This window comes from Centrocercus urophasianus, unplaced genomic scaffold (assembly GCF_019232065.1).
Source record: "Centrocercus urophasianus isolate 14NV4802_14NV808 unplaced genomic scaffold, USGS_Curo_1.0 seq_10, whole genome shotgun sequence".
Taxonomy (NCBI): Eukaryota; Metazoa; Chordata; class Aves; order Galliformes; family Phasianidae; genus Centrocercus; species Centrocercus urophasianus.
The window spans coordinates 79,862,518-79,934,606 of NW_024884142.1; the positions used below are offsets into that span (position 1 = coordinate 79,862,518).

General features: G+C 37.6%; 1 protein-coding gene, 2 long non-coding RNA genes and 1 other non-coding gene across 4 annotated transcripts; 1 reads left to right on the forward strand and 3 right to left on the reverse strand.

Annotated features, from left to right (window-relative positions):
- Positions 1 to 5,272: 5,272 nt before the first annotated feature.
- Positions 5,273 to 5,367, reverse strand: TRNAI-UAU. The gene is made up of 2 exons: positions 5,330 to 5,367; positions 5,273 to 5,308 (listed from the first exon to the last, which is right to left on the reverse strand). It is a non-coding gene; the product is annotated as a tRNA-Ile (tRNA).
- Positions 5,368 to 9,722: 4,355 nt separating this feature from the next.
- Positions 9,723 to 42,505, forward strand: HAAO (3-hydroxyanthranilate 3,4-dioxygenase). Its single transcript, XM_042829360.1, has 10 exons — positions 9,723 to 9,932; positions 14,439 to 14,517; positions 23,769 to 23,852; positions 25,253 to 25,359; positions 28,103 to 28,192; positions 28,966 to 29,009; positions 38,158 to 38,303; positions 39,431 to 39,499; positions 40,658 to 40,740; positions 42,094 to 42,505. The coding sequence occupies exons 1-10, from the start codon at positions 9,853 to 9,855 to the stop codon at positions 42,170 to 42,172; spliced, it is 861 nt and encodes a 286-aa protein (XP_042685294.1). The 5' UTR covers positions 9,723 to 9,852; the 3' UTR covers positions 42,173 to 42,505.
- Positions 36,365 to 58,701, reverse strand: LOC122165956. The gene is made up of 5 exons (XR_006170637.1): positions 58,314 to 58,701; positions 39,723 to 40,009; positions 39,523 to 39,580; positions 37,743 to 37,857; positions 36,365 to 36,922 (listed from the first exon to the last, which is right to left on the reverse strand). It is a non-coding gene; the product is annotated as an uncharacterized LOC122165956 (long non-coding RNA).
- A 7,175-nt stretch (positions 58,702 to 65,876) lies between these two features.
- LOC122165960 lies at positions 65,877 to 69,095 on the reverse strand. Its single transcript, XR_006170638.1, has 4 exons — positions 69,000 to 69,095; positions 68,632 to 68,718; positions 66,650 to 66,827; positions 65,877 to 66,167 (listed from the first exon to the last, which is right to left on the reverse strand). It is a non-coding gene; the product is annotated as an uncharacterized LOC122165960 (long non-coding RNA).
- Between the last annotated feature and the right edge of the window lie 2,994 nt (positions 69,096 to 72,089).

Here is a 72,089-nt window from a genome sequence, read left to right on the forward strand (position 1 = left end):
GAACAAGTCTGATGTGACTCTCCTTAAAGACAGATGAATGTCCTCTGTTAGTGAACAAATAGTACTTAATTTTAAGGATTAGAATTGATTAACTATAATGCTTACCCCAATGGCTAGGATATACATAAAATAAATGCATGCAGTGAAGTAAATTGACTCAGAGTTTTATTATCCTCTACCTTGCAAATAATTTTAGTTACTGATGTTTGCAATCAATCTGACAACTTCTTTCTAATACTTGAAAAAATACCTGACTCCAAGCTACACCACAAACCTGCACGACCTGTGGCATAGGTATTTTATACATTCTTTTCTCCAAAAGATAAACCATTAAAAATTCTTTCCCTAACATATGTATCTAAAAATTTTACCACAAAATACACATTTCCTAACAATACCCTAAATCTGCTGCCTCACAATGAAAGCTCTCTCAGCTAAAGCAGGCAGTACAGGCTTGATTCCCTCCTTCATGGGAACATGCCTCCACCAGCATTTGTAATCACAGGCTCTACCCCCTGCCATTTCAGCTACTTTCCTAGCTTGTTCTTTCTCTGGGTTTGGTTTAGTTTGTCTTGCTGTGTCTTGAGTCTTTTCCAAGTTTTCAAATATTTAGGCTGAACCAAAACTATTTGGAAAAAACAGGAGTCTTTTTCCACCTTAAAAGCAGAACCTAACACAGGAAACTCAGCGTAAGCAAGAAAATTAAATGGGCACAAACACCAGTACTGATTATCCACTTCCTTCCTTTCCAAGCCAGAAAGCTGAGCTCTCCAGCCCTCCCACACCCACTCTAATCCCTAGAGAGGCTGAGGGTTCCCTTACATTGGTACACTGAAGTAACTGCTCAAAATACACAAAGAAAAACTGCCTCTTGAGATACTCTTTGCTTAAGCAAAATGTGCAGGCTAATTTGCTTTCTATAGGGGCTCTATTAAGCTAGAATAACTGGCTGAAGCTCATTTACTTGTTTTTCACTGCCCTATACAGCGTGTTCATACAACTATAACCAGACCATGCTCCCCAAAAAGCTTCCTCATCTATGTCCTTTTATCTTCCCTCCCATTCTCTTCTGCTTTTCTTTGCCTACACTCTGCCATATCATTCTTGTTACCTCTACAAACCGGGGTTCAAATTGCAATACATGAGTCCTCCTTATGAGCTTTTCTACTGAAATGCCCTTTATTATCCTTTTCCTCAGCTGCATATTAAGATATGGGTTAAACAAGTCTTTACCCTTGGTTTGCAAGAATCTATACTCTATTCCTCCCCTCCCAGCTGCTGTTTCTTAGTTTACTATCTCCACAGTATGGGAATCCTCAACAGGAAGCAGCCAACTGGACTTTAGGCAGCTCTGCAAGAGAGCCTCTAACAGCAGCTCTTCTTGAGCAGGTTTGTTTAGCAGAATCCAAGCTGGGCCTGCTGTGCTGGCACTTTGAAACAGCACTGAATTCATACAGACTTGAAAAAACATGATACATCCTATACGCTTCTGTTACTCTCAACACAACTAATCAACAGATTTTAATTTCAGAGAGTTCCTCAAGATGTTGCACACAAAAGATAAATAAATCACTAGCAAAAAAAAAAAAAAAAAAGTACCTATACCTCCAGTTGATTTGGTTTATCTTGGAATAACCCTTGGAATTTTTTTGCCTATTGTTCTCTGCTGCACACAAGGAAACATTTGCAAGCAATTTCTATTTTTAGGATGTCTGGGAACACTTGCTTGGGTTTTCCTTTTTCATTGTGGGATCACAGTGCCATCTATTGGAAGAATTAAGAAAAGCATATTCTTATTCGCTATTTATTAAGACTAAAATATTACTTTAGATTCAAAACAATTAAGCAGAACAAGTCTTCACCATAATATTTTATAGACATTTTTTGGAGTACACAAAACTCAGTACAGTGGAAATTTCAAGATCAATGCACTCAAAAAGTATTAATAAACACTCAAGAGCCTCACAGAAATCAGGACTACAACAACATGCAACAGGCAGAATAAGTGGCAAGAAGTTGTATCAAAATAATAAGTAGTCATGTGCAATAACTCTGTCCTACCTTCTCATACCACCCTGCATCTCCCATTCCAGTGGGACATGCCATGCAAGAAATATGCAAATGTAAAACCTGTTCTATAAGCTGATTATTATTTATCATTCACAACCACTCAACAGATGGATCTTTGTAAAATTCTTCCTCTAGCAATAAGTAACAAGTATATTTGTTTCCCTAATAATCTATAAAATAATCTCTCTTTTCAGTCAGTGAGAAGGAACTCAAGGCAATTAGAAAAACACCACAGAGTAAGCGTAACTCCATACTTAACACTGAATGAAGAACAACAGTAATTTAAAAGAGAGGGACCTTTAAAAGGGACCCGGGAAGGATTTCAGAAGAGCTAGGGAGCTACGGGCCCACAATCATGATGTTCACACGTAGAAAAATGAAAAAACATGGTACTGGATACAAGACCTGCATCCCTAAGTAAACTGGCCAGAATGGAAGAACCACAGTGCCAAAACAGAGAAACCCTGCCTTCTGAGAATGCTTCCAGGAATGCCCAGGGAACTGTCTGAGCCACAGCCGTTGCAGCTTTGGCCAAACTGAGGTCACCTATGAGGACACTGACACACAGCAGCGGGTCTGAAGGACATAGACAGCATCTGGCTGTCTACTTATCAAAAAGAGAATGAGAAACAGCTGAACAGACTGTTACCAGGGAAAAGAAGCAAGAAGGAGGAGAGGAAATACCTCTCCCTGAATCACCTTAGTACATCTAGCACCTTATACCTAGAAAACAGTTGCGTGATGTATATATATCACACAAAAGTTTTAGAAAATACCAGTCACATGCAAACACTGCAGAAGTAGCATAAGGGTAGATTTACATACATAACAATTTACATGCTTATATGTATAAGCCACTACCAACTAAAATTAAAGCAGCAACCAATAGTTCAGGACCTGGAAGCCCAATAAAACAAAAGAAACCTTTAGGATAAACAAAAATACATACTTTTTTCTCCTAAGCCACTTTCCCAAAAAATACCTTTAAATGGAGGAACATTAGGCAGACTGGGGCACTTTGTCAGAGCTAGAGAGAACACAAGGCAGGACCAGGGCTTCCCAAGCCCACAGCTCCACGAGCACCCACCCTGAGCAACCTTCCCAGAGCATCCAACTTCACTGTTTCACCAGAGCAGAGAGAAGCAAATAACAGCAAACAAGTCCACAGCTGCCACCCAAAGAAAAACACAAACTCACTAACCTCTGCTCCAACATAGCACCCTTCTTCCTCGTGCCTCAAGAGGCTGGCAGTAAGGCCCAGGGCATTCACGCCAGAACAAAGGAATATTCTAGCACCACCAGGTGTCCACAGACTGGCCATAAAGAGTCACAACCCTGCCCCCCCCCCCCCCCCATGCTTTAATTTATCTTACCTCATGGTCCAGAGTTCCTCAGGATGTAGTCAGACTTTTGTAAAAGTTCTGTACAATTTGTTTCACAAACAGCCATTATATGCAGGTAAATAACATCCTTTTGTTGTGCAAGCTGAGTGAATTCCCCCTTAACTGTCCTGATTTTATATGACCTCCAGTGAGTGAAATCCCCATCTTGTATCTCTCACAGGTGTTAAGCAATCAGGAGTGTAAAATACTGCAGGAATGCAAACAGGTGTTTCTCACATGGCAATCTTGGTGGGGGTTTTTTTGTTGTTTTTTTTTTTTTTTTTTTTTTCTTCAGAGGCAGGATAGAAATCCCCTTTGAGAGAGAAGGAAAGATCTCAAGGATGATGGAGGCCTTGAAGGAGGCTACAGCACTGTGCAATTCTTACTGCTTGTCCAGCTGCTCTCTGGTACAGCAGAAGCACGTTACAGAGAAGCTGGGTCACTGCTGTGAATTCAGCAAATAGCGTCCATTTTGTGCTCCTTGGACATAGTAAATGGTAAAAATTGTGGTAAAAATGGATATGGATATGGTAAAAATTGTGGTATCACCCTCAGCAAACCAAGCCAAAACCTTTATTACAAACATAAGGCTCCTGTTAGTCAGGGAGAGAAGGAAGTTGTATTTTTCCCCAAGTCTTCATTAGGTGGGTCCAGCCTGAAGAGCAGGTTGCCTCTGTCATGACAAACAACAGGCTTTCTGTTATTCTTCTTTTCAGTTGCACAGAAACAGCGCTTTCACTTTTTTTGTTACTATGCCAACACTTGTGTAAACTCCATCCTGTCTTCACCCCCCATCATTTTGATGTACTCATTCACGAAGGAGAAAATGTGAAACAGCAAACAGAAGGTGAATTGTATCTCTGCTCTATTTAGGCCTCATCATGCTGAGTGCACATGGCGCACACCTCAGCCAGAAGTGTACCATCACTGAAAACAGTGGTGAAGTTCCTGAAAAATACAGAGGGGCCAAGGTGGTGGCTAGTATTGGGAAGATGTGGTAACTGAAGGATTGAAATTAGAAAAGGAGCATCAAGGAATTAAGTGCCTGCAGTAACACACCTGTGGGCTGATTTGGGCAATGGTGATGCCTCTGGCTGCACAATCCCAAGGTTCTCAATAAACTATTTATATAAGTTACTATTTATATAAGTTACAGTGCAGTAATAGTAGGTTAGACAGATGCTAACAGGCATTTTTACAAGCTTTGGGCCTAAACACTTCCAACTTTCTGTTTCCCGAAGAAATGGCCGTTTTTCTCCAGCCTTGCCACTTCTCCAATTATAAAAGCAAATCTGAAATTATTTCAGTTCTTTTCCTTCCTTCTGTGGACTACACATTTGCAAAACATTACCATATTAACGAGTAGTTACGGTGAATATGCATGCTGAAGGAGCCAAAGGAAAGGATCGCTTGTAGTGATTGCATTAGTCAACAGTTGGTGCTGTGTGAAATAAGCTACGATAAAGCAACCTTTATTTCCTGCAAGGTTGCAAATGGAGCTTTACCAGGAAAACGTTGACTACTCCATACTAAAAAGCTGCACTATAAAAGTATTAAAGACACATCTGTGCAAGCATGTGTCTACACAACCAAATGCATAGAAAAAGTGCCCCTGCAAGCACTCCCTGTGTGCGACCACTTCCCCTCCGCTTCTAGAACAGGCACAAGGAATCCGCCCACACACATGGCTGCACACCTCCGTGGCAGCAGGGACACGCTTAGAAGCCCGCACATAATTTTTCCATAAGCTTATCAGTTCCTCCATTTCCTCCTCAGGAGCGGTCTTAAAAAAAGCCCTTTCTTTCTCTCAAAAAGCTCTGTGCTCCAGGTGAGGCTCGAACTCACAACCTCGGCATTGCTCGGCTTTAGTACTGCTGTATAAGTACCGCGCGCTAACCGATTGCGCCACTGGAGCCCTGACACCATCTCCTCCCGAACGCTTTATCAAGCACTCGCCCAGCCCGGGCGGGGGAAGTGCACCGGGCTTCTTTTTTGTGCCCTACGTCCGGCCGTGGCCCCGCCGCACCTCGGCTTCCTGCCAACGCAGCACTCTCGCCGTTACCAGCGACAAAGCCCTGCAGGAGAAACGGGCTAGCGGTCTCCTCGCCCTCGGGAGGGCGGCGCCACGAAGCACTGGAAGGCGGAGAGCAGCCGCGGCGCCGGCAGAAAGCCCTCCCACCCGCATGGCGGCCGCAAGAAGAGTCCGGGCTTTCCCTGTAGCGCGAGAAGCTCGGCCGAACGCCGGAAGGACTGCTGAGATGAAAACACTGGATATAACCATTATGTATGCCCAGAAACAGCACAGTATATACACGATTTATTACTTAGAAACAGTTATTAGAAAAACTTCATGCGTGCATTTGTTGTTGAAGTACAGTGCTAACATGAACTTGTTTTGCAGTCACTTCTGTCACTACTTGTGGAAGGAAGATAGTCAACAGAATTGGCATCAGCAGACATTTAACAACTGCTACACAGTTGACACAAGGACATAATCTCTCTATTTTTCCTCCCATCATTACACACTGACATCATATTTAGATGTGTGACAGCTCTGCTGGGCTGCCGACATAATCGCCAGAAAGAATGGTTGTTTTCTGCATCTGCTTTACTATAGGCAAAACAACAAGCTCCAGACCTGTCATAACAGAGTGCATGGCTGTGCAGTGCTACAGGAGCACTTGGGTTTCCATGGCCTCTAAAATGAGATATGCGTGATCCCGCACAGCAGGTGACAGGCACTCAATCAGCTTTAAGTAAATAGATGGCACTGATCTCCAAGGTTGAGTGTCAGGTACATGTGGCTTCAGTACCTCCTCCCCCACACAAGATTCATAAATGAGCTGAACCTTTAGAGGCTGTGCCGAATGGAGACAGAGCTCTTCTTGCCTGTCATGACAGCTGTTCTGCTGTTGGTGCCATTACTGTGGCTGTTACTTAGAATATGATTCAGTAGCATACAGCATTGACAGGCAAAGTAACACATATCCACTGTATCTTAACCACTGATGAAGGTGACTGGCAGAGAGAAGAAATCTTCTGTCAGTTCATTTCTCAGAGCAATTTTACATCATTGTGGATGTTTAGACGGCATGCCAGAACACTGCAGTTGTCTTCATCACCCTTACTAGCACATCAGTACACTACCAAATAAAATAAATTATACAAAGATTGCCATGAATATGATTTCATCCAACAGGTGCATCTTTGGCAAGTACAGAATTGTCAGCATGAATTAAAGCTGAAGTTGTGAATGTACAGATAAGATCTTTATTGCAGACTCAGCCTTAGACAAGAGGGAGGACTCAATGAATCTGTCTGTGATATTTATATATACTAGAATCAGTGCTGTTGTATTTTAATCAGCCTTCCCATAAAAATGATAGCGATAGTAAAGATCCAAGCAGATGTTGTAGGACCTTTTGCTTTGCAATGTGATCAACCTGTTTTTTTTACATTTATCCCCACCAACACTGACTGAGGCCCTGGATAATTTGTTTACAAATAAAAAACAGTGAAAACATGGCCACATGAATCAGTTCATAAGTTGGAAGAAAACTGCACTTGGATTCCCTCCATAAGTTTATTACCAATTCGAATTTTTATTTCCAAATAAGCAGGGTTTTAAAATATATATATATAAATGATGCTTTCAGTTTGAAATGTACTTCATTCATATTGTTTCTTGAAGAATGTTTTCGGACACAAAAAACACAGAACTGATCTAAAAAAAAAAAAACCAACGAAAAACAAAAAACCAAGCATGTTCAGGTGCTTTTTTCCTTATTAACACTTTTTCCCACACCCATAGTGCAAAGGGTAGATTGATTACGTTTTAGTTTTATACTTTTACTAGTCTTGCATTTCTCTCAGCAAAAGCTGACAAATCTTGAGCCTTTACCCATGTCTTCCCCACCACAGGGAAGGATGTGAGCCAAAAGCAAATGTAGAAACCTGTGATTTTGGAACAGACTTTGAAGGATGGAAAGAGCTACTGAAAAGCAGAGTAGCAAGAAAAAAATTACAGGTCCCAATCTGGTCATGAGGTGTACAGACTTAACTGAGTCTCACTGAGACTGCAGCACTAGGCCTGGTCTTTGCCTCTCCAATACACTGCACAGAAATTGCGTTTTGTTGCCCACTACTTCCAGGCTGCACAGACCATTTCTTATTTCTCCGCAAAAATTGCAGCATTCCTTCACGTTCACTACAAAATGGAGAGCCCATTAATTGCATTTTTCAAAAGGTTCCAAAAAATGCTGCCTTCTTACAGTCACCTCTGCTTACTAGCAATGGTAAATTTTATAAGTGAACTTCATTGGTCTCCTGAATGTTTTGGTTTTTTTTCATACCTCACTCTAGCCATAAAATGGATTTATCAGCTTATACTGAGATAGTGTTCTCTGCAGGTAATAATGCCTTGGATGTTGCCTAGCGGGAAAAATAGTGGAGACTAGAGGTGAGAGTAGGGGGTTGAGACAGAATAACCCTACAGTTAAAACTTGCACATTAATATTGGCTTTATCAAATCCAGTATGTGATTTTCCCTGCTGTGAATTTGAACAGTCTTTTTGCTTTCATGCCTGACAAATGGAGTCCTGCTCTGCAATCCGTTACTAATGATGAGGTAGAGCTTTACAAAACCACTGTCATTAAAAGTGCCTTTAGTTCTCCTGGCTGGGTCACAATCCTCTCAGTGAAAATGCCTTTTAAATGGAAGATCATTTTCCTTCGCAGCTAAATAGTGTGCCAGCAGCCTACAGAACAAAAAGCACCTAAATGTTCTTGTCTGTAGGTCCAAAACTGTGCAGAATGTTATGTAGTGATGTCTCACAACCATTAGTCATTCTAACAGTGGAAATTTCACATACTAAATAAATCATGTTAGTTGTTGTTTTTTTGTGTTTTTTTTTTTAATAACAGAGTGAAATAGTAAGTACTTTGTGCTTATTTCAGGGGAAAGTATTGCCAATACCATACTGACTATAATAATGTAACAGAGCTATAAGCCATGTGAATCTTTTTTTCCTAAAATAAGTGGAATTTTCTTGGATCAATTACATAAATAATTTAAACTAAATTGCAAAGAAGTAGTAGAGATGAAAGTAAAGCAGAGTCACTCTCATACTTACTAAAGCAAGAGTTATAGAATTAGTTTCAACACATACTCTGTTGCCTTTTTTCCCCCCTCTCGTAGGAAAGTTACATTGGTATAAGCTGAAGAATACCCCAGTGTGTACTGTTCCAGTATCTTGATTCTTCAATCCGGAAGTTGTACAGCCCATAGGCACACATCATCAAGGATATATAGCCCACTTTTAAGTAAATCATACTATACTCTTACTCCCACGCACACTGACCCACTGAGCACAGTACAAATATTGTCACAAGACTAAGCTGCAGTAAGAGCAAATAAAAAGCTGTGACATTTTGTCATGATTTGTTTTTTGTTTGTTTTGTTTTTTTTACAATCACCCATTTCATATATTCAAAACCTGAAAAGAGTGTTGTTAAAATGGAGTAATGAGGTGATCTGAAAGCAGTGAGCAATCCAATAGGAACTTCATAGATGCAGAAAATAAATTAATGGGGGGATAAAGACTAATACAGACCAGGAATGCCTGATAATTATCCATTTCTTGTTTGCCTGCTAATTTGATGATAGCATGCTATGTTTTGCTTAAGGGCATCACAGAACCACAGTCAGCTCTCCAATGAGCCCTGCCACAGTACTGGAAATGAGTGGGACTAATTAAAATGAACATTTGTGAGCAGCTGCTTTTAGTGTTAAAAATGCAAGAGACATTTATTTTTGTTGTCTTGCAGATGTGGTTCCCAATATTTTCAGTCACATACCTGATCATTTGGCCTAAGAAGCTTGAGGGAGGTGGAAAAAGGAAATAGGGCTGTTATTAAGCCTGAAACACAGAGATAGATAGTTATGTGCAAAAATACATTTTGTATTTACTCTACACATGTAACTGAACTTTGAGCACTGCTTTGAATTTCAAAGCACATTTAGCTTTGAAACTTGCTGTTTCTATATTAGACGTGCCCAAGTTTTCATAACTCAATGTAATGAGACAATTTCTGTATAGAGGTAACATTTGATGCAGCTGAGAGAATGAAGCGACTTCCTTTGGGTAGAATGAGCCTCAGATGAAAATACATTTTTAAAAAACACTTGTCAATTATTAGCTAAGCTGCTTGAGCATTAGCACTCTTTCAGAAGTAACCTTTGGCTGATGAACCTGTCCCCTTTGACACTTGAGCCTGAAGACACCTCCTCTACCAACCAATCCTGAGCTCTGGGGACCAAGTTGCCTGTGGTTTGCTTATAGAAAGAGCACAGTGCAAACTCAAACATCTTCCTCAAAAGCTTTGTAGTAGCTGGTGGACCATGGAGCTTCTTGTGAATGTCAGACAATGGATAGAAGAAAACAGGGCAGCCTTTTTACCACCTGTGTGCAACAAGCTTATGTAAGTAAATGAAGGGGTATTTTATGTTGTTTTTAAGTATATAAATATTCTTAGCTAAAAGAGGAAATTGTTAAAATGCAAGAAAATGTAGTTCCTCTCAGAAGACAGCAGTCACACATACTGCAGCTTTGAAGAATAGGAAGTAACTTGCATTGTGATTAGACAGAAGATCAGTTTGAGCATGCTTGCCTGACTTCAGCTTGTAAGGCAGTTAGGCCGCTAAGGGACTTTGCATCAGGCCCTCTGACAATAAACTCATAGAAATCTGAGGAGATTTCTGAGGCATCCCATCCATAAATGGTAAGATCTAGCCAAGAGATTTGTGCTGTACTGTCTTACAACCTGCAGCAGCTATCAGAGCTGCTGGGGGACATTCTGATGCTGCAGAGGTACTACATATGCAAGAGCAATCAGAACTGATGGGATACATCATGTGAAGACAAGGAGAAAAGCAGAGGAGGAATGCAGGAATTTCCAGTGTCCATGGCATTTCCAGAGCTGACAAGGCAGGGAAGGACCCTCTGTTCTGCATGAGGCTGAACAGGCAATGTTTGAGGGGACTAACTAGCATCTTAGAACTGTGAACTGTATACTCAATAATTATCCAGCTAACAGAGGAAAAATACCGTGGGCATTATAAAGGCTTACAGCATGCATATTGTCAGTATCAAAGTCCTTGAACAAATTTCAGTGTAAATGGTCAAATTCATGACAACATCTGGTTGTAAAATTCACAGGGATTTCCTTTGTCACTGAATTCAAGGACACTGTATTTAGTCTAAAACTACCTGTGTGTAAGATTTTCATGAGCGAATAATCTATAAGAAGTGATAGAAAACCTGCAAGCAAGAAAACTTGTTTTTTCTCCTTACTTTTCGATTTTAATTATTAAAAAAGCAAAGAATTTATGTCTTGCCCTATCCTGAAAGGCTACCTCTAATGAAAAGCTGAATGAGCAGCACCGTAGCAATGACATAAATTTCTGTTCACAGTTACATTTGCTTTTCAAATTTATGGTTGCAAAGCATAAAAAAGGTAAAATGCACATCCTTAATGACATGTTGCTATTGAAACTGAAGTTCTATGTTCTGACTGAGAAATTACGAAACAAATCACCACAGGTTTCACAGTGAGTGACAGAAGAAAATGTCTTCTTTTTATGATCTCATTTCTTTCACATTCAGAACAGATTTAGGCAGCATTTTGTAAAGCACAGTCAATTCTAAAGCTTACCAATGATGTCAGTAAAATTTTATGTGAAACATTCATGTTTTTCTTTCTTAACAGTAAGTTGAACCTTCTTGTTTACTGAACTATTCTGCACAATCTACCAGCAGCTCTGTGTAATCCCGAAGTAACTGTGAAGCACGAGGTCCATCAGAGATTAGAAAGTTACATGAGTTCCTAAACTGTTAGTGTTGATGAGTCTCCCCCATAAATACTGCAAAAAGCCATACTGAAACAAAGGATATTTTTCACAATAAAACTTGCATAGATTAAATAAATCTTTTTTTTTTCTTTTTTTTTTCCTTTTTCCCCCAATTGAAACTTCAGTCTGTGGAAGAGGAGAGACAATCCTTGTATTACATAGATTCTGAGTCTCATCACCCGCTTCTGGTGCTTTAAGGATTTTCCAAAAAGCTTTAGGCAGTTTTCCAAGATTTAACTAATAGATTTCCAAGATTATTTTCAAAGACTTGATCATTTATGTGCTGAGTACGGTTGTACGAAGAAATCTTCTCATGGCCTTTACAACACAAGGTGGCCTACATATTAAAAAATTTAAGTAACTTATGAACTTAAATTTCAAAGATATTTAATGGTTAAAGTCTAAGTCTTACAGCACACCAGTTGGACTTTTTGTTTATACATTTGCTACGGCTTTCAAACATTTATTCTTTTATGTTCCACTCAATTAAGAAAATCAACATTTTACATACCTATTCGGGATTTCGAAACAAAACCTCATTTCCTGAATCACCATCTACTTAAGAATTTTACCAGAGTCAAGAAAACAACACAATGTCAGAGCTGCAATTTAATGATATATATTTTAATTACACTGCCTTGCAAGCTTAACTACTTCTAACCTCAAAGAACAATTTGTGCCAAATCAGAACCTGCGACACAGCTATTTCTACAGGGTCACTAAGGCACCTCTAAAGCTCTTTGAGTTCAGAGTATGGTACTTACAGTAAAGAGACCTCATTGTAGTCATGAAATATCTCATTCTTCACAGTCTTGAGACATTTCTAAAAGGTTGCCTGCTGGTTACATTTTCTTTATGTGATTAGGAAGAGAAATAAGGGTATGTAAAACTTAATAGGTCATTGATTATCATCTCATTCGAAATCTAAAAATAATGCAATCAAGTAATTTCCACATGCCTGAAACCTTTGACTTTGAAACTACATTAACTGCATCCCAGATGGTCTTAACTGAACCTCTTATTTCTTATGGCTTTTTCTTCCTAACTCTATACAATTATATCAACTGGACAACTTTCTTTAGCAGTGTGAACAAACAAACCTCTTGGAGTTCCTACTTGTATTTGATGGTGAGAATTTTTTGATGGGGCTATTGTTTAACTGTTAGTAGTAGGAAGAATTAACTCATGAGTGCCTGCTTATTATGTAAAAAACAGCTAAATCCATAGAGTAACAGAACCAACATCAGGTTTGCTGAAAAGTAACTAAAAGTTAAAGAATAATTTTGAAAGCAATGTTTTCTCTTGTAATGACTCAATAAAAGTAGTGATTTAAATTTTTAAAATTTTTAAATTTTGGTTTAAATTTGGGGCTCAAACAATTTATTTTGGGGGGTTTCTCAAAATTTACTCACCTTAAAAATAGGCTATAAGATACTCAAATAGCCTCTCCCTTATTGTCCAGCATTGCTTTGAATATATTTAATGAACTGTTCACTGTGTTTTTGTTGTTTTGGTCTTCCTACCCTTCTTCAGTAGAAAGATTTATTAATGCAGAAGTATTTTGGTGTGTCCTTGAGCACAAATATTAAACACGTCTAATACAAACAGCTTTGATTGTTTCCTTATTTTAAGTTATTGGTATTTAAGCCAGGTGCTGTAACGTGCTTCCCATGATGTTAACAGTCAATTTAAATATTGTGATCTAATTTAATTCTTCGTACTTGAATTTGATAAAGGAGATGTTTGTACCTATTACTTATGATTTTTTTTTTATTAATGTTTACTGTGGCTTTCTTTATCATTCAAGTAAAGCATTTAAGAAAGCAAAGTAAACATGACATTGGTAACAGACCAAATATATACATTCAGATGTTCACAGTTCTTCTCTCAATGAAGGCTTATGAAGAGCTGACAAAGAGACAAATATTTCTTCCCTGTGTTGCAGTGGACCACTGACCTGCTGGTTCTGTATTATTATGATGTCCATTTTTATGATCTCTATACTACCCAAAATCTTTTTATTAACGTAGATGTCAGCATCCTTCAGCTAACACATCAAAGAGGTTCTTTAGGACAAATTTTGAATCACAGTTAACAATTCTGGACTATAGGAGGCTTTGCCACACAAAGAAAACGGAAAACTTACATTATCTCTTTCTTAATATAGACTGACTGACAGATAATTGGGGTGATGCCTATTCTTTGTGAAAACTGAGAGAAATGCTCTCTGGCACTCTCAAAAACAGAATTAAGATAAATTTTCCTGAATTTTTTTTTTTTTTTTTAATCATCCACAGCCATAAAGAAACCATTGCAGTGCAGTTTCACTTCAGCAAAGGCAATATAAAAAGAAGAGAAAGAAGCTGATAGTTTGTAGAATCATAAAATCCTTAGAGTTGGAAGGGACTTCTGAAGGCCACCTAGCCCAACTCCCCTGCAATGAACAGGAACATTCACAGCTAAATCAGGTTACTCAGGACGTGATCCATCCTCACCTTGAAAGTCTCCAGGGTCGGGGCATCACCAGGCAACTTGTTTCAGTGCCTCACCACTCTCACTGTATTTTTTTCCCTATGTCTAACTTAAATCTACCCTCCGAGCTTGAAAACATTTCCCTTTGTTCCATCATCACAGATCCTGTTAGAAAGTCTGTCCCCTTCCTTCCTGTAAATCCCCTTTAGATACTGAAAGACCACTATTAGGTTACCTCAGAGCCTTCTCTTTTCCAGGCTGATCCCATTTAAAGGACAGTTCCTGTTTTGTGCCTCTTGCATACCATTTTCTGTCTTTACAATTCAAAGCTCTTTCCACTGGTGATAAGTACCTTTGTCCCCTTTTCATAGATGAAGGCACTGAAATACCGAAAGAGAAATAGGTGGACAGTGGCAGACAAGGAAGATGCTCTAGGTCTCTTTTTAATTTTGGATGTTGCTCCTCACTCTTGTTTCACCAATATACTGTCCTCAAAACATTAAAAAACAAAACAAAACAAAACAAAAAAACCTCCACAAAATTTAGATAGAAAGAAAGAACGCTATGTGTAGAGTTAGCTTTAAAAAGTCACTTTTCTTTTCTAGGCATCGATATCAAATGAATGTGATGTTTGTTGGAGGGCCTAACGAAAGAAAGGATTACCATATTGAAGAAGGAGAAGAGGTAACCAATGACTCACTTATATTTTGTTGTTTTAATTGATCTGTATGGTTAGAACATTGGTAATTTTAAAGCTACAAATAAACAACACCAATCTCAGTGGTGTAGTATTTATTAGATTTATTCAAATAATTAAACAGAACTATGCACCAGAACAGCACAGTCTGTGCACTTCCTTTTAAACAAATACAATGAAATCAAATCTATTCTGCTATAGTTAACTTCCAAAGGGAAACTAGATCAAGTGTTCTTACACTTCAAAATGAATGGGTTCCCCAGGCAGTGGTCACAGCAGAGTTTAAGAAGCACCTGCCAGAGTTTAAGAAGCATTTGGACAGCACTTAGACATAGGGTTTGAATTTTGGGTGGACTTGACCTTTGTGGGAATGTATATAACAGAGATTCTTTAAGAATCAAATCCATCGTTTTTTCTGCATATCTTCTGTAACGAAAGAAAGTCATCCTACTTCTTTGAGTTATGAGCAGTTATTGGGCCAAATGCGGAATATAGGAAGAAAGAGTAGAAACCAAAGAAAATTGTTACAATCGGCTTTATTTACTGCCCTTACAATTAAATTCTTCACTAGGCCTACGGTCTTATCTGCTTGCACTAGTATAGAGGTAACAGATGTATCTCTGCAGTCTTAATGGAAAGGGCACAGTAGAGGCATGGCAATGAGGATTTTAGAATGGAAGACTATTTGCATATTTTCCCAGTACTGTACTTTAATTTCATACAATTCCAATAAATTTTGGCCACCTTATTTTAAGCACTTTTGGAAAATTGAGCCGAGGAATCTATATACACTTCTAAGGAGAAGTATGTTAAGTTCAAGAATTACTTTTAAAAAGAAACAAAAAGTTGTCTTTACTTACCACCAAATCATTTCTCACAAGAACAATTCAATTATTTCACAGAAACCTTAGCTCATTTTCTGTTAGAGCTGTGCTGCATAGTTGTCTGTAGTCATTACAACTACTATTCTGAAAGATCAATTGCCATCTTATCGGTGTCTGACACCTGCCTGCTTTGCACAACCATAGTAGTCCCACCACCCACACTCAGCTGTGGGCACAGCCCTGTCTGACTCTGCTCGCTGGCTCCATTCTCATCAGCTGCATAGGAGCAGCCCTGACCACACCTGGTGTCATACCAGCAAGTTGTTTGGGGGTGAGAAGCGGGGCAGCGTGGTACCAAGTTATTGTTGCTAGCCAGAAAAATTTCTCATCTATCATGAATTTAACAAGAAAATTCCAGAGATACTTAGCTGAAGAAAATAAAACTTGTTTTTGCCAACATGGTCGTGTACCACATTCTGTAGCCTGACTGCTCAGAAAGCACCGAAAAGAATATCTCATCTATAACAGTATGCCATAACAGGAGGGTAAGTGTTGACAAGTTAGATTACGAAGACAGAGTGGATTTTCTAAAGGTCAGTAACATGAAGGTTTAGCAAAGCATGAAACCAAGTTAGGCACAGAAGTGAATGAGTCCAAATATGTTTTTGTCCTTAACTTAGCCTTTCAGGTTCTGTACAACTACTTTATTTTCCAGCTTTGAAAAAAAATGTGAGAGCTACAGACTGAAAACAAAAAGATTAGGTTTATCTGGAATAACAGTACGATCTACAGTACTAAATATCACAGATCCACAGAGTGGTTTGAAAGGGACCTTAAAAATAATCTAGTTCCACCTCCCCTGCCAGGGGCAAGGCTATCTTCCATAGAAGGGGTATAAAGACAATAATTATATGTTTTCCTCTTCTTTATGGTCTCATCCCTCCCTGCATCTTTCAGTTTATACTGCTTTATCCTTTGTCCCTGATCAATTCCTATCTGGTTTCATTTTTAAAATGTCTTACCTCCCCTTTCCTTAAACCAAAACTCAGATGAATATCATAGAATGTCTTGAGTTGAAAGGGACCCACACTGATTATCGAATATTATTTACATCAGTTTTTCTTCTTTGCTAGATGTGCTGGAGAGGAATTTGGCCTGCCCTTAGTAAGCCTAAATCTATTCCATGACTTTTTAGCAGTATAAAATTTAGCTACACCCTTAGAGATATAGTTTACATCAGTATGTCTGTAAATTATTGCAGTATGTAAATTATTACTAATTCAGTCATTGCAGGTGTATTGATACCTAACATTTTCTTTTATATAGCAATTCTTCTACAATTACTTAGTGATTAAAAATGGAAGCATAAAAGCACCATTATGGATCCAATTTGTACTCCATACCATAGGAGAATTCATAGTATCAGAATAAATTGGGCCATAGCTTTTACACAGATGCAATACAGTCAGATGTTGCATTTTACAAGAGCTTTTTTAATCAGACATTCCAACTTCCTGTGATCTAATTAATCCTTTAAGCCCAGGTTTTTCACTGAAAAGAAACAGATCTTCCTAGTATAAGAATGTATTCCTGAACTATACTTGGGATTAAAAAAAAAAAAAAAAAAAAAAAAGAAGAAAAGAAATAGAAAAAAGATTCAAAACAGCGTTCAACAATTATTTTGGCAGAGAAAATGTTATTTATATTACCAAGTGATAATTCGACACCCAAAATAGAGACATAGTGTTTACAGGCCAAATCATGAATGCAAAAACCCCATAATGCTCTTGGCAAATATACCTGGCCCTTTTTTACCATTATCCTGGTGGCAAAAAGGTTTGGTTTGGAAAGAAGAGTTAATTTAGAATTGTTTATATCTGTTTAGACATGATTTTATGTCTGTCACCACACACAGCTCGTACCTCATGGCAGGCATGCTAGTCAGCCTGCAGTTCACAGCAGGAAGCCGTTGACACGCAGAGATGACTGCTTGGGAGAATCCTCCTCCCGAGCTGTTGTCTGCTGGCACCTTTGGCATGCAGGTATATCAGAAAAATCTGTTCTGATGGCTGACTGAGAGTCTGGTCACTTCATTTGGAGTCTATAATCAAGCAGACTGAAACAGTGGCTGGTCTAGCACAATTTTTTCCTATTCTCAGCAAGCAGCAGTTCCTATATGTGTAGCTTTACAATTTGTTCATTCCTAATTTTCTGTGCACTACTGAGCTGCAATCTGTCTGCACAGAAATACTGTCTCCTACACAGGATGTTGTTTTCCCTTGGACAGATTTTATAAATAGCAAAATTAAGCTGCACCTTATAAGAGATAAGCCATTGACATTTTTTGGCTTGAATTTTTGACTGTCATATTCTTTTTTTTTTTTTCATACAAATTTTAAGCTCCATCTTGCAGCCTTCTCCATCAGGACAGGGATAACAAAAAAAATTTTTATTCAAACAGACTTCAAGCAAAACTGAATTGCTTTGGAAAATGCCTCTTTTCTTAAAGCATGGCAAAATCCTGTGAGAAAGCACCTAGATAGCTATGCAGGAAGAGTTTCCTTAGTGTGTACTAAAAAGAAAGCGTTTGTTTTATATAGCAAGTTTTTGTATGAATCCTATATGAAGTACTGAAAGTTTGTATAGCAGCCCTAACATCATGTATTTGTGGCACAAAGAGTTAAGGTGTTTACACAGCTCACAGAATTCATGGTGTATTTACTACATTTTTGCTTACTTGAGAAGCCTGAGTAGGGGAAGAGCTTAATTTTATTTCATTCATCTTACAGCTTCCCAGAAAGAAGGTAAGTGAAAGCTGAAGGGAACTATTAGTTTCAGAGAAAGTTAATGACTCATAAAAAGCCATGATCATAACAAAACTTAACTGTAGTAAAATCATTTTCAGATTTTATTTATTGCATTGGGTGGGTTGCTTTGGGGGAAGGTGAGATATTCTAAATGTGGGATCCCAAAATTAGTTAGGCTCCTCTTTGCCTACTCTAGTCCACCACTTACACAAAATGAATCTCAAAGAACTACTTTTGATTTTGCTACAATCCATATTCTCTTCACACCTGATGTTGAGTCTAGAGATAACTGTGCATTTCCATGCAGAGAAATTCAAATCAGCCTTTCACCTGCCACCTGCAACACATTTGTATTGGCACAGTATTGCACTAGATTTTAAAAGCCCTGCTTCTCATTGTGCTGTATTCCATCTAAAGTTTTTGTTCTTAGAAGCCAGATTGTTTCCTATAGATGCAACCAGCTACATACTGATTCAGCCCCAAAGATCAGAGCCTTGGCATCACTCTCCTGAAAAGGAGTCTCAGTATGGAAATCTCCCTCTCATCTAATTACCTGGGCCAGTCCCTTCAGCTTCTTCTAGCGTATTTTCCCTTTCTGCTTGAGATGCATTTGTGTCTGAAATACAATATGGATGTGTCTATCAGAGCTCATCTGCATTTCTCAACCTGAACTTTGTTTTCTCTTTTTCTCCCCCTCACATACATACCACAAATAGGACACGGCTCCAATTTCTGACAAATCTGTTCAAGTGAAGGCTGTCCCCTTCTTCTAGTTTATGCTAGGTAGCATGCTTTTGAGAAACTCTCCCCTAGCAATTTCAATTTACCTCTAGATTTTATGGGGATAACAGATGTCAATGGGGAGGGTCTCTGACAGTCATTCCAGTTGGTCAGCCACATCCAGCCTGCAGCTCCACGCTATAAAGACATTGATTCTTCCCCACATAGTGGCCCCATACACACACCCACTGCTCAGTAATGGCCAAACCATCAGTGTGCTATTAATACCATGTCAATTAAAACCAGGGCTTGGGCAGGGCAGCGTTGACTCAAGAGATAGCAAATACAGCTGGTATGCGTTTTGATACACTGGCTATATACAGTGCTCTAAACAGCAAAGAATAGGCAGCCGTGCTTTCCCTTTCAACCTCTCTTACCAGAGAGAAATAGTCTTCACTTTCCAACCACAGCTTATTCACATCATCGCTTTTTGGCAGTACATACGTTTGTGAGTAATTGTCAAAGATAAAGTATAGGGAGAGTAAAACTTAATCAGAAGTCTGATGATTGCCTTGAGAGCTCACTAAGAATTGCAGTCACTGCCATCAAACCAGACTGATGCATTAGTTTCACAAAAACAGGGTCACCTATCCCCCCAGTTTTGTTTTGGTTCCTCTCTTTTTAATGCTTTAGGAAAAATATTAAAAGTCAAAATGTTTTATTATTTAAACACTAACAGTATTGTATATTTTACAATGGCTGCTCCAAAAGTAGTGCCTCTTTTTTTATTATGTTTGCCACAACCTCAGAGGCAGATGTTGGTAGTGTGGTAGGAGATGCTGAACTTTCCCACCAATATCCTGTTGCATGTTGTTCTGTGTGATAGGTGGCAGCAGAGGGGCAGTCTGACAAAATTGTGTCTGACATGGAAGCGTGTATGGAGCAAAGGTGCATCACTGAATTCCTCCAAGGAGAAAAAATGTCACCTGCTAACATTTATCAATGCTGAATGTTTATGGAGACCAAGAAGCCGATATTAGCACAGGGAGCTAGTGGGGAAGTACATTTAAGCAGTAGCAACAGTGGGCCACCTTTACTGGTGCAGATTTTTTTCTTTTTTCTTTTTTCTTTTTTCTTTTTTTTTTTTTTTAATAATTCCATCATGCAGGCTCTTATTCAGCACTGCTGAAAAAGCTCATATAATGGTGGTGACTGTATTGAAAACAGTGTTTCGTAGCTGAGAATTTGCTCTATCAAGTAGTGTTACTGTGCTCTTTGGTGTAGTTTTCCATGGAAATTACAGAAATTATTTTCGGAGCAACTCATGTATATGGAACCCAAGACAGTTCCTGTTTACTCAGTGAGGCCCAGGCAAGACAAAAGGTTGGACCCCCATACCATAGATATAGTGCTTTTCTCTCTAGTAAAATTGAGAAAATGAATCAAAGCAAGATAAACCTTTTTTGCTACCTGTATTTTAAAAAACACATTTTACCTGGTGAAAACTCTTTGAAAATTGTAATAAGAAGCAAAGCTTCTATTATTACAAAGCAGTGAGAATAATGATCCTTTCGCATCAGAAAGATCGCAAATTAGAAATGTTTGCTGCAGACAGTTGTTGGGATGAGACTTGGCTAGTATTCATGTTTCACAGGTGATGTGCAAATGAGAAAAAAAGACAACATAGTTTTCTTTGCCTGTTTCATCTGTTTACCTCCCTAACTTCTGATGGCTGATTACCTTACTTGTAACGAATAAGGGAGAAAAGTTGTTTTTCTCTGCTCACATGGATCAGTCACTACTGAAGTCTGGAGAACACAGAGACTCTACTCCCATATCAGAATTTGCTTTGCTCCTCAAATTAGTTCAGTATTTAACAATCTAACATGCAACACAAGCCAGAATGTGCCTAGTCAGAGCCTAATCCCAGAAGTGGCTGAGCAATCCCAAATTTCACTTTCAGAAGCGGTACACAAAGTACGCTGCAAATTGCAGTTGTCTACAGATGCTTATTTACAAGTGCTCAGCCATAGAAGCACTCACGAAACTGTGAGCTACAATATCTAGGCAGAGCTTGATGTCAACATTGGATATAAGTTAGCAAGCCATACACTCACTGTCATTGCACAGCTTTACATGAAATAGACTTCTAGCTGGTCTGTGCAAACCAGTTAGAAATAGTGTGTTCTTCCCTTATGACTTCCTTTACTACTCTGCTAAGATGCGTGCATCTGGATGAAAGGACAATAGTCCCACAACTTTCATATGGCAGGAATGATACTGCTGTTTTGAAGGTAATATTTATACTTTCTGCTCCCCTAGTGAAACGAATTCCTACTAAGACAAGTAGCTATGGTTACTCTCTCACTGAAGTAAACATCCTCTCTCTCCATATCTCCACCTAATTTCTGCCAGAAATGCCAGCCAGAGACTGCATATTTGGGGTGGAATAGCTTTTTACAGACTTGGCACTGATTCAGCACTGATCCTGCTGCCTTCCACTGAAGTTTAACACAACACTATCCAGTATGAAGTATGATCACACCCACCCACCAGCACTTCCTTACTTAGGTGTGGATTTTTTTGTGGGGGAGAAGGGGGAGGGAGGAGAGGAGGGGTTAGGAGAGGTGCATCAGAAGAGGTTGAAATGCAAAGCTTAGTAAGCACTGAGGAGAGACTGAAGTTCCAGCAAAATAGCAAGGTTATATTGTATTGGCAAACTGTCCTGTGAAATAGGCATGGGCTGTAACTCACTGAGTTGTTGAACAAGCTGACAGTTTCTTCAATAAAGTTCAGGTATAATATAAGTGCATCAGTAGGTTCGGTAATCACTACCTTGCAGAGTGACATCAGATAATTTATGGATGACTAAATCGTTCTGACATTTTCCCCCAAAAAGTTTGAAGAGTAGACTATAATTTATAATGAAAGGTAGTATTAAATTCAGACAGAAAAACACTTCTATTAACAACGCATAGCTCATCTCACTCCTCCTTTCCCACCACAAAACAATTCTTTAAATTGAAATTTAATGTTGTATTAAGAATCTTTCCTATTGACGGCAATGCTCTACTATTGAGCTGAATGGTCCCTTTCCTCTTCCGTTTCCATTACGAGAAAGATGCTTATCCATCACAAGCAACAAAATTCTTCTGTTCTTCCCCTCATCAGCATTTCCTTCAAAGCATCCAGGAGTAGCTCCTTCTGTAGTCATAGGGAAGATACCACTCCAAATTTCACCATTTCAAAAGGGATCTTTTAATTTCTGTATTGCCAGTGGCATACTAACAAGGGCCTGTGCGATAATCCATCAGGATCTTATGTTTTAGATAAGGTGAGTCTTTACAAAAAAGGAGAGGTTTATGTTCTACAGTGAGCAGTTCTAGCCTTGACTGACATCCTCAGTAATGAGTGCTACCGTCACATTTATACAGTCATTCAGTAGCACACAAGAGAATGATATGAGGAGAACATAGCGAAATAGAGTACAAGGAGGATAAGCAGCCGGGTATTGTGGCCACCTAGACGAGAGTTATAATTTAGCCATGGTTATCTGTCTGGTACAAGGTGAGCTCATATAAAAGCTCTCTGCATGAGCTTTTTTCCAGTGTGTATTCTGTATATTCAGTTCTCTCCGCTGTTTCATTCCTTTGCCAGTGTGTTTATTCTTAGATTTATAAAGGCGTTCCTTGGATCCTCAGACAAATGCATCAATCAATATCTCAAAACTTTCAGCAAATAAACCCGATTTAAAAACTTGATTAATCTTTTCTAATGGTGGAAAAGGCTTGGTTGATGGTTTTTGTTATACTTGGATGGTTTATTTTGTCTTTGTTTTTCATCAGCTCTTTATTTCCATTTTGCTAAAATTTTAGTTAGTGACTAGAAATCAAAAGTTTCATTGTAGTTTTAACTTTGAATCAGATTTCAGGCAATTTCAACCTGAATTTCAACAACTGCATAAATGGGTTTGTTTGGTTTCTAGCTATGGCACAGAGAATATGAGAAGTATGTAGAAGCATGTCTAAACAAGAAAAGTTGATTGTTTGGATTATTGTTGTCCATTATTATGCAAGATTAATAAAAATGCACTCCTTTTTGGGTCAGTGAGGGACCTATTCCTGGTAAATAACAGACCCGCTTTCAGATTTAGCACAATTCTGCCATGAAACTTGAGGCCAGATCTAGGCACCTCAGAGCCCCAGGAAAGCTACTCTGAAAACAGAACTATGGAAAGGTCACTGAAGACAGAATTGCAAGTTCAGTGGTCCTGTCCTTATGTAAGCTTAGAACATAATCCTTTTACATACACAGTAGGCAGAGGAGCACATAGAGGAGCAGCTGTTGTAGGGCTTCAAAGTATCCACAGAAATAAAGCAGAACAGCTTCTATATGGGCAATTATTCCCACATGAGAAAGCTCTGGGAAAAAAATAATAAACACCACACACCTCAGGCAAATGGGCATGCATACTAGGAGCATATTTGGAAAAAGTAGTATTTAATTAGACTGAATTTAACAGTGAAGACCTTGATGCATCTGTAATGAAAAACAGCAGAAATGAAGCTTTATATCCAGCTGAATTAACAGGTATCTCAACCATAAAGTCCCAGTCCTACAGAGTGTAATTGCCAGAAATAGATACAGTGGAATGGGGTTTCACTGCATTCACGGTAGAGCTCTTCAAGCAATTACAGACCATCATATGTATATGTGCACATAATGAAATAATACGTATTTCATAAAATTTTAAAAAACAGTTAAGGTTGGAAGTTAGAATCTATTTGCAAACAGGCTGAATGTATTTGTACATATATCCTTTCTATACAGAAGATGAAGTACAGAATTCTTTGGAACACCTGACCTAATGTTTTCCTATTCATTCAGCTTTTTTACCAAGTGAAAGGAGACATGTGCTTGAAGATAATAGAAAATAAGAAGCATAAAGACATTGTCATCAGAGAAGGGGAGGTAAAACATGATTGTTTTTCTCTTGTTTTTCTCTTGTTGTTTTACATAGGTATGTTAATATTTTATGAAGTATTTCAAGACCAATTTATCACTGCCATGTGACATCGGGCTAATAAAAAAAAGTAATAAAAGCTTGGATGCCATATGCAAATTCCATATAATTAACAAACTGTAATGCTCTGTGCAACATCTCACGATTTCAGTAACAGTTAATCTCTAATCACTAGCTTTCACAACCATCATAACATCAGAACAGTTTTAAAATCTGTTTATAAATAAAGCGTATCCAACTGTATTCAGATGTTTCTCTACATAGTAGCTGCCTTGTTACAGCACATAGTTCAGTACTGTTAAAGAGATTGTGACTAGGTGTTTTTCTTGATGTTACTGCTGAAGATGTTTTACAACTGCTACTCATTATTGTCCAAAGCTTGAACTGCATTCAGCTTTGAAGGGATTAAATATTAGATCTTGTGGGACCACTCTTTAAGGAAAAGTAAGTGTAACAGACCCAACAACTTAATGTCACTAAAAAGAAATATTACCACCTTTTCAACAACAAAACAAGATGTAAGCTTTCAAACTGTAGATGAGGAGATCTCAGTAACAGACTCTGCACTGGCAAGTACATCCACCTTGGCATGTACCAGAAGAATTAATAAGAAGCACACAGCAGCCTTAGTGGGAAGGCTGACACCAGCCCTTGTGAAGTACTACTGTTAGCTCTGCCTTGCAGACAGAAACTGAAGTGATTTGCACTCAAGAACAGCACAGCCTTACTGCCTTCTTACAGTCACATAGCTGCTAGAAAGAGATTTGCTTTCAAACTTCAGTAAAAGTCTTCTCCCAGCCAAATGTTACCTATTCTTTTTCTGACACTTGCATGAATTAGTAGTCCCTCGTATTTGTTAATTATTTCTGGAGAATAACACTCCTCATTGTGCAGTCATGTCTGCTATGTTGCAGGGACACCTGTGAATGATTAGTTTAGAAATCTGGAGCTGACAACCAATTTGCTTTTTGTTTCTATTTCTGCTACTGAGAAATTGCAGTAAATACATTTTTTTTAAATATTCCACATAGAATAACTGGTTAGATTTTTCTTTTAATTGTATCTAGCAATGATGATCAAGCTGGGAAGGAGAGCACCACGCTGCAATAGAGGCAGTGCTGATTATTGAATCAATGGTCATCATTCACTGAGAAAGCAAGAAGCAGCATCTTATAGGCTATTGATACTGAATTAAATACAGCTGCAAGGAACAGCATAGATCAGCACAGAGTAGCAGGAAAGCATGGCAGTGAACAAAAGACTTTACAGGTTGGTTGCAGCAGAAGGACTACAGATGAAACAGAGACCTCCTAACATTGATGCTTTCCTATTTCTTCTGTCTGAACAGATGTTTCTCCTACCTGCCCGAATACCTCATTCTCCTCAAAGATATGCAGACACTGTAGGTCTTGTAATTGAGAGGCAAAGACAAAAGACAGAAATGGATGGGCTCAGGTAAAGTATAATTGTTGGCAAATCTGTTAAGATTCATAATGCTCAATTAATTTATCTTGTCAATACAATTGTCAATACTATGTTTCAGTTCCTTGATAATATAACAGATTTATCCTGGCATTTTTATACTTTTGTCCACAAATTTATTTATCTGTACACACATACATAGAGATCTCATTCAGTATTTGACTTAGTCAAGCAAAGAACAGATTGAGATGTCCCTACAATATATGCTACAATTATAGCTATCAAAGTATATATTACTTACTGCTATCATTTGAAGTTTTAAAGTCTCAGCTTTGTAACAGTACAGATCAGAAAAGATTTCTCTATCAGTTCTGGCAGGTTGAACATTAATTTCTTCTTAAGCACTGAAAGCAAAAAATGAAAATGAGCTTTTCTGGCAAGCATGCGGGTAGCTGGAAACAAAAGTCAGTTTTCTTAACGCTAACATCTCTATATGGTAAATACATCTGCCTAGATTTCATTGCTGTACGAGAACAATGTCTTCAAATAAATGAGAGTTTTATTTAGTATTCTAGTGGGAGCAGGAATAAGCCTTGTTCTGCTATCTTATAGCCTTCATGAGGCTAGGAGGGCAAGTCATGGCAGACAGAAAAGATGGCTTTATATTAAATGGACACTGGCCAAAGTGAGATTATAGTTACTCATGTAATTCAAAAAGATTTAAAATTTCACCAAGGTCTGTAACATACTGTTTCTGTCTTTTCACCTACAGTTTTGGAATGTGCATGAGCTGTATCATAGCAGGGTGACCGTGAATATGCAAGCTAGAAATACTTTTTATTCAAACAAAAATATAAAGAGAAAGGAAACTAAGAAAGGGACAATTCAAAAAGTCACTGGAATGGATTCCAAGCTGAAAACAAATACAGCTAACTTGAAACAGCATTTATCTATGCACTTTAAAAAAAAAAAAATATTATTTTCATAGCAGGCCTGAATTCTGAATATTGGCATTATTAAAAAAGATAGTGTGAGCTGAAAACTAGCTAGTGATCTGGAAAACAATGTTTACTTAAAATAAAAGACCTAAGTAGCTTTATGTAACTTCAAATAAAACAGCATCTTGTACATGAGATTTGGGGGTAGAATAAGTTGAATAGATGTTAAATAGCTTTCCAAGGCAGATAGAAGTAGGGACTTGCACTGTGATACAGTCATATTCTTGGGGAAAATTTAAACTAATTAAAAGCAAGCATATGGTTAGCAGGTGGAAAAATAATTAAAACACGCTCTTAATTGAAAATATTAATCAGGTACCTGAAAAATCACTGAAGTGTTTTTACACTGAAATTATGAAAAAAGATGCCCGAAGTTTAGGAAGTAAAAGTCATGTTTATTTTTGAAGTGACATTGGCTGTTTGCACTGCTAGGAAATGGGATTTACAACCAGAGCTTCTGTTCTTGTCAAACTTCCACTCATCAACAGCAAAAGATTGCTTTGAAGCATGCTGACTTAAGGACTAACGTGATGCTGCCATTACATTATTTACCATGCCTATAAGCTTCAGTCATAAATCAGAGCCCCCAGCATGCTGATTATTATTCAAGTGAAAGAGCATGTCCCAGAGTTTCAGCCTAATTAATGTTAACATTCTTTGTTTTATAATAAAAAATGCATTAGTAAAACTTAATCTTGTGGTAAATAAGTTAGTTTTAGATGTCGGATTGGATTCTTTACTTTTTCAGAAGCTGTAAAGCCCTTCATAGGCTTTCTTAGACTAAGACATTTGTAACATTTTTCTTTGCAGATTTTCAGGTGTCCAAAATTTGTGCTCATAGCACAGCTTTTTCCACACTGGAGGCATTAATGATGCTTCTCACTTCCAAGAACTTTCTTTTTGCAAAACTTGAACTAGGGAGCTTGTGGAAAATTTCTGGCAATGCTCTTATAGTCATATGACAGACATGATTAACATAAATACACCAGAATATAATCTTATAAGCCTTGTTTACCTCTTTAAACATTAATTCCAGTCACTAACCCGAAGGACACAAGATCTACTTACAATCTCTTGTAATACGTAACTGTACTGAAACATCCCTGCCTTAACATATTTTTTAAAAATTTGTAGGTAAATTCAGTGTGTGCCATTCCATAGACTACAACTATCTTGTCCCACTGATCTTTGCACAATTTAACTGTTAAGCCAAAATAATGCAAGTAAAACACCGAGTTCCTTTTTAGGAGGGTGAACTAAATATCTCTCAAATTTATGCAATTGTAAGCCTTATCAATATTAGCAAACAACCTTGTATTCTTACCACCCCATGCACAGACAATAAGCAAGTGGACTATTAAAAGGAATATTTATCTAATACCTTAACAGAAACAGTTATTGGGAACTGTATTTGATAACAGTTGTTTTTGTAGTAACTTTACCTAAAGCAAGAGCTATTGATCCTAAAGTATTATGGACCAGTTACGTTCCTGGGATTAATTCTGTCAGGTTTTCCAGTTTTTAAGTCTGGAAAGTTTGTGAAGAGAATTTGGTGAGTTATCTATGGTTGATCAGCAAAACTCCTAGGCTCTCAACACATGTTTAAGTACCCCATCAGTCAGCTAATCAAGGAAGTGTAAAGCTTCCCTAAATAGCCAGGTGTTGAAACAGAATACACCAATCTTGAGAATAATGCACACTAAGTAGCTGTTTTCCTGAAAAGACTCAAACTACCTGATCTGTCAGTTAATAAAAGACTAATATTTTCACTTTGTCAGATACTATGTGGGAACATCAACTAATGTGCTCTTTGAAAGATGGTTTCACTGTGAAGATCTTGGCACTCAACTTGCACCAATAATTCAAGAGTAAGCTTGTTAATGTCTTTTCTAAATTAAAACTTTTAAGTTTTAGAAGAACATTTGAAATGATCTAATAGGCCATTATCAGTCTGTGATCTATATACTTCACTTCCCTGTTACACTGACTTGTTAGAAGTAAATCGTTGCTCCACAGATTTTAATCATACCTTGTATATCCCAAACCTCGTTAAATCCGATCTTAAAAGAATTCCCCATGTCTACCTGTAACATACTTTGTGAATGTATAAGAGTACACTTGTGCTAAATATGAGTGGAACGGAATGAATATTTGGTTCTAGTTTAACTAGGTAAAACTATAAACTATTCTGAGGCTTCTTTCACTCATTGCTTGTCTTGGTTTGACTATTTTTAATCCATATTGTACGTGAATGATCAGGACTATGGCAAATTTGCTAAGTATTGTAGAAAGCAGCTGCTTCCCAGGAAATATACGAAGTTATCAATTAACTTTCTAATTTGCTAGATGTTCACTAATGATGAACTATCCAAGTAAAATCGTACAAGGAGCAAGCAAATGAGAAGAAAAAAAAAAAAAAAAAAAAAAAAAAATCAATATAGCACCAGAGTAGGGAATTTAGTGACATGAATTTGAGGACTTTCAAACCAATCCTTGCCAATAAAATTGGTATAGCCCAGCTGAGTACATGTGATAATAGATGAGGACCTGACATAGCTGTATTCAGTATTACTGCTTAATCTCTGCAAATGTTCAGGCATGAGCATAACTTTTTAATGATGGATAATGTTTATTATTTTAGATTTTTCAATTCCAAGCAATATAAAACCGGAAAACCAAATCCAGGTAACACGTCTTCTTCTGAAATTAATTTGCATCTGATTGAACAGTGATTCTGTACATATATGACCATGACCATATGAAAGATTACCAAGTTTGTGTTTTTCTTGAGATAAGTAAATGAAAATTTTGATAAGTAATCTCTTTCATTAATCATTAAATTTCATTAACATTTTAAGTTTCATTAAAATAAATAAAATACTTATACATGATCACCAAAACATCTTGGCTGTTCATATGAAGACATCAGGTAACTGTACAGTGCAAAAATCTCAGTATCTGTAACTTACTTTCATGCCAAGAAAAATTTGTTTCCAACTATAGAAAATGAGGTTTTAGCGAGTTGAACCTACAACTGCATATTTGTACTCCTTCATCTATAAACTTGAGAAATAATGGCAGCTCGGCAAAAGCTCACACTTTCAGTTCATGTAGGGCATGATCTATTTAGCATTTTATTTCTATGCTATCTTGACCTATTTTCATTTTGCCTCTGTTTGTAGATAGTCCAACAAGGAAATTTGTGGATGTGCACAAATGCACTGCTGTGATACTCAGTTACACTACTCTTACAGCTACAGGACAGCTAACAAATTACACAGCACCTCACTAGTTAAAGGTATATTTTAGTTTCCTTCCCTAAAAAGTTTTCAAATTAGTTTGTCCTTAATCTTCACATCCATTTTCAAATGCATTAAACAAAAGATTTTTATGGATTACTCTGATAGAGATTAGAGAAAAAAGCCTTATTTCCATGTTACTGTATTTCTCAGATTGATAGTCATCATAAAGTCAGTGACTGTACAGATATCCAGTCTCAATTGGTATTGTAACAAAGTTTTTACTCAAATACTAAAATGGGGTTAAGCTAGGTTTTTTCTGTGACAGCACATTCCTTAAACATAGTTGCTTCTGTTGGTCTCCCTCAAATGATAAATTCACAGAATTGTCCTGTATGGAACAGCAACCTTACAAGCCTTTGCATTTAGGAAACATTAAGCCAGACAAAAAACTGCTTGAAATACTGCACCTGTACCTTTAACACTGTCTCCCTGAACAACTATGAGATGTGCTTCTCAGAAAACTGCACTTCTTAGCAAACAAAGAAGCTTTGTCTCCTAGAACTTCCCTTTATGTCCAATATCAAAATGTATTTAGTTTACTTTGAGCTCTTCTAGACTCCCAGAAGGTAACCATCACAGCTGTCTGAGATAGTCCTGATTACAGGTAAAGCACTACATTAGCACTCACAGATCTAGATTACCTGTATGACATGCTTTGCTAATCCAACACACAGAAGAGTAATACCCTTATATTTATCTTTTGCCTAGTTGCTTTTTTAAGTTGTATTGTGTTTTTTCTTTTTGGAAATGAGGAGATATCAGAACAGCTGCTTTCTTTCATTGTGCTTTCACAATGACTGGCACAGAAAGTATGATTTCAGGTGAAGCCTCTAGATGCTGCTGTAATAAAAAGAATATCTTCTCACACGTACTATCTGTGTTCAATACATAGATTTCCACTAAGTATCCCTCATCAGTGTGAACTAACTGCTTATATCATAGAATCATATTATAGAATCATAGAATGGCCTGGGTTGAAAAGGACCATAATGATCATCTTAGTAACAATAATCATAATATCATACCAGAAGCAAATCACCTATATCAAAGCAGACAAAAAGAACTAAGATTTATTTTGTCAATACTTTTGCAGAAGATGAGAGTGAAAGAATAGACCTGACAATCAGAAGTTATGGTATCCTCAATACTCTTTAAAAAATGTTTGAAAAGTTATTGATAAATCCAGTAAATGAGCTTTTCCTTGTAAGCCATTCAAAAAGCTTTACAGAGGCCAAAAGGCATGAGAAACTCAATTAAAGTTGAAAAAAGCCTTTTCAAGACACAGGAAATAAATAAAGCAAGTCAGTGTTCCTATTTTGCTCAGAACTCAATACACCTTTTTCCCCCCGAATGGATTCTGCTCCATCCCTGAAGGTGTTCAAGGCCAGATTGGATGGTGCTCTGGGCTGCCTGGTCTTGTATTACATGTGAAGGTCGATGGCCCTGCCTGTAGCAGGGAGGGTTGAAGATCCATAATCCTTGAGGTCCCTTCTGACCAGGCCACTCTGTGATTCTGTAATCCATACATCAGCTTCTAAGTCAAGACAACAAATACTTAAAATGTTTGTATCCTAACTCTAGCTACAGGCAAAAGGCAGACAAACTTATATGGCTGGATTTCAGCCTAGGTAGCTTCTCAGTTTTTTCAGTGTTTAGTTTTGTTGGACACTAAGAAGTTGAAAGCCATAGTGCACAGAAAAAAAAGATGGCAAATTTTATAGTTATACAGCAATGACAGAAATAATGCTTTGGATCTATTCCCTCAGCAGGTTGTTTTTTTTTTTTGTTTTTTTTTTTGTTTGTTTGTTTTTTGTTTTTTTTTTTTTTTGTCTTCTTGCCTTCTTAAGAAGCAGATGCCAACAACCAGCATAACACTTGTAAGATTAAAATTGGTCTATGCAAAGGGCTGGATTTCAGCCTCTTCTTTCAATTTCTCCTCAGAAAATCCAGAATCTCTTCATTTTTGAAGTGCCATCTGAAGTACTCTCAACTTAATTTATACATAAGTCAGAAATATTGCCTCCTCTCTTCAGGGATAAATGAAAGAAAAACATCTTCAAAGAAAACCTTGATTGCAGTTCACTCATACAGGAAAGCTATAAATGGAATCAAGGTCCAATTGCCTTTTTTTTTTTTTTTTTTTTTAATGTAAAACCAAAAAAAGAGCCTCCATGTCTATGTCCAGACTTTTTATTTATTTATGCTTTCTGGCTTAGCCAACAGTAGAGAAAGTCTTCTTCCAAGTAGGGAGTGGGATACTCAGAATACATGAAGAGGCAGGAGTAGCCATTAACAAGACCTGCTTTTAGACAAGCACATTTAGGTGAAATATAATCAGTCAGAAACATACTTTACAGGCAATCCTTACTTGAGGCACCTTTCCTGGAAAGATTTTGTACCAAATTATTAGCCTCTTCTGTTAACCATTTGTAATAGGGCTTGAGAAAACTTCTCTCTTTCCTTTTTCAAGGAGGATTTAATACTTAGGCTAGAAATGGATCATAACAGGGAATTTTTGATTCTCTTCTCTCATCTTTTAGGTACTTCCCACATATCTGCAGTGTTACTTGTCTTCTTTCTGCTTCACATACACTTATTACAAGCAGCAGCATGTGAGCATTTAGATAGTAGGAATACTCCCCTTGGCAATGTACTTTGCAAACTGCCAGCAGTAAGTGTACAGGACAGAGCAGTATTCAAGCTGACTAAAAATAGTCAAGCATTTTGAATTGCCTGGACCAAACATAACTGCACAGGAAACTGTAAGAATCTCCCAGGCCACATTCATCTCTCTCCCAAAGGCTGCCTGGAAGAGACTAGAGTCATCTAACATGTACCTACAATCGCACTTAATTATGCAACCTCTTTCGCTTCATCCATTCCCCTTCCTTTATATTTAAAAACGCTCCATACCACGGATATATATCACTACAAGGAGTATAAAGCCAACAATAGCAATGAAGAGTTCAGACAAACCAGATAGATCACAACTAACCTAAGTTAGCAACATTTAGTAGACCAATAAAGAAGTATTACATCATCCAGAGTACACTGGCTGCCTTATAAAACTGGTGTTAAACTCTTCTATCCCAAACCTAAATGTATCACCCAAAAGCAAGTAGTGCTGCAAGTTCCTTGGAACCAGGAGTTGATTCAGGACTCAGAACCACTTATGACAGCACCAAAGAAAAACCCAAGGTCTCCAAGAAGAAGAGTGCTTCTCCTGCAATATCCTCAGCGGATTCTCTTGCAGGGGAGGCAGAACATAAACTGCAATCTGAGAGCTGTCCTTGTGCTTCACCATAGGAAGCAAGACACTGCTGACCTTTAAGAACATAATGTATATAATAAACCTGCCATGAAAATTGGAAGAAATGCCATATAAAATTGTTTCCTTTCCATTCAGACTTCAGGAAAAAAAAATCTAGTGTTTTAAAAAGCTCTAAAGCTCAGAGCAGTCTCACAGCAGGTACATCTTCTCTAATAAGGTAGCTACCTTTTCCCCTCTCACTGTTAAACATTCCCCAGACAGCAACAACCAAAACAGACAACTCACACTGTCAGTCTGACATTTTCACTGGAGTTTCTGAGGCTATTTAGTAATTATAGCTCACACAGGCTGTACAAAGCCTCATCCCACAAATGTAGAGAGGGCTTATGGCACTTCCTCTTCCATAGGAGACAATGAGATGCCCACAGCCGCATAAAAGGCAGGTTCAGAAACAGTAGGTAAGTTTTCCAACTTTAAGATTGTACTCCGAATCCTGGTCAAAGGTTAAAGCCTGGCATTCTTAATTACAGTGACGCTGTTATATTGCAATAAGCCTTTAAGCAGAAAGATTAAATATTGCAATTTTGTTGTTTTAATTTACCCTCTTCCTTCTGGAAGATGATGATGATGATGATGATGATGATGATGATGATGATGATATCTCCTTTTGGAGAGGCAGTATTTCTTTATTACAGTAATGTTGTTCAAAGCTTTCCACATCAAACTTCTGTTTCAATTAAGAAAGTGTTTATTTTTTAGCACAGATTTAATGACACAAAGAAAAATGTGCCTAGAAATAATAACATGGACAAGTCATTAATTAGCAGTCACACCAATTCTCAGGGCATGCTACAAAAATAAATACAGTTACACTGGAAAAAGAATGATTACACCCAGTGCATGCTGCATTTTCAGCTGAATTTTTCCACTTCTATACTCAGCAACAGTGAAATGAACCAACTAACTCCAAAGTAATAATCATTGGTGCTTTAGCTCTGAATTTTTATATGGAATAAGTTCACTATTTTTTTTTTTCCTAAATCCAGGTGTCTAAATTTCTGTCTTGCAGTCCACATGTTTTAAATTAATTTGCAGAGGTATTAAACTCCTACTAGTCTCATTGACATTTCCATTAACATTGAGAATGGCTACTCCAGGAATTAGGTAGGAACACGCAGGGAAAAACATCCCAGGGTATATATTATTGCCAGCATTGGCAATTTAACATGAAACTGCAAGAAGAGTCACGACAGAAATATTCACTATTATATAGCATCCCTTGAGAGATGGAAGGGATAATAATAAAGTAGATAGAAATAAAACACACAATTCTAAAATAACTCCTTAGCCCTTGCCTAGACCATGTTGATGCTCAGTTAAAGGATAAGAGGATCTAAACATTCCCTTATGGATATAGATGTTTATTGCTACTACAGCAAGTGACACTATTGCAAAGGGGCTTTCCTGATGGTTTTACTTAGAGATAAGACCACAGCCCACAGAGACAGGCACCACTCAAGGTGGAAAGGCTTTCACAATGAGCAAGAACAGTGCTTTCAGCAAACACAACATTTTTTCAGCTTAACATAACACAAACACATGTGATAGCAAATACAGCTGCTTTAAACCATTTTCAATTACCCCCCAAAATAGAAGTCATTATCTATTATAAGATGTATAAGGATATATAATATCTATCTATATACCAAATATATAAGGAACCACTTAACCCCTTCCCAAGCATCAGGACTTGCCAAACACTCCAAAGAAGACAATCACTAAGTAGAGAGGCTTCTCTTGTCTCAGCCAGCCCTTAAACGAGGTGTGTGTGAGAGGGGGTAAACCTCACTCCGCCCCTTCCAGTCACACAATTGAATTGCTTCCACCTGTGTTCCTAGGGCTGACCATCAGGTGCTCAATCACTGGTTCAGGCAAAGACCTAACAGTTCCCATACACAATATCATCGCATTCTAATTCGAAACTGAAAAAAGTACTAAAAACCATAAAGAACGTTGCTGTGGATATTTATTTGATAATAATCAGGTCCAAAAAATGAACTATAGAACTATTTAAATGGATCTCCTGAACAGTACATTTGGAATATGTTAGATTTGGTTTTCCACTCAATGATTCATCATTCAGATAAATATGAAGAGCTTTCAGCTGACTAGTGCAGAATTGCCATCTTCCTACATTTTGTTAGCATAATTTTCACCTTCACAATCATTGAGGTTTCTGTCTCACAATACTAATGCAACATAAGAACTCTGGAAACAAGCCAAATCACATTTCTTGTTATTGAAAACTAACATACAAGAGTAATACATCAGACATATCATACCACATTTTTCATCATCAGAGCACCCTCCTATTTGTCCTGCAGTAACCAGTAACAGAACCATTAGATGGGGTCAAGTTAAAAATTCAATTTGTCCAAACTCAGTTTTCAGAGGCCGTTACACTATTACCAGTTAAGTGGTGTTAACTTCAGAATTAGGAATAAGCTCTGAACTCATCACTACGTCCCACTGACAAGAAAGCATCAGAAGACTGATCATCAGTTCTTTAGGGCAAGGATTAAATTTAAAAAATTATTCATATTCACTTGGAATTAAGTTGTACTTGTGATTCATGGACACTTAGCAAAAAAAAAAAAACAAACAAAAAACCAAAAAAAAACCAGTGCACTGTAATAAGCATAGAGTGTGTTATATATGCTCAAGACAAAGTGTAAATTGCGTTCCTGTAGTCCTGTACAATGAGATGTCCTGTTGAACAGCATAGCTGGAGTCAGAGATCCCAAGAATTACGAAGGCAAGCAAAACTACTTTGACTAAGAGTAAGAAGTTAAGGTACTACCTCAGAAGGTTATAATTACTTTTCATTATTAGATTCCCCTTGCTTCTTGTCTAATTTGCAAAGGAATATTTTGGCTTTTTTTTTAACCCACAAATTCCATGCGTTTATAGAGTATCCTTCCTCTGTGATATCACAGTACCCACTCTAGAAATTCAGCCTGTTCACTCTCCAGCAAACAAAGCCAGAACTGACTTCTTTACTCGATACTAGAATTCTTGATCTGTGGAGAAGATGCATCCTGTGATGCTGAGCAGGATTCTTATGGTATTTATATATATATATATATACATATATAAGTATATATATATATGAAAATAACATATTTATGTTTTTGTGCACATATAGTAAAATTAAGAAATGTACAGTTAGAAGAGTGGCATAGGTAGGATGATATTTTGCAGATTTATAATTAGAAAGATTATCATAGAGGAAAGAGACTATCAAAAATGAAACACTCACCCCCACCCTAGGCTTGTAGTAGAAAACTCCAAAAGGAGAGATCTCCAGAAATCTCTTCTCCCTTCTCAGTCACCCCTTAAATGGGGTCTAAGAGAGGTACAGCCAGGCTCCACCCCTTCCAGTCACACAGCTGAATTGCCTTCACCTGTGCTCCGAGAACTGACCTGGTCCTTTCCCCAGGTGATCAATCAGTGGTTCAGGCCAAGACTCAGCAATTCCCACACATGTATTTATTACCAAATAATATATGTATATATACTTTACTAACCCTACCAGCTGCTAACTTTCCTGTATTCAGAAAGGCTTTTCTACACTGAAGGGGTTTGTTTTATTCCAATAACAGAAAAAATCTGTAGAGAGATCTCTGCTGTCTTCATATTGATTTAGAAAATTAAGACTCTTACCAATGGTGAAACAAAATATTTTAAAGTCTATTTGAAACTCATTGGTTTGAATACCTTTTGTTTAAACTTCTTTATTTTTTTCTTCTTGTGTATGAATATGCTTTCTGATGATATTTGAGACATTCATATTTCTGTTATTTTGATCTGTGTGTGAATTTGAATCACAATGGTTTTTTAGACATTTATATTGCAGCTGTCTCTAACTAAAAAACTACTTTGCAGTACAGCTGCACTTGAGTGTATCCATAATTTAAGGGCAATGTGCAGTGTTTCTAATCACCTCCAAAGGAAACTTGATGGACCTGTGAAAAGTGAGAAAACAATAACAGACATATGCTGTGAAAATAAATCACTAAAATTGTAATCTTATAAAGCAAGAAAGATTAATATAGACACTTGGTGCATACTATGATCCATTAAATGAGAGCAGCTTATGCAGCAAACTGCTGAGCCTTAGATGCACTGACCACATTTTCATACATCGTTCAAAGGTGCATCTGGAATAGCTTCTCCTGAAAGCCTGTGGGGATGCATTCAAAATACTGCAGAGCAGTGAAGGATCGCTTTAGAAAGAATCAGAACAACTCTGAATAAGGAATATACTGATACTTAATAAAACCTACTCTTCTTATGATTGAAATAAAATATCTCAAATTTTATTTGAGAATAAATTTGGCTGTGAGGTCATGAGCTTGATGCCTTCGGGAGACAGCCATCTAACAAGTTTTTCCTGCATCTGGGCTGGCATAATTACTTGAAATTGTTCTAGAGGTATTTCACGGTGGCTTCTCAGGACAGACTACCTAGGATCCCCAAGGTGACCGCACTGTCTCTGCATTTCACTTTGAGCTGGAAAATGACTAAGGTTAATTTCATATAGCAGTAACACACAGCACAAATCTTGAATTTTACTAGCTACAGTTAAATTGTATTCAGTCCTCCAGCTATTTTAAATTAAATCAGATCTGAAGGAAAATTACTAGAAATTAAATCCACCTACAAACCCAGGAACACCACAAGAAAAGCCTTTTATTAAACTTAAAGTGATAGCCAGTTGGCTTCACTGTGGACAGTGTATTAAATAACACCCAGGGGAGAAGAAGCACAAAAGCCAGTACTGACTCTGTGAGAGCAGGGTGGTTGTGTTGTCTCATTCCACTCACATGGGGATGTGTAAGAAGTGACTCAGCAAAGGTCAGAAATGACATATCAGTTTTGTACAAAGACACAAGCTTGTCTGAAAGAAACAAAGAACACATTAACAAAAACTATACACTACTTTTCAAATGTATTTTTAAGCCTGGACATATAACAGTTCTGACAACAGCTACAGAGAAGCAACCTCATCTAGATTCCAAATAAGACACACATCTTAACCTCAAGTACTGTTATGATAATTGTGGCAACAAACAGTGCTATGGTCATGGTCTTTTAACTAGACAATGTCTGTACAATGAGCCCTTCAAGCTGTAAGCAACAGGAAAATTCTGTAAAGATCCAGAGAAATGTGACCGACAGCTCTCTGCCATTTTTATAGATGAGCTCCTGAAAGAAACACCCTTCCCACTAAATTGCTCTTCTGTAATGGAGCCATTCTCCTTGCAAGGCTGGTTGAATGATCATCGGGGAGAAATAAATCGGAAGCAATCCTTGAGAATGTTTGGAGATACCTTTGAAACGGAGGTAGGAGCTTAAATTGCTATAAAAGAGTGAGAGATTTTTAAAGGTACAGATAATAGGTGCCTTGTATGAATCCAGGCCTCACGACAGAGAAAACTATGCACCCTTAGAGAGCAGTTCCCCCTTAGCATGCCTGGCCCCTGTACAAGCCCACTGTTGTCCGTTGCCGTGGTTGAATGTAGGGCAGGGGCCTGCTATCTCAGCCACTGCTGTGTGCAGAATCAACCTGAGTCTGATTTCCATTCACTTCCTTTGGGACTAAAAGAGTTCTCTCCATCCCTCGCTCCCATATTTCTTGAATCAAAAATATCATCATGATGCAAGTACTACTCACAAGTGTGCTTAGCTTCCCAGTATGTTTCTACAGCATTCTTGTTGCCAAGTCCAATTTGAATGTGTAAATACACAGTGTTTTTTTTTTCTCTTCTTAACCTACATAACATGGAAACAAAGAGAACTTTACAGCACCCAAGGGCCAGGGCCATGCTAGAGCATTGCACTTCTTGGTCAGTCAAACACAGTCCAGTTTGGGTGCAAATGAAGCTGTCAGCACTTGACAGCAAAACAGTTTACAAAACACTATCTCCCTGGGTTACTTGAAGTCACACTCTGAAGAATCCAATCTATCTGACAGTAGAGTGACAGGGGGCATGGGTCTGTCACGAAGAACACAGAGAAGGTAGACAGTGAAGAAAAATAAGGTCTGATCCACAGCCTTTTTAATGTTGTTGGAAGAATCTTCTTTACTTCAGCAGCCTCTTGACAGGGCCCAGAGTTCACAAGGAGGAAGTGCCTGTTCCCAGAACAGAAGCAGGAAGGATGTTGATGCCAAGCTGGGAGTGGGAGGAGGCAGTAGGAATAGATAAGCGAGGATACAGAGGAGCATAAGGAGTGGCAGGTGTGATCAGTTCCCTTTTTATCTTATCAGGAGGAATCAATATGAGAATACAAAACGTAATGTGAATTTTAATGTCTGTAAAAATAATGACAGATTCTATGAACATTTTTCTTTAAAAATAGAATGTTTAAGTGCTGTAGGAACATGAATATGTACACTTCACTCGTGGGGATGAATCTATTACTTTTCTTCCCTTTTTTTTTTTTTTTTTTTTTTTTTTTTTTTTTTCCAGGTTATAGCTTATGGACCAGGAACAACTGAAAAATGCAAAAAGAATTCAGATATCTGGATATGGCAGCTGGTATGTGACAATTCAGTTTATACCTGTTAACCCTTGAGTTCATATTTCCAGTCAGAGCAAACTGAGCAGTAGTACAGCCTCCTGGAAAGAGCAACAGAAATTGATTATTACTTTCTTTGTAATGGAAATCGTCATAAAAAGGAAACTTTTTTTGGCTTTAAACTTTCGTGAAAAATAACTGTAAATTACTACCACCTTAAAAATACCACCTCTTTTCCCTCACCTTGTATGTTGAATATGGAACTGTTGCCATCCTCCATCAGGTCTTGGTGAGGATTCTTATTTCTGCTAGGGGATATCTTCTAAATATATGAGTATGCCTCTATATAATAAAAGCTATCACCAGTTACTTCTGCCTTGAAGCATTTGTCCACATACTGTAGGACAACTGGAATCAGGCAGACAAAGTCAATAACAATCTGAGAAATTGTTTATACTGAAGCACAGAAGTAGGTGATCCACGTGCCCTTCTTTCTAGTGGCTTCTAGGAAATGCAGCTCAAGCAAAACACTGCAGAGAAAAGCAAGTCAGATTAGCTTGTGGAGCAGATGTTTCTATCACTTCCCATTCTGCTGAAATTCATGGGGACCATCGACTACTAATTAAAGACATAACAATCTTGAAAGACACTTGTTTACACTGCAGCTCGCAGCAGACCGTGCAATCAAGACCGTGTTGCTGGCAGGAATCTGGTTCCTCTGCTTGACAAGATAATGAGAAGTGTGTTCTAGTGTAGATGAACTCCCATTAGTGATTTCTATCAGCTCCCTGCTGACTCATGGACTACTTTTCAAGATGTAAAAAGGTAGTAGGAAGTCAGAAAAGTCGAAAAGGAGTTTGAATTACTCCTGAATGTTCCCTCTGTAATTTTCCAGAGAGTTGCACCTCTGGTTGGATTGGTTGCAGCATATCCCCAAGATATCAAGCAATAAGTTGCTGCTTTGTGATGGGGAACAATGAACCATGAAGCATGTTTTTATTGATGCTAATAGTGTCAGACAGGGAACATCAGCTGAATATTTATCTAGTCCTCATAAAACTGAGCAAGTTAGAAGTGCTCCTTCAGTGGAAAATATTTCCATACTTACCTGCAGAATTTTCTTCTTACTCACGACAGAACACATAACTAAAAGCTGACTATCTGTTCTTTCCCTTTAGGAGGGTGCATCTACCATTACTGTGGATGGCAAAACTCTGACTCTAACTGCTGGTGATAGCCTTCTTGTCCGTGCCCAGAGTTTGTGAGTAGAGATGAATGATTTCCCAGACTCCAACAATATAAATTCTGTGTATTTAGTCCATACCAAGCTGTGCATTGTCTCCTGCAGAAACACAGCCTCTGAGATTGCAGGATTTGCGATAGTCTGCATTACTCCTTAGGGCAAAAGTCTATTCTGGAGCAAACAAAGCCAGGCATTCATCTAGCTTTCCCCTAATGTTTAAGCTGGGGAAAAATACAATAAAAACACTGTCAAGAAAAAACAACCTGCAAAAGATCATGAAGAAAAGTGAGAATACACTCATAGCAGATACTCTAAACTTCCAACCAGCCTTGATCAACAAAAACAAAAACATGGTTTGGGTGCCAGGCCAAGAGCACAGCTCTCCTCCTGGAGTAAGATTCATAGGGCTATTTCATGGTAATGACACATAAAATATTAGTAAAAGAAAAACCGGTGAAAACAGTTTCCAGAGAGAACAGAAAGGGAAAGTATTTGCCAATCTTGTGAAAAGTGACATAGACTGATGAAGTGCCCACCCTGAAGAAGGATGTATGCTCACCGGTAATGCAGTGCAGTAGATTAAAGATATATGGCTATAAGTGGCCTTGTTTCTTACAGGAAAAAAAAGGCAAAAAAAAAAAAAAAAAAAAAAAAAGCGAAAAAAACCAAAAACCAACTATTGAGTAGTAGTGATTATTTTTGCTAATCACTAACACCAGAAACAGTTGTTGAAAGATCTGAAACTGTCCAGCTGCGTAGAGCCTCTCTACATCTGTGATTCTAGTATACACTCACCTCCTCCACCTCTTTGAAATCACTTTATTTAGTTCCCAATCCTGCAGTCCAATGAATGAGACTGTTTTCAAAGTCCTGGCATGATGCATGTGCAGAGACTTGCCAGCACAGATCATTCTGGGTTAAGACATTTACCAGTTTTCTGCAGCAGATACATGTTATTGTGTGTGTCGCTACTGTACACTGATACTGATCTCTGGCCATCTCAGAAACTAGCATAAAAAGCTAATGTGACAGTGTTTGACCACAAGACACAAATACTCTTATACACAAATATTTTGGTTACTTACGTTGCTAAAAAATATCTGTGCTTATCTGTTTCAACCCTCATGTCATTGAGATCACAAGAAGAGAAATTCTTCCCTACTGTGTCATGATGTTTGGCTTATATGGGTGATGACATAGAGTAGTTCCCAAAAATATAACAAGACATACCAATACAGAACAAGTTTAAGCAGAAGAGAACCTGTTTGTAATTTCTCTGCTTCTCAGCAGCATAAGCACATTAGTTGTTTGTGTGGATGGTTTGTCATCCCATATTCCCCCACACACATTGGGTTATCTCTGTTTTCCCAGGTACTGCTGGAAGAGATCTGAGGAATGTGTTGCTCTTTATATTGCTCAGGATCCAAAACGCAAGCAGCCTTATAACTAGTTTATGTAGCACTTGACTTTGATGATAAAGAAGTTTTAACCTATTTGTCTCATCTTAATCATCTTTTAGTCAGAATGCCTGGAAATATGAACAATCTAACACAATGTGGTTACACTGGAATTAAGTGTAATCAAGTGCTATGCCTTATAATAACTTCTTTTTCCCCAAGTAGGTAAAAATTCAGTAAAATCTTCAACCAGTAATTATGTTAAAAACCAAACAAAGCCATACTTCTTACCTGAAAGCAACTGAAAACAGATCCAAGTAATGGGATTAGACACACAGTAATATAAATGATACTATCTAGAATAAATTAAAAGTTTTCAAATGCAAGTCTCACTGTGCCTGCTTACTGAACGCTCTTTTTATCTCCTTGCCTCAGTTTTGGCATTTGTGATAAACTGGATATGTTAGCCCTCAGAGCACTTTTGTTTGTGATAAGTTATAGATCTTCTGAGAGCTTTGGATAAAAATACCTTTTAAAAATAAAAAAAATAAACTTCATCTGCTCCACTGCTTGAGGATCTCAATACCTTGGGAAAAAGAGGAGGGGGTGTTACAAAAAGGGGAAGCAACAGTAGCATTGACATCAAACACCTGAATTCTAACTTAGCCAAGTGTAAAAGCCAGACCCTGAGCCTTAAGCTAGATCCATCACCTGCAATTCTGCCACTGCTTGTGCTCAGAATCCAGGGTTGGGATGTTATTGCTGTTATCTACGCAGTTACTTAAGCAGTGTGCAATCCTTAACTAAAAGTCAGGATCTAAACAGCATGAGGAGATTGTTAAAAAGGCCTGGATACTAAGTACTGGGAGTGGAGAGTTCTGCCTTCTTATTTCTCTTTTGAGACTTATTTCTGTTGTTTTGGGTCATCTCCTGAAGTTCAATAATTATTTGATATCCAAAGCATATATGAGGATATAACAACGTTCTCATTATTTACTCGTTCCACAGCAATTTAGAAACCTGCAACTTCTTTTTCTATGAATTCAAAATAGTTCCAGAAGGCTCCTGATACTCACTTTTCAGGCACTTTATTCCTTTCCTGTATGTTATGTGTGTTTTTGTGTGTACACATGTATACAACACTACGTATGGTAAACTGTCCCAAAGAGGCACCCATGCTTCTCTACCTATGAGTAGGGGGGCCAGATGCTAATGTGATCCCTGGAGACCTTTTAGCTGTCAAGCACTATTACTGTGTATGTATGGTCAGTTCAGTAGGTACTTTGGCCCCAGAGTTCACTTGTGTATTGATTTGGGTACGCATTTTCAATCTGAATTGTACATATACTGTGTCATCCCATACTTAATTATCTTACCTCTGTTATTGCATTTTGGCAGGCGTGAGCTGAACATACATTCACACATAGACAGTCCATCTGTTGCTCACAATTTCTCTGAAACTCAGAAGAAATGCCTTTATACAAATATGCATTCTAAACAGAATTTCACACAGTAAAGCCCACACAGACCAGAAAAAACACATACGCGCACTACTTCTTATTAATTATTACACACTCAGGACTGTCCACAGTCACAAGCTGGTGCTGATGTGAAAGCTTAGAAGCACACACAGAAGAGTTTGATTCTACTGGCAAGCATCCATAGAGTTACCCAAGGCTGTATTTCACCTAGCCTGGAAGTCAGCAGGAGCTTTCCTTATTACCTCAAATGGGAAAAGGCAAAGAGCTCAGACCTGCCTGTTGTTGGACAAAGTGTCAAGAGGCACCGGTGATTCAGTGCCTTTAACCCGGCAAGAAAACTGATAAGTTTTGTAAGGAAAAAGAAAAAACATGAAAAGCCAAGTGGGATGAGACTTGGAACAACCTGGTCTAGAGGGAGGTATCCCTGCCAGGTGTCCCCCTGTCCAACAGTGGGGTTGGAATTAGATCATCTTAAAGGTCTCTTGGATCAATAACAAAACGCGTTCATCAGCACAGTCACATTATACATCGGCACCGGTAAAAAAAATGCAATGTTAAGCAAAACCCAGGAAAACAGTGATCCCCATGGATCATGCTGTAAACAGATTGCAGTGATCAGCAGTAGAGCTCAAGGTTGTACAATTATTTTTATTAACAGAATGATTAAGGCAAGTTAACTGTCAAATGCTAGCTACATTTCAAATGCTAAATAAAATGCATACATTTTCAGCCTGCAGAAGTCAAGAGAGGAACTCTTCTTCCTCCATTCTTGCTTTATTTTTAGATGTTGCTTGCTCCTTTAAAATACAAACTACTAGATGCAGAAAACAAGACGAGATGGATCCTTTAACTTGTAAGGTGTGTTGTAATAAACCATTTCTTCAGACCCATGTAGAATTTACTCACACCTATAAGCCAATCCTATGATTTTGCATTAAGATAATACTTGCATTTTGACGTTAAAAGCATTCATACTACTTTGAGTTGAGCTCTCCAGACATATTAATGTTAAAGAACAGATGCGCAAAATGCAATCCTCCCACCACCATTGCATATAAGTAGGAAAAAATACCTAAGCTTTTTAACAAATTCCTACAAAAAAAGCTTATGCTTGTGATGCAGACTTTTCAGTGAGTTGGGGATTCTTATTTATTTTATTTTCAGTTAATTCAGAGTGCACATTAATGAACACTTCAGGCTGATGAAGGTCATTGTATCCTGGTCTGTATCTGATTGAAAATAAATAGTTCAGCATCCAAGTATGCAGCATAATTCTGGTTGGACCCAAAATAAAATTGTTAATTTTAAAGTAATAATGAAGAAGTCAAAGCTAAGATCTACCCTGCAGATTAAATACCTCACTCAACTTACAAGTGCCAGCACTGTCTGGCTCCAGACAGTTATATTATCAGTGATTGTTCAGAAACTCTGTAAGTGCATAAAAACTCTCCCTTTTATTGTTACTGAAATTTTGATTAAATCTTGAAAGCTAAGGGGAAAATATATATCAAATCAATATATATCAAACAGCTCCTATTCAGCACCTTTGCAGAAACAACCACTGAAATGGCCAAGCCATTGGGCAAATCAGATTCACTTCTGCAGACAGTTTCCCTGTTAGCAAATCTGTGAATCCTATGGACAATTATTTCTAAACTGCTGTTGATTTAGGTTAAATATACCTCCAAGATCTTTAACAAGTAATTCAATTACATTGCATCTTAACATGCTTGAAGATCTGAACATTGCAGAGAGCCACCTCCACTGAGGAGGGCTGACAGGAATTGGTTTCTACTTTTTCCAAGAGCTGAGCAAAGTTCATTCTCTTCTTGCAAAACTGCAAGATATCTATCACTTCACTTTACCCAATAGTCTCAGGAAAAGAAGCTGCAGGGACCTTTCAGTCTCTGTGAGTGGGAATCATAGAATCACTCAGGTTGGAAAAGACCTTAAAGATCATCAAGTCCAACCATGACTAACCATACTACCTAACTTTAACAGCCCTCTGTTAGGTCACGTCACTGAGCGTCACATCCAAACGGTTTTTAAACACATCCAGGGATAGTAATTCAACCACCTCCTTGGAGAGCCTGAAGATGTCAAAACCGCATCTTCGCTGACCTGCAGGAACATCCCCACCATAGGCTACACTATTTGGGAATCTCTGCATTATCTACAGTAAGACAAATTGAGCCACAAAAGGAGCACCCAGTATTGCTAGCAAGCTTAAGGATAATTCCTAGTCCCCTGAGAGAATTACAGAAAATGTTACTCTATAAAACAAAAACTGATGCTGACAAAAAGCACGTATCATTACAAAGCTGTTGTTTGAGTGACAATTATTTGGCTGAATACGCGTGATCCGAGCTGTCTGTTAGTGTCTTGGCGTACATTACAAAAAGAAGCTGAAAATCACGTTTGGGCATGGGAAAAATAATCAGCAGCTTGTCAGATCACAGATAGCTCAACATGGTTTACAACAATCTGGGAAAAATGTTAAGAGTTAATGACTGCTTCTCGATACTGACCATAAACACTTACAGTTCCTACTCTGTATGCTTTATTGGAGAATGGCAAAAAAAAAAAAACAACCATTAAATGCAGAGGTTCCCTTATAGGTTAGTACCTTGCTATTCTCTTCAGGAGAAGAGTGGTAAATAGCAAATGAAACTTTTGTATGACATTGTGAATGTGTGAGAGACACATTCAGAGCAAGCACACATGCCAGAATATCACATGGAATTCCCAACATTTCTTATCAGGATCACTGACTCTCCAACCACAGCACGGAAGTGGAAGCAGAAGAAAAGGAGAACTTGCTAGCAGCTAATCAAGGACCCCCAACAGACTAACAATAGTGAACCTGTGATGTAAGAGTAACTCATTTTAAAAATGCAGATAATCAAAAGCACTCAATGATGCAAAAAGCAATGAAATCAAAGCTATTTTATGTAAAGATACAAAACAAAGCAAGAATACTGTATGAGTCCCTTCCAGACATGCTTTCAATTCAGACTGCAGAGATCACATACCTCGAGAACAAAAGTGATATTTAATAAATATGAAATCATAGGAAATGAAATTGCCATAAGCATTTCACAGAAAACGTATGTAGCTCCTAGAGTATATTTTTAATATCCAAATAATATTTTCAGCTACTAGAACTCACCCAGTAAATCCTGTAGTGATTTTCATAAAATATTACAAACTGCAGTGACAAGAATTTGTTTCTAATTTTTTTTTTCATTCACAAACTATTAGATCAGCTTTATTTTTAAATCAAAACAGAAAGCTGCATGCTAAAATTTGACTGCCTTATCCTTTCAGACGTGAAGTTCAAAATGAAAATTAACCAATTTCCTGGCTTCTATTCCAAGATGGATAGCACTGTTCAACTGTCTAAAGCTCTTTCTTCCATCTTCTGGATTAGCTAGGCAATCTACACCCAACTCTTCACTGAAAGCAGTTTGCCACTACTTACATATTGGCCAGTTTAGGTGCATCTGCCCTGGTTTATTCCAGTATGTTAATAGAATCAGGCTGGTACACTAAATTACTGCAAGTGTTGCTTTGCTGTGTGAAAGATACCACTGCACACTGTACATATGTGTATATACATATATAGCCACATGGGGATTTGTATGCGAACATCTACATACTGCATAAAGATACTCGGAAGGCATAAAGAATTACGAAACCCTTTCTTCTCTGGAGAAATTTGTGCCAAGCATGCTGTGTATGCTTGCTGTTTTAGAAAATGGCTAGCCAATTATTGGCAGACAGAGATGGAGATTGATACTAAAGGTCACTTTTATTTATGTCAGACACAGGATATTTCAGAAGCTTTTATGGAGCAGCTGCATCTGCGCTCTCTGTGGGTTGGATGCACTCCATACATGCTGCTGGAGAACAGAAAAAGCAAGAGATTTTAGAAGAGGAAGGAACTATCCTGGGCTTCACTGGAAGCCAAAGCCAGCTCTGTAAGAAGCTCCACCTAAACCAGCCTTTTCACAGCCTCCCTGCTGCTAGGGCTCTGCAGCTCACAGACACACCAAGTGAAGGGCCAGAGGTTGTTTTTTTTATAATCTGTTTTTTAATCTAATAGAAAGGTTTCATGGCATTTATTTCCTCTATAGCAAAATTAACTCCACTTGCAAAGCTTCCTCCCCCTCAGAGGGAAATAAGATGTAGGCTCAGAAACCCACACCCGCAATGATATTTAAGTGCCTGAGGAACTGTGCCAGAGTGTCTGGCAGGGGAAGCTAAATAGACTCAATTTAAAAGGAAGTTTAGTGAATGGAGAGATGGATTGAAAGCTCCAGAGAATGAAGTACTCCTTTTATCTACTACAGGGGGAGCTATCGGGTGGCAAACTGAACTCCTTGCTCATTCGTGTGCTTTAATCCACATTACTGCCAACCCCACCTCTATTAGAGGCTGGCCTTTGCTACAGCTGGCACCAAGTCAGGCACAAACACTACTTTCGTAACACCAACAGCAGTCCCGTGGGAGCTGGATAGAGATGAATGCAGTTTGTACGATTCACGTGCCTGGTCATCTTGAAGCTGCTTGCTAGGGAAAAGAAAACAAACCACAGTCTTTGTAGAAGATGCTAAGTTCTTCTTGCTTAAAAAGAGACACATCAAAACAGTAAAAAATGCTTGGCAAAAGCTTTTTATGGGTAAATTTATACATCCTGTGCTTCCTGTCAATGAATGTATTTTCCATACAAAATCGTGGAATTACCAAGTTTGGAAAAGGCCTTCAAGATCATCCAAGTCCAACCATCCACCTAATTCTTAACATTTTGTATCAAAATCATTTTATTTATTTCCTTACTCATCTATACTGGGACAAATACCTTTCTCAGTTGCATTTGTATGAACACGTAGCTAATGGAATTAGCTCAGTCTCATAGCACTGTAACAGAGTTCTACTGGCCTTTCATTCCACAATGCACTGGCACATAAAGGCTGCTTGACACAGGATACACATTATAACTTCAAATAGCATATCTTATTCAAGATAATTAATACTTTTGATGATTTAACACTCTCGTTACAGCTGAAATCGGCTTCACAGAAAAGCCAGTAATTCACAAATCAGCAGTTTCATCCTTTGAAAAGAAGCAGCTTCTAGTTGTTCACTGAAATGTGAACATCCTGACACACACAGAAGAAAGCACAGGAGGGAAATGAGAACATCTTTAAAAAGAAGTAGTCAATCTATTAACTTCTCTCTCATTATTTTAGAATTCAAGTTAAACGGACTGCAAAGTTATCTCTAAACTTACCTCAATAATCTAAACAACAAAAAAAGTTATAGACTTATAAACTGAAAGATCATTTGTATTTTTTCCCTTTATTATTATTTGATCCTATGCTTGCAAAGTTCACACTTACTGAGAGTGGACTGAAACTACTGGAATACAAATGAATTAAAATGCCAATAGTTAATCCCACCCTTGAATTTTTAAAAGTTCAACATACAGAGATTTTAGTAAATAATAAAAAGAAAGAATGACTTTGAAAATACTTTAGGGCATGAGGACTTATTAATTTCTTCAGTTTCTTACATCATTTCTTCAAGTGAACATGCACTATTAGAAAATTGCATTCATTTACTTAACTTGAAGAAGAAAGGTTAGGAAAAGTATGCTAGAACTGGAGAAGAGTAGTTATTGAATGTGTGTTTTAAAGGTATGCAGAAAACCTTTTTACAATGCTATATGATGTTCTTAGGGAAATCATAGATATAGTTTGTTCTCTGCCATAAGGTCTTCACTAAGAAGGTTCATGCTGTGAGGATTTCCATGGCAACTTAAATTGACAGAAGCGTTCATTTTTAAAATTGAGTGCCCAGGGACATGATTAGCTACAGCAACCATGTAAACCACCTAAACAGAGATCTTTTGTTCAGGTAAATCAGCTTGTCTTTTCCTCCATGGGAGCTAACTTCAGAATAAGCCACTAAGTTAATAAGTTTGAAAAAATCTCACAGCTTCTATCCCCTTTTTTTGGTTGTTTTATACAAGAAACAACAGTGCATTTCCATATACACATACAGCTGAAGCGGTGATTTCTTTAGATTATCAAGTATGTCAGGTGGCCTATAGAAAGTCCATATAAAGAATGTTATATTGGAGTCAACACAAAGAGGCATAAGACCAGATTTTTGAGATCATTTCCAAGCCTACGAAAATATATCTGCAAAGACACACCAAAAAGATTAAGAGTTCCCTCTAGTCCTAAATGAAGATATTTATAAAATAAGTACTCACCAGTACATTGAATTGAAGCAGCTGTAACACACTGATGTTCTGCTACAGTATAGCAGTAAAAAATGGGGGGTTCTAAAGTAACAAACTTTGTTACAAATGGTAGAAGCATAAACCAACAAACTGATACTTGCCTTACCAAACTTGAAATGGGAACAGCCAGATCCTTTATACTTGTTTCCCTCCAGCAAACTAAGCATACTGCTCATCCCAACCTACAAGGTCTTTGCAGATAACAACTAGCCAATCCAGTCTTGATAAGGTGTCAGTTTATAATGGGATGGGGCTGATATGCAGAATGTTCTACAACTTCTTGGCCCCCGCTAACTTTTCTCAGCAGTCTTCCAAGGGATTGTCTGATCCAGCTGGATGTATTCATCTCACAGAGCTGATGGATGATATCTTTACTCATCAGCTAAAGTAATACTTACAAAGCTTTTCTTCTGCAGTATAGTGCAGCTGACACAGATCGTTAGAACCAGCTTGAAAAATACATTTACTTTTATGCAATCATCTGAAAGAGAGAATTTTATATCAACTCAAGTAAAGTTCCATAGAATACCTAGTTTTTATGTTCAAATATCTATCTCAGACCTCCTGAGCTGTATCTCATTAATTTATTCAGAGAAGTATAGTAATCTGTTTGAAATTTTCTCCGTTATGGTAGTCATTTCATGCAAAGTCTACAATGTTGCCCCCTTTCCCCCTCCCCCCCCCCCCCCCCAATAAGTGTTATACAGAGCTATGTTCACAGAGACACTTACTTACAAAAAAAGCAAAAACACCTGGAAATATTTCTTCTCCCATCTCATCTCCTTTCCCGTCTGAATGTTCAAATTTTATAATTCATTTCAAATTATATTTAAGGACTTATTCACGGAAGACATAATAATGGTGGAGAAAGATATCAAGAAGAGCAGTGGGTCAGATGTGCTGTAGCCGCATACAACCACGCTGTACAGGAACATTCTGAACAATTCCAAAAAATTCTCTTACTCTTTTAAGATGGTAAGGTTTAAAGGGGCTTCTCCCAGGACAGCACTGAAAGATAGCAGGGCCTTTACCATGAATTCTTTTCAGATTGGACATAGGAAACGACAAGCTGAACCAGACAAGAACTAAGGCAGAATTTGCTAATGCAAAATTCCTATATATACCTATGTAAATAGGTATATATTCCTGCAAAATTGCTGTAAATACCTATGCACCAGCTGTGTCCTCCAAGCAGAGACTGGGCAGCGAAACAACTCCATTGCCAGAGCTGAGTGGGGAAGAGACATTCATCCTTGCTGATTCCTGCAGCTAACATGCTACCTCTCAGACTGGGCACTGGAATATGACGTACCCTCATTGTCATTATTTGTTCCCACTGAGTTCATTAAGTCCTTTTGTTTCCCAAGAATGAAAAATAGTGAGTTTCCAAGCATGCTACCTGCAGGTTTTGCATTCAGTTCATTTCCACATACAGCTACAAAGCACATAGATGAGACACAATGTGGTCCTCTGTGACCTCAATGGACATTTCTTTTGTTGCATGCTCAAAGGACTTTTGCTTTAGGATTCCCTGTGCTCTGGAAGAACTAGCTCTCTCCTCTGTATAGGCTTGAGTTATTTCTGTAGACCAGGAAGGAAAAGAAAAGCTGCACAGAAGGCAAATCCCACTATATCTGAGTGATAAATAAAGCAAATACTCTATAATGTAAAGCTCCAAGGCTCAGCAAGGCACTGTACAAACTTAGACTCTGAGACAATCTGTTTCCCTGAGGCTTATAGGCTAAATAGCAAGCTAGAAAATGGAAGCTACGCAACAAGCAGAGAAAGGCATCTGACAAAAGCCTCATTAGCCCTCCATTTCCTTCGCTCCTGGCACATGTTTGTTTCTCCTTAGCACTGACATTTCTGTAGGTCTGTAGGCTCAATATTTACTGTGTATCCGACAGTGAGAAACAAAGACTACATGGTCCCCTGAATTAAAGACTTATTGTGTTAAAACTTTGCTTGTCTAATCACTCAGTGTTGTGCAAATGTAAGTGCCCGACTGAGAAGAAGAAACATCCAGAGTAGAGCAGAGATGACTAAGAAAAACACTTCTGGTACCTTAATTGCTTTGTATTGAGGTATTACCTCTTGGTGTGTAAACATCAAATTAGCAATATTCTAAGGGTGAACAGTAACATAGTAATCAAATAACCCCTTCCAGCTATGCAGCTTCATCTGTGAGCTCTCTCTCCTGACCGTCTGTTTTTTTCTCATTATTTGGTGCGCTAAAAATACTTAAAAATGTATTGCTGCACGTACTCTATTAAATTCCAATTATCTTATCCCTCTGTACAAACTTCATAACATTGAATCTTATCAGCACAGAAAGAATTCTGCTGTAGCTGGTTGCGATGAGCCAGGATGTTACTGTGAGCTCTGTATTTCTACACTCAAGGCTCTCCCATGCAATTCATTGGAATTTTCTATAGAGAATCTAAAGGCCAGCATTATTCAAAACAATTTCAGGTCACTGTTTAAAAAATAATCCTAAAATTCCCTAGCATTAAAAAAATATTTTTTTATCCAAGGTAACTTTCTAACTCATATATCTACTTTATTTAGATCAGCTTCTGCAGTATTGCTGTCCTGCTTCACAGCTTAATATCCTTCATAATCTGATGGCATACTTCATCAGTATCTCAGATATTGTCTATGGGATCTTAGTTGCCATTGCAAAGTAAACAAACAAGCAAATAAGAAAACCTCACAGCATTTTGGACACATACAAGCATGACACAGTGGCATTCAGTAAATTGTCTTGGACTACTTTATGATTCAGAATGCATCTCCACTGAAGCACAGGCTAATGCAGGAAGTTGGGAGCAATTCCCAGCCATCGTGTAGCTCTGTTGTAGTGTGTTCAGGCAGATTTCCTTCAAAATTAGAGAAAACTCTGAAAAAAGAGCAGTTCTAAAGGAGCACTCCCTGCAGCATAAATATATTTGTTCATGCTGCTTCAGTAAACAAACCATCTTTTGGGAACGCATCACTTAGATTGTCTTTTGATTTCAAATAGTAACACAAGCTTGCGTTGATTATCTATGGCTGAATTTTCCATTTCCTCTAGAATCCTGTATTTAATCCCTTTCTATGAGGAATAAATTTACCAAACCATACCAATACACGTAGTCGTATTTGAATGACTATTTACGATGATAAAGTTTCAGTGAAAGCCAGAGATGTGTTCACTGCTCTCTTAAGTTCAATTGGCAGGAATCCAATGGATGCCATCTGAGCCAGTTGGGATTTTCATCTGTATAAATAGGAGCAGGATCTGGCAACCATACAAATTACATCTGTTCCATTGCAGCCATCTGTAATTCAATCTCCAAAATATTAATCAAGTTTATCTGACATGATTTTTCCTCCATCATCAGCTCATGCTCCTGATTTTTCCTTGGTCTGTTACCCTTATAGTCTAATAGATTTTTATTCCCTTTAATATTTATGTCTTTAAGAAAGATTGAGTTAGATTCACTGGACTGTGATCAATACCACATTACTTCCTCCTTAATTGTTCTGTACATATTATCTGTCTGTTATATATGGTCCAGACTTTCTTTATACCGTTAACCCAAAACAATATGTTTGGGCTTAACAGTACATTTGAGTATTATTCAACCTCTCTGTGCACTTAAAAGATAGCAAGTCTATGACCTCATTATCTTAATTTTCATGCCAATTTCTTTAAGTTTCATTTTATTCATCTTCCTTATCCTCATCTTTCAGGCAATACTCTTAGGTGAGGTTACATTTCATTTTTCTCAATAATAACAAGTGCTAGAGAAGTTGGTTTTTTTTTTTTTTTTTTTTCTTCTTTTTTTTCTCTTTTTCTTTTCCTTTCTCTCTGTTTATTTATTTATTTTTAAACAAAAGCTTTGACTTCATAGAACTACAAAATAGTTTGGGTTGGAAGGGATCGTACAGCCCACCCAGCACCAACCCCAAGCCGTGGGAAGGGCTGCTCTTCCCCCCAGCTCAGACTTCCCAGGGTCCCATCCAGCCTGGCCTTGAGCACCTCCAGGGATGGGGCACCACTTCTCTGGGCAGCTGTGCCATGCCTCAGTACACTCATTGTGAAGAACTTCTTTCTAAAGTAAATCTAAATCTATCCTCTTTTTAGATTAAAGCCGTTAACAGTAGGGTTATCACTACACTGCCTAATAAAGAGTTCCTCTGGATCTTTTCTTTTAGAAATGTTAAATAAAATGAACAAAGTGCTTTATATGTTTTATAAATACACTTGTATTCTACATATTTTAATCAGGAATAGTCCATCTTGTTTGATCTTAGGGTTTTACTGATGCTACATACGGTTTATGGAAATAGCTGGCTTTCTTAAAGAAATTACACGTATAATTAATCTTCACAGATGTATAATCAATGGATATTAAGATGTTACAATCACAAAATAAACAAGAGAGTTAGGCAAAGCAGGCTATGATAACAAAAGAGAATAAATGGAAGGCTTACCCTTATGCTGGACTCACTACATAACACCAATAGAGGCAATCTCCAGACAAGATCCTTCCCCACTGGTAGCCAGCTCTTAAATAGGGCTAGGAGGGCTGGAGCCTGGCTCCACCCCTTCTGGCAGCACAGGTGAATTGCCTTCAGCTGTGCTCCTCTGGCTGACTCATGGCTCGCCTCAGGTGATCAATCAGAGGTTCAGGCCGTGACTCAGCAGTTCCCATACAACAGATCAGTGTAAGAAATTAGTAAGTTTTCTAAAAAATGCATATATGTTTAATCTACTGTTTGAATAGGTTAACAACCACCAGTGCCTGGTCAATCCAATCTAATACCTTTTAGAAACAAGGCAAATAAAGGAGAAATAGTAACTTCTGTACATTTACAGCAAGGTCCTAGACTTTGGTTCACATAGGTGGAAAAACATGTCAAGAAAATACAGAGCAGGTGAAAATATACTCAAGTTGAACTTCAAGCAGTACTTAAAGCTAGTTGAATAAGAAGTTGAATGAAATTCTTCACAGAGTTGTTAATCATTGACTGCCCAAATGGTCCTGTGATCAGTGCTGTAACCAGTAACTTAGATGATACAATAGATAGCATTTGAATTTAAAACACAATCACAAATGGGGATGAATTGCCATAAATTAAAAGGTAAGATTAGTACTCAAAACTTTTTTGATAACTCTGTTATAAACAGGAGAGTAAAATTCAGTGGGGACAACTGCAGTATGATACAAATAAAAATAAACATATAGAAGCATGAGCAGCAACTCATGTGAAAGCTTTGCAGGAAAATATCTGGAGGTCTTTGTAGATCAGAAAATGAAAACAAATATATAGGGCATTATAAAGGAAAGAACAAAAGTTATAGAGATGTATAAGCAACTCCTGAAGGAATCCCTTCCAGTCTGTTGGGCACTCAAAATGCCACAGGTAGAGGCTTGTTTCCAGTTCTGTGTACATCTTAAGAGGGAGGTATGCCAACTGGAAAGACTCTTTGACAAGATGAACAAAGGTGGCAAGTCTAATGGGCAAAGTTGGAAGAAACGAGAACTGACTAATGTAGGGAGAGGGAGACACATTGACAATACCTATTAGAATACAGAACAGGTTGGTGAAAAGAGAAAAGAAGTAGTTTGTTCTGTTTAACTGTGTCCATTTATCATTCTTCAAATGGAGGCTTAAATAAAAATGACCTCAATGTAGACTAAGGACTGACTGCATTAGTGCTGAATTATAATCAAATTGTAGTGAAATTATTCAATCTCTGTCATTACAGCCCAAGAAAACATAAATTACTATTCCGCTCCTGAGAGGACAATTTATCTTTTTTAAAGAAATTCTAAAACTTTGTATACTCCAGGAAAAGCTCTCCACACTTGATTACTGCTCTGCAAATATTAAGGCTATGCAGATTTTTATTCTCAGGCTCGTTGTTTTGACATACTGCAAGAAATATATAATTTTGGCCCAGTGATTTGCCCAACTTTTACAAAAGTAATAACAGCCAACGTTAGGGAAATTGCTGCTGACTTAAGTAGCAGCAAGTTATACCAGAATACATTTCCTAAACAAAGGACAGACAGATGTGTTGTTATATCCAGTACAATGTCTGTTATCTCAGATGTGACCAATCGCCTTCTGCAAAAATGTAAGCTTACTTCTTAACAGTTGATACTGCTACTTTCAGATACTGAAAAAATCTGAATCACAAGCTTGATTGAAAAAAACATTTTATTTTAATGTATTTAAGATTTTTTTATTTCTATCCATCTATCTGAAGGTTAACCCATCCCAACTAAGAACTAAACAGCATTATCTCAAGAGCTGGAGACATACTAGGAAGCAGGAAATATGCTGGGATTTCTCTCTCACTCACTCCCTCACTTCCTCACTGCCAAGTATTATATGACTGAAGAAGAGTTGGCAATCCTGGTTATGAGAGTTAAGATGACAAACTAGATGACTAGGGTCCAAGACTGTAATCCAGTCAAGCTGTTGCTCCTTCCCTTTCCTCATATTTATAACAGCATCTGTTCCTTCTATCTTCATAGCGATCAGTATAATTAAAGAAATAAGGAAATATCCCCACTTTTTTTTCCCCTTGTTCTATGCATGGCTTCTCACCTAAGTACCTGCCTGCCACACAGGGTGCATAGCTTGTGAAGCCCATTTTTGACAAGATATGAGAAGCTGAGATTTTATTTTTGATGGAAAGAAGGGAATTTCAAATTGTCACGAGGGCGGTGGATTACAGAAGGCACCTTCTGAAGCTGCTGCTAGCTCTGCAGAACTGGGCTTGCTAAAAGAAAAACAGGCGCACAAAATGTGTTTCATCATTGAGCTTTTTCCTACATCTCCCTTATCAGTAATTAACGTGAACAGTAGAATGTATACACTTCCTCAATAAAAGTCATGATCATGTAGAGGGTCAGAAGTTTTAAAATCAAAGCTTAAAAGATATCAAAATTGCATAGGCCTTCTGCAGTATTTCTAGAGGGACTTTTTTTTTTTTTTTTTTCTCACTCAGAAAAAAAATTGAAATAATATATTTTTCTTACCACAATCACTTTAGGTAAAGGTCAGCCATGTGTATCCGCCATTTTAAAAGAGTCTAAAGCTAAAGAGTGTCCCTAAAGCTACAGAATGTTAGTCAGTACCACATGCCCAAAGAAAAGTGCTAATAATCCAGCATTTCCCCCGTGACTCAGGCTGACAGATATGAGTGATGAAGGACACAGGTTGTGATAATGTGTTGTGTGTTAAGCAAGAGAATGGTTGGTTCAGCAAAATATGCTTTGCCCTTAAAGCATATATGCTGCACTGATATGCTTCAGATATGAGGTCTGTCAGTACTAGGTGCCACTTTCTACTATCATAATAAAAGAGTTGTTGAAAAGGACCAAAAAAACCCCCAAAACTAAGTACTCCCTCCTATCAAGGTCTCTGGGGAATTTTGGTATCATTGAATAAATATCAGATTAAAAAAGATTAAATGCTTTTTCATGTTCGTAAGTGTGACCATTTTTTAGGGTTAGCTGTTGCTGAACAGTCGTAGCAGATATCTTGGTTTACGGAGCAGAATCCCTAGCCTCAGAGCACAATTAATCTGTAAATATCATTTAAAAAAAGGACCACTTGCAAACCTATGTCTGACTCCTCGTGGATGACCAGGCAAGCTTTATTTTTGTTATTTATTGTAATTAAATTGTTCAACTGGAAAGAAAACAGATAGGAAAAAAAAAAAAAAAAAAAAAAAAAAAGCATGCTCCTGAAAGAAACTGTCTGCTCTATGAATTCCTTACCTGAGGTACCTCCAGCCCTTTTCTTTCTCCTGCCATCTGAGAAGAAATTAATGCTTTGGATACATGGTCACATCATTTCTAAAAATATATCTTGAAAGGTCTGTGTGATTGCAGCACTCATTAGTGCTGCAAAAAAAAGTGTGTACATAGTGCTTACCTTATAACCTACTCAACTTCAATTTTTCCATCTTAGAGGCTACCAGTTACCTTCTTTTCCCCACAAAGACTACAAATTGTCTCAGTGTGCAGGGCTGATTTTGTAGGTGTTGGAAGTTTGTGTTCCAGATTCCAGTCCCACAGTACCTTGTTCTTCAAGTAGCATTGCTACAAATGGACTTCACTTTGTTGTACAACATGCTACAATGGATACATTATGTTCTCCTGTAGAGACATTCTATATTCCTTGGATGGGCAGAAAAAGTTCCCTGCGAGAGGCTGCCAAATTTGCAAAAGACTAACATCATAAAAATCCATTTTTCTGGGGAAAACAAAAAGCAAAAATAAAAACAAAAAACAAACACCAAAACACCCAAACCCACAGGAACTTCTTCTGTCAGTTTAAGAAAATGGCTTTTAAAATAAAGTTAAAAGACTCTAAAAATAAAAAGTTCCAACTTACCTACAGTACATTACGGCTTTACAGTATCCCATAAATGATGTCCTTCATTTCAATAAGTAGTTTACAGGAAGAGAACAAGTCTTTTCCGATCAATATCTATACACTTATTTTTCACTGTTTCCCGCTCGTGTTAGTAATATTCGGTCCTCTGACCAGACGTAGGGTTCTGCTGTTGATTCCTTCTTTCCACATTCCTCTCCCTCTCTGTTTGGTTTTGATGTATCTGTGAGGTACTGGGTATGTCAGGCTCTAGTCTTGCCTGGAGCCCACATCATAACTTGTGACCATCATTTTATTGGGGTACAACAGTGGAAGAAAATTTTGCATTTTTAATGGCCTGAATTAATGAGACATGTCAGAATACTTTTTTTTTTTTTTTTTTTTTTTTTTTTAAAAAATTTTTTTTTTTTATTTTTTTTTTTTAATTTTAAATTTAAGAATTTTTTTTTTTTTTTTTTTTTTTTTTTTTTTAAAGCATTATGTTGATGTCATGTTTTGTGTTACCTGAAGCATGAAGGCATTTGAAAGTACAAGATCTATCGTGAAAATATTAGAGGACTATTCAGTGCAAAATGAGGAAAATTAGTTTGGTCTTGTCTGCACATCCCTGGAATATGCAGTCAGTGGCCAGTCTTTGAAGAAGTCCCTTGGAGAGCTGTTCCACAGTATGAATATGAGGTCTGAGACAAATCTCCCATTTTTGCTGTGTACTGCTTACAGCTTCGGATCTCAGGTCTGCTTCCATGTGTGCTGACGTTCCTTTTGGAAGAAGTTCCACTACAGATGCACTTATCAGAGGTAGGATTTTCCAAATAAATGTGCAGGCTGCAATATTACACAATCCTCTACGATGCTCTTCATGAGCATACACCAACAGTAAGCAGCATTCAGAAAACAGCCCAAATTCTCCTCATACCAAATGCTGTGACATCCTTCCAATTTACCACTTCTTTCTTTCATCTCTTACTTCTTTCTTCAGTGTGAACAAAAATTATTTCTGGTTCAAAAATTCTGTCCATTCAATTACATGCCTTATTTTACATACAGAAGAGCAAGACACTACAAATGTGGGATTTCTTGGAAGAATAAAGTAAGAAGTAGACAGAAATGAGTAAGTTCAATTCTTTCATTGGAAGGACATTTAAAAGTCATCAGCTGAATGTTATTGATGCTGAAAATTGGGGAAAAAAAAACAACAGTAAATCTTGTGGACACAAACAAAGTACGAGCTCAAGAATGATGATCCATCAGGCAAGTAGCAGGCTTCCCACTGGTGCAACTAGAGAAATCTGGTGAGCAAGGCTATGAGGGATTGTTAATCCTATATGGAATTCATGTTGTTCTATTTAATCTGGCAGTATACCAGCCAATAAATTGAACAATCTAGGTCCTCATGTATTTTTGTTGCCTGTTCACCTTGTGTCCAGGCTCAAGAAGGCCTCCCATCAACTGTGCAAGCTTTATTTCTCTTCAGTCTTCAAACATGTTTACAACAGCAGCAGTTTACAACACGCTGTGTGTCAATATTTATTTTACACAAAAACACTGTGATGAACTTTATTCATTTTCACTGTTGTTTGAAAACAACATATATACTCATGTTGTTTTGTCCACAGTACAAAGCTTTCAGTAACTACTCACACGCAAAGACAATATCTGGAAAGCTAACACCATTAATTTGCACCTCCCTAATACTGATTTGTTCCTTACTTTTCTACAGACTAGAGCCCATTAGAGCACCCTTTATACAGGAAAGCTTTGAATCTCTTCTCTACAGCCTCGTTTTATCTCTTTTAAGTCTGATAAGTATGTTCATTACATTATTCTTCAAATTAAAAGATTTACCACACATTTTCATTTTTAAAATACTTAGCTTTTTAGAAAGAGAAGCATATAATCCATAAACTGTAAAAGCTTGACGTTTTGCTGAAGGATGTAAAAGCTCATAAAGGCCCAATCGACAAAAATGACTACCTTTCAACAAAAACATGGAAAATCCCAGTAATATGAACTGAAAATAGCATTAAAGCATGAACAACAAATGTATATATGACAGACAGTCACATCATGCATTTTTTTGAAAGGCTGATTGATTGTTTCTAATTGTTCTTAGTCCAAAAAGGGAATTGGCTTCTGGATTTGAGGCTTTACAAGGCTAAATATACATATTTATATTTATTTCAGGCACTGAAATAATCCTTTAGACTTATCCTTACTTTTAGATGAAACCCAAATACCTGGAAATCTATGTTTGATAACTGTGTCAATGTATTTCTTAAGTTTTTACTGAAGTGCTCCATATCATCTTAGAGGAGAGGTGAAGGACTCAGAGATTGTCTCCACAAAATGAAAGGCATTCTTGTGAAATATTTATACCAAATTTGCAACAAAAGCAGTGGGAGTTAAAAACTCCTACCAGCTCCCAGAAAAGCTCAGCATCTTGCAGTAAACCATAAATGAGCAAGAAGATAAAATATATTCCTTATACCATATTTCAGATTTTTTAGATCAGAGTTAAACATAGGCATATTGGCTAGATGGAATAAGAAACACGTTACCTCTGCCAGTGATATGAAGGCTGTTGATTTGGCAGCTTACAATTTTGTACATGGACTTTTATCTGGAAAGTTTCCTATTCTAGAGCAACGGTGGAAACAGTACACAGAAATATATATAGTCACCAGCATCTCTGCAATTCCTTATCTTAGTGACTCATCTCTCAAAATAGAAAATATTGTACGCCTGTGAGATTTTCAGGCTTTCTGCTCTGACTTTTCAGCTTGGATGCCAAATACAATTAGTGTCAAACATAAGATGGCAATTTCTGGGACCCCAAAACTTTGGTCAACTGATCACTAACTTTATATACTGTTTTACTAAAGTATTTCCAATTTTTTACTTCTTTTCCTAACAGAGGAAGATTTCATTAGTTTCTGTATCACAAGAATGGTCAGGTTCCCAGTAAGGTAGCACAGTTTATAGGGTTTTTGTGTGGAAAGAGATGTGAAGATAAGGTCCCAGCCACAAACAACTTCAAATCTAGGGCCCTAATTCTCATCTGTGTTTGCCTGAGTCATAGCTCAGCCCATTTTGGAGTTGGTGATTTATTACTTTATGTGAAGTATATATATATTATTCTATATATAGATATAAATATATTTCTATGCATTTTCTCATACATTCTAATTACCAGAAATAAGATGACATGCCAGCTTTCCCAATATGCCTCTCCACTCATCATTATCTGTCTTTAGTTGCTCAAATAAATCAGGGCTGGGGAAGATTTGTATTCAAATTGTCAATGACTTGAGGGGAGAGGGAGGAGGTCTGAGATTTGCAGAGACAATTAACCTCAAATTAAAATCCCTTTAATATGAGCCTACAAATATTGTTTATCTTCCTTTTCTGTTGATTAAAGCGTTACCTCAATTTTTTTCCACTCTGCCTCTTTCATACGCTTAATAAACTCATGCCCTGTGGTACTGGTGACTTTTACAGATCAGCTCCTCTACCACCCATCAATCTTTACGCAGAGCATTAATGTTTTATTACTCTTGTTCTGGTCGTAATGATTTTTCCCTTCCTCTGCTGATTTTTTTCTTCTTTAATCAAAAGTAATTTACAGCACTCTTCACCAAAATGAGGCTTTGCCAATTTAAAATACATCATGTGTGTGTTCTCTGACACTTGGTCAAATCAAAAACCTGACTGATATATTTTGCTGGCTTTTAATCAAGCTACATTAGGTCATAAATAACATGGTCCTGTAGGAATTTCCCTAACCACTAAAATTAAAGAAAAATGTATTTTAAGTCACTTAAAATTCTGCTTTTCTGTGTTGTTGTTATTTTTTTTTTCAAGTAGTATTAATAAGAATAACTGAGTGAAGAATCCTTTTCAAATACCATATTGTATATTTCTTTGATCTGCAGTCTCAAAAGTAAAACAGGTTTCCTCAAACGTTCAGTTATTTCTCACTATCCATGAAACAATCACCGTGGATTTTATTGAGTGGATTATGAATAACTTAAATAAAAACTATTCAGAATCAATACGAATCAAGACAGACACCTACCTGCTTTTTCACCCACAGTCTATTCTACAAGAAGCAGCTGTCAAGTTCACCAGTACATCACTTAGCAGGAGATCAGTTCTGCCAAATATTTCCTTTGCAACATTGCCATGAACCTCATTTTTACTTCTCTGCTGTGCACTGGAGCTGAAACTTTTCCCTTTATAAACACACCATTTTGTGTCAAGTTCACAAGATTCTTGGATAACAACATCTTTTTACCATGGGTATTTTGTAGTATTTCTTATTCATTCCAGTAGATACTAGATTGTTTTTATAACTTTAATATTTTTCTAAATCTTCTCAGCAATAATTCATACTCATTTGCTAAATATTCAGCTAATCATTTCCTTTTTAAAATTATTATTATTTTTTTTTTCACATTGCTGCAAATAAAAAGACAGCTGGTTATATTCATCTGTGAATTTGCTATGAATACAATTTATAACACAGTTGTACTTTAGCCTCCAGTCCATATTTGTTAACTTTTCCAAGATGAAGATTCGTGTACTGAAAATTTTTTTGAATCTTGGATAAGCTAAAGATTATCTTGTCCCTTGGCAGAGATGTTGCAAAAGCATCTTTTTCTGTCCATCTCCCTGCTGCTTAAAAAATAGGCTGATGAGATCATAGGTTTCTGCCTTCAGACTCTTTTGCCAAAAACCTTTATTCCAGAGAAAAGAGAGTTTCTTCTGGCAGAATGTAATCCTTGAATTTTGAAAAATCTTGACATTTTTAAACAATTAGGAGTAGTGGTTATGTTGCTATGCTGCTTTTTCCATATGCCACAAAAATCCAACATCAAAAACTTAAAGCTCTTTACGCTATTCAACGTTCAATAGTCTGTCTCCACTGAAATGTGGTGTTACATAGATATCAATTATTATTGCAGGGAATACTGTCAGCTGCTGCAGTAAAGGAGCTGAAATGTAGAGGTGTCTGGGAGGGAAAAAGATGCAGGGGTGACTTACCAGCTCATAAGCTGCAACATGAGGACACAGGTTAGGCATCTGACTGAAACTGCATTTGAAAAAGAAAAACTAATTTTAAAACAAACAAAGCACAACAACCTGCACTACACATCTTTTCCCACAGCACACTTTTTCTGAGCTACAGGCCCTTCAAAGTGTTTGACTGAACAGAAACAGAAAGCAATGTTGAAGCGAGGGTTCTTAAACTGACTGCTTTATATGCTTCAAGCAACAGAGGAAACCATAGTGATAAGAACCATGTATGAGGGCAAAGAAAATAGAGGTCTCATATCATTATATGTCATAGAAAGGCTTTCGTTGGAAGGAACTTTACAGTCCACCCAGTTCCATCTCCATGCCATGAGCATGGCTGCCGCCCACCAGAGCAGGCTGCTCAGGGCCCCATCCAACACAGCATCGAGCATCTCCAGGAAAGGACATTTTTCCAACACTTTCCATAAGGAGCCATCTGTATGAAACTAGAAGGACAATCTACCTGTTATAAGACTTATATTTTAATATACGACAGAGTAGTATTTTATTTCAAAATTCTGGAGTGATTTTCTATCAGTTCTCTGCTACTACTCAACTGTCTAGCTGTGCATAGACATAAACTTGCTAAATTGTACCACAGATGCCAACCTACTTAAGAAGGAATGGTCTTATGAGCAGTGTGTGATGCTCAGAAAGAGCAGAAGGCCCCGCTACGTCTCCTATCTTCAGTACAGACACCTTACTACCAGCTACACATCACCCAGTCCTGCCAGATGCTAAAGAATACCGCACTCACACCCTGAAGGCAATTCTGGGTATCAATTAAGCCAGAGTTCTGTAGAGCACTATTCCAGGGAGAAGAGTCAGGAATGCAAATTAGCTCATGCTGAAGGAATAAAGAGCCAATCATTGAAGGTCTCAATTTTTGTTTAAAAAAAGAATAAATGAACTCCATGGTTGGCTCTGTTTAGATAAAGTGTTAGACCACGCTCACAATTCAGGCAGTCTCAGCTTTTAAATTCTCGCTGGAAATGGAGAATCAGGCATGAAGGCAGTTCAGGCATGACCTTGGTGTACATAAAATGTATTTCTAATGAGCCCTTTTGTCTGCATGTGGGACTATAAATAAAGAAATGCCTAAAAATATTTTTATCAGAAAATAGTTTTTCTTGGTGCATTTGTAAAATTTCATCATCTTATAGCTTTGTGCTACTTTTCATTTCGTAGCACTGAAGACGCTCAGCTCCTTTACGGTGGAATTAACTGGAATTTGGTTTTGGAGGACCAAATTCTTTTTATGTATTCAGGAGTTATTGTGTCTGTATGTGCAAGGAAGTAATTTCAAAAGTCCAGAAAGATGGATATTATTAGCATTTGCTGGCCTTTTTCACAATATGCAAGAAAAGACAGTAGGACTACTTTCAAGATAAAATAGTTCATCTAGCTTTCCTTAATGTCCTCGAAACACTAGAATGATTTTCAATGGTATTAAATGTTAGGGAAAATACATTTAAGAGCTTGCCTTGCACAGAAGAATTGCTTTATTCCCATTCATGAGTACCCATGCAATCACAGAAGTACTTAAGTCTAATTCAGATATGAGAAACAAATTAAATTATATCAGTGCAGTTCTATTCACATAATGCCTTACCAAGAATAACAAATTTGGAAGAGGAGAAAAAAAGTCGTGTCCAGGACAAAACTTGTTACAGGAAAAAACTGTGCAGGCCTAACATTCAGTACATAAGAAATCTCATCAGTGGTTATTTAACTTTTCTTAGAATATAAATTGGTGTAAATGCATCTGTATAAAGATCTTTATCCTAAAAGCCATCTCCATCTTTTAGAAAGCCAACTTCAGGTCCCACTGGTATGTGAAGATACTGTTACAGGAAGATAACGATTTTCAGTAAGTGGTTATATATTCACAGTATGAGGACTGTTACAAGATCAGGCTCTACTATCTTCCTGCCTGTCATCTATCAGTATTTGGCAGCTTTAGTGCTAAAGCATGTGATTTGGAGCCTGATGGTATCTGAGGGATAAAGTAGCACAGCTAAAGATAAGAATATTTAGGGAAACCAAAGTAGTAACACTGAGCTTTCTCCTAAATTCTGCATGTTATACAGGGCCAGGGAGCTCACAGGAAGATCTGGAGTGGCTGCAGGCCTGGATGTGATAAAAATGAACTTCCAGGGATCCACTGGGAACTTTGTCAAGCTCAGGATTAATTGCATGAGCTGCATCCCTGGGACATGCACAGTGATGTCTGCTCAGTAGAGTACAAACTCACTGAGCCAAAAGGCAACAACCCTGTGTCCTAGGCACCTCTGTGCTCTGGCAGTACCCAGTATTGATCCATGCCTAGCTCACGTTTCTTCACAAAATTGGAAATACACACATATACATGTATACATGCATGTATTGTCTAATGGTTTCTGTGTGATGCTCAGGTTGGAAGGAGCACTTAAAAGAAATAAGAACCTGACGATCTTCTTACACAGATTAGTGCTCAGAAACACAAAGAGCAGGAGGCTCTTGAGAAATCTGCGTTAGACAAAGTCTAATTTGGAAAGGGGAGCTAGAAAAAGTAAATAATTAAAAGTTCGGTGGAACTATGGGTGGGATGAATAGCAGAAAAAGGAAAATAGACTTCAACATGCAATCAGTAATAGAACAGTTGGAGAAACGCATTTTACTTTCACCTCAATGATCTGAGGAGGGACTTGCAGAGGAAATGCTGGAACTATCAGAAGGTTGTACAATCCCTCTACAAACACAGCAAATGAGGAAGAAAACAGTTTCCCTCTTGGCCACCTATTGAAAACAAAGCAAAACAAAACAGCAGGGAACAAATAAAAAAGATGTGAAATTGCCCGTGAAAGCTTTGATGACCTCTGGCTATGACTAGCCTGGAGAACACCAGCTGTGTGAATTGCTCGGGCTTTTATTAAAAATTCAATTAATGTAAGCAGTTGTAATAATGGAACAAAAAACTAAACTGGGGTTTATGTGCAGTCAAGCCACAGTCCAATAATCCAGTTTCCTTTCTCAATCAAAAGCCTAATAAAAACAAGCACTCAGAGAGTGGGCTCATGGTGTTGCAAAGGCAGAGAGGATGTGCAAATGCTCAGATACTGCATTTGGAGAGGAGGGGCTCCAAAACTACAACCCAAAGACACACAGATCTACAGCTACCTTTCACTCAGAAGTAATTGCACAGTGAATGAAACCCATTTGAACACAACTGTGTGCTCTATATTGTCAAGAAGCCGAGATGCCAAATATTCTGTGGGTACCTGCTTACTGACAAAATACATCTTAGACTGCAGCAAGGGCCCAGGCTCTTTCAATAGACCTGAAGCAGGAGGCAGAGGCATTCCCATTCCTGAATTTCTTCCTTCTTCAAAGCAATTTAGCTAAAGATTGATCTTCTAGTGGTGACCTCTTCCTTTGTGATCTCTTGATGACTGAACTCTGTAATAGGACATCAGGGAAGGCATATGTGCTCAAGAGGAAACTATATCACAATACTAAAAATTCAGGACAAAGAAAGAGTAAGAAAATCTTATTCCCTAAATCCCCAAGGAAAATATATGTTTTTCTTTTCCTTCTTTCATAAAATGCATGCAAACAAATCCTTTGGAACATAAACCAGCTTTACTTCAGGCATTATGACAGGAGGAGGGAAGCACCAGATAAAAACCAGTCAAATAACTACATATCAGACATCTGCCTCATCACATGGCACAAAATTAACCTCAGTGGTTGGCACCATGCAGTCCCTTCTGCCAATTCCTGTGTTAACTTGGGGCACAATTTTATGCTCAGTATGGGAAAAAAAGGGAATAGAAATGTATCAAAATTAGCTGTTTTTTACATTTAGTAATACTTACACCACCCTGGAATGCTGGAAAACCATATATTTGTGATTATTTCTAAGTCAGCAATACTCGGAGAAGAAACAAAAAGATTAGGAAGATATTAAGACACCAGCATTCCAAAATTTGCTGGGTGCCACTTCATTCATAGAATCACAAATTATCACAAGTTGGAAGGGACATATAAGGACCATGGAGCCCAATCCCTAGCTCCACACGGGACCACCCAACATTCAAATCCTATGTCTGAGAGCATTGCCCAAATGCTTCCTAAACTCTGGCACTCGGGGCTGTGCCCACTGCCCTGGTTAACCTGTGCCATGCCCATCATACTCTGGTGCAGAACCTTTTCCTAGCATGGGTGTTTACTCTATGAAAGGTAGCTGTGAAAAAAATAAGTAAATAAATAATATGTATACATATTTGAGAAATCACGTGTAAGCAGCTAATTTCATGCATATGTGTCTGCTGCATCAAGAATTACCATGACCCAATCAATAGTCCAAAGAAAGTCAGAAGTGCTGTGGGTGAAACCATCCTGTTAAACTCAGTAAACCTTGCAGAATTATAAAAATACTTTTCATTTGAAAACCAACAGTTCTGAAACGTGTCATGAAAGACAAACACTGCTGTAACTTTTAAGCATTAGTTACGTTAAGAAACCCTTCAGCCTAATTTTTCTGTGGCTGCTATGTCAAATTTACTACTATTAACTCCAATTTACAGAGCAATTTCCTTTTGCTGAATCTCAGAATTTTCTCACAAACTGTAGAGTAGCACTAAACTCCGAGTGTCTTAAAGGCAGATGGACCCTGGCTGCACACACCACACTGCACAGCAGATATGGAGAGCAAACTCCCTCCCTCAAAGGGACAAAATCAAGGTACTGGAAAGGGACTAATTCATAAAGGTTCCAATGAAGGATCCTTACAAAACAAAACAAAAAAAATCCTCACAGTGTGACTAGAGTGAAAGATGCAAAATGAAATAGAACAGAACACAAATGTATATGAAGCTCTAGGAAGAAACAGAAGGCCCCCTTAAATGCTGCTTTCCTATACATAGGTTAAGAGTCAACTGACATGGACATTGTGCTGCTTATAGCATGTATGAAGAAACCAAGGAAACTGTCTCTGGCTTCTCATAGCTGTTATAGCTGCTAGACTAATTGGCTTTGGAGATTCTGAACATCCTAAAAAGCTGTAGAAATGTCTTGCAAAGGTCAAGTTGTTCCCTTATCCTCTTCACATCATATGACCAAAAAATCATGTCCATGTTTAAATTTCATTTCAGAATGATCTATCTTAATTTATTCTAGTTTTCAGACAGCTGTGATATAATAATAAAAAATACAACTCTTAATATCACAGCTAAAATGAAAATATTCTAACAATACTTACATAATAAAGAATTCTTTCCTTATTTATTTCCTGTAACAGATCAAAAACAAGGAGGGGTTTCCACAAGATGGTGTACCTGAAATTAATCTGTAAGAACACATTATTTTGTGAGGTACAGTCATACCTATAAAATTCATTTTTTTCCAGATTGCTTTAACTAGTTCTGTATGTTTAAAAAACCTTCAGTTCAATCCTCACACATAATTGCAATTTCCTGCAGATAAGATCATATTTAGGAAAAGGGCATCTGCAAAATAGTACGAATTGAAAGGCTTAGTAAGATTTCCCAGAAACAATCAAAAGGAAAGAAAATAAGCTTAATTCACAGCAATTTAGAATCTAAAAAGATATCAAAATACTGAACATACTGTTTCAGGGAACAGTCTGGAACATCTGATGGTAGAGCACAAGAAACTTTTCCTTATCAGCAATCTTCTTACAGTTCTTCCTCCGTGATACAGGTGTTTGTGGCTCTTTGAGAAACAAAGTACTAAACAGTCAGATACAAATAATAATGGATGTTAAAATACTTTTAAGGGAAGTTGGTTTGACAAAAATCACTCCAACAGTTATGCTACACCTGTTGGCTAGTGACACAGATCCATGTATTTGGTATCCCCCCCAAAATATGAAGTCATTTGTTGGCGGTGTTCTCACTGAATGAGACTGAAAGAAATCGAGAACAGCACTCATGCGCTTACTCCAAGTGCGGTTTTTGCTGGAATCCGGAAAGCAGTACAGCTAGGTTTTGCATTCTTTCACTGAGCAAATATTTCATTAGTCCCTAAGATATCTCTGAACAGTTTGTCCATCACAGTAAGTATGCTATGACTCATAGATTTCTAATAGACGTGCCACAACTTGCAACTCCATTGTACTTTCTCTGCGGCTCACTTCACAGGCTCTTGGCTAGAAAGTAGCCCTATTTACATCCAAATGCAGGCAGCAGACTTCAAGCAACAACAACAATAAAGTCAGGTACAGCTCTAGAACAGCAGCAACAAGTAAAATGACAGGTGGACGTTTTTGATCATTCTTTCCTTGTGTTTGCAGTAAAATTATTCAAGCATCTTTTGAGTTTTTAGAAGATTAGCTGGAAATCAAGCACCACATACCCATTCAACAGAATTATTGCCTATTTCTTACGGGTGATCATTCTGTCATTTTGTACATACTACTACTTGAAAAGAGAGTAACAGTCTTCCAAAGATCTTTGCTACAAGTTTAATTTATTCATATCACCACCGACCAGGTCAGGAATTTGAAATTCTTGCTGGCATCACATTAGACAGGATATTTAAAGCAGTGAATAAAATATCAGCACCTTATGCTGTAGAAATAACAGTTAGGGTCTGTGTTACTTCTGCTCAGTTGAACCTCCTTGTTTCCATAGAAGTTTTTCATTTTTCACTCATCAGAATTATGTACCTAACTAGTACTTCTCCTGATTTTTAGGCATTTTCTGCATTATTTTTAAATTGAAGTTGTTGTCCAAAAGGCATACTGTCCAAAGAACTATGCAATGTTGATACACATTGTTCTTTGTTATACAAAACACCTGTTTCTTTCCTGCTCTGTTCGTTTCAGTTAGCACTCTGGAAAACATACCAAAAACTGTTGGTATTGTGGCTGCCTTATTCCATGCTTCAGTTGCCTGTATATAACTTGAAGGGTATGCCTGAATTAACAGTGTATTGCTTTTAAATCCAGAGTTCATAAATAGATGCAGAACAAACTCAAAGCATTAACTCTCAGATGATATAACTTCTTCAGAATTGACTTTGTACCCCTAGATAGTCGTTACAGTTCTTAGTTAAATCAAAAAGTTGCTTTTTGGTCTGTACATTAAAAAAATAAAAAATAAAAAAGTGGGTAGCTAATAAAACAGAGTAAGAGACAAGTCTGCCACACAGACTCAGAGCAGGAACTGTTGCTTACACAAAGTCAACAATCGACTGTGATGGGACTTGAGTGCTGTGGCCATTTCTGAACATCAGGTGGCATATACACAGAAGGCACGCAGCTGGAGTTGGATACACTCATGTAGTCACACACAATGACAACAGCACATCTGGGGTGGTACAGATCAGAGAGAAGCAGACTTGACTCCTTAGAGGAAATCCAGCATGATGCAGTTATTGATACAGAGACCTTTACAAAATTGATGAAAGCAGGTAGGGTGAATCAGGGTATAAATATTATTAATGAAAATGGAGTTATGTAGCATCATTTAGGTAGTGGAAATCCACATTTATAAAATGCCTGGCAAACAAAGAAGCCCCAGTCTCAGACTTAGCTTTCATTTAACAGAAGTAGAAAAATCTCTTTTGAAGAGCTAAGCACTCTAAAATATTAGAAATCTGTCCAATGTACCACCATAGGAGCTGGAAGTCTACCCAACTGTCTCTGTCTCAAATATTTTTCAATCTCTTAGACAAATCCAGACACAGACAGTGAATCCTGTCTCTGTAAAATCCAAGGAGGGTTTTGCAATTATTTTCAATCAAGTCAGAATTTGTTTATGAAATAGAAACATGCAACAGAGCAGAGATGTAAGAAATGCATTTGGATATGTTCTTTCAATAACGGGGTTCACATGCTTGACACACAAAATGTAAGGCAAGCCCAAGCACAGAATATTCACGAAAAAAATGCACTGAGGTATGAAGCAGAAGACACAATAACAACATGAGAGCAGGGGTGAGCAGATGGAGAACTGGCATTAAAAAGAGAAGCAGAGCTTTGAAGTCATGGAACTACATGACACTCTGTAGTCATGTAGTCATGACACTACAGACTGACACTCAACTAATGAGATCAGAAATTGGCTCCTCATAGTGTAAAAATTTTGCCTCACTTATCAGAAAAGAGAATGAAATTAATTTTCCATGACTTGATCATCACGATCTAGAATCAAGCCAAATTTACTAATCTAAATTTGTTCTTTCAATATCCAGTGCAGAATGAGCACACATGCAGTGAAGATCAGACTGTGTGGTCACATCTGAGTCCTTTGTTACCCTTATTACCTAAAATCTGCAGGAGAACTACAGATTGGGACTAGTTTCTGTTAGGAAGCACACATCAGGTTATGAATTGTCACCTTAGAGTCATACAGGAAACAACTCAGGAATACATTTTTCTTGGTATAACTAGCTGATGCTGCTATGGTTTCAGTGTTTCCCTGAAGCAGCAGTTCAGTTCTGTTAACCTGCTGCTAACTCAGTGTTAACACAATTGAGACCTTTTTCTTTAATGTTTACTTTTCACAGTAAGCTTGTTACTTTCAGTGAGAGATGAAGTTACTTAGATTTCACATACACATTATTCAAAGATCACTATGTTTCAATATTTATGATAGCTCAATACTTGCCGCCTCCATAAACATTAGAAATTATGTTTTCTCCTCCTTCGGTGACAGTCAACATTGCAAAGTGAATGGAGCAATATCAAAATAC

Coding starts and splice junctions, on each gene's coding strand:
- HAAO (XM_042829360.1), top strand. CDS start 9,853: ATGGAGCTTCTTGTGAATGTCAGACAATGGATAGAAGAAAACAGGGCA. Junction 14,518..23,768: donor ATATTGAAGAAGGAGAAGAG/GTAACCAATGAC, acceptor CTATTCATTCAG/CTTTTTTACCAAGTGAAAGG. Junction 29,010..38,157: donor AACCGGAAAACCAAATCCAG/GTAACACGTCTT, acceptor CCATTTTTATAG/ATGAGCTCCTGAAAGAAACA.